Source organism: Podarcis erhardii, assembly GCF_964252035.2.
Source record: "Podarcis erhardii genome assembly, chromosome: 1".
In the NCBI taxonomy this organism is placed as follows: Eukaryota; Metazoa; Chordata; class Lepidosauria; order Squamata; family Lacertidae; genus Podarcis; species Podarcis erhardii.
Window position 1 is genome coordinate 89,047,809 of NC_138497.1, and position 72,089 is coordinate 89,119,897.

At 43.3% G+C, this 72,089-nt stretch overlaps 2 long non-coding RNA genes across 2 annotated transcripts; one reads left to right on the forward strand and one right to left on the reverse strand.

Moving 5' to 3' along the window:
* Positions 1 to 31,314: 31,314 nt before the first annotated feature.
* On the reverse strand, positions 31,315 to 47,669 carry LOC309337061. The gene is made up of 3 exons (XR_014154100.1): positions 47,655 to 47,669; positions 35,074 to 35,477; positions 31,315 to 31,490 (listed from the first exon to the last, which is right to left on the reverse strand). It is a non-coding gene; the product is annotated as an uncharacterized lncRNA (long non-coding RNA).
* Positions 35,403 to 50,609, forward strand: LOC309337084. The gene is made up of 4 exons (XR_014154107.1): positions 35,403 to 35,495; positions 35,583 to 35,745; positions 42,582 to 42,665; positions 49,241 to 50,609. It is a non-coding gene; the product is annotated as an uncharacterized lncRNA (long non-coding RNA).
* Positions 50,610 to 72,089: the final 21,480 nt, after the last annotated feature.

Here is a 72,089-nt window from a genome sequence, read left to right on the forward strand (position 1 = left end):
ACCCTAGTTATCTACTCCAGTTGAAGCTTTTGTCAAATTGTTAAGGAATAAAAAAATGGTTTGGGAGACTGTGATATGTATCAGTTTTGTTTCCAGATTTAGAGACAGAAAATTCAAATGTACTATTTTCCTGCAAGCTCAATAAAAATGTTTTTCTATTTGTTTTATTGTTGTTTATAATCATTTTATTGCACACTACACTGAAAATCTGAATCAGGTTATATATACATATGTTCCTGCTGTACCTTTATGCTGCACTTCCACATACATACAGGTAAAGAAAGGTCCATTAGGTCCAGTTGCTGATGACTCTGGGGTTGTGGCGCTCATCTCGCTTTATTGGCCGAGGGAGCCGGCGTACAGCTTCCAGGTCATGTGGCCAGCATGACTAAGCCACTTCTGGTGAACCAGAGCAGCACACAGAAATGCTGTTTACCTTCCCGCTAGAGTGGTACCTATTTATCTACTTGCACTTTGACGTGCTTTCGAACTGCTAGGTTGGCAGGAGCAGGGACCAAGCAACGGGAGCTCACCCCATTGCAGGGATTTGAACCGCTGACCTTCTGATCGGCAAGCCCTAGGCTCTGTGGTTTAGTCCACAGCGCGACCCGTGTCCCACTTCCACATACATACATACATACATACATACATAATTTCAGTGCTTTTTTCCTTAAAAAAATGTTTAGGGGTACTCTCATTTTGACTCAAGAAAATCACCATTTTATAGTTTAAATCGGGGGAAATACAGTAAATGTACAAAATTCACAAAATGTTTAGGGGTATGTGTACCCCTGCGTTCGCCCCAGAAAAAAAAACTGCATAATTTTATTTGTATGCCACCTTTCCACAGTTCAAACCATGCTCAAGGCAGCTTACAACATGAAAATACTTAAATACAACATAACAATAGTAGTCATAAACAATAAATGAAATATTTAGAAATACACAACCAAACTGAACAATTTCAACATAAATCACAAGAACTAAAATACAGAAAACCAACAGCAACAACCTCCCCATGAGAAACCTCCAAACATCCCACACTTCTAAGCACACCAGAGATGTAGCCCATCAGGGGGGCTTACTTCTGAGTTAGCATGTACAGTTAGCATTGTGCTGAAGTGGGGATTTTGGATGGCCCTGCTTTTCATGCCCTTGTAATGCTGTGACAACAAGCGGTCTAAGCGCTGCAAATACACCCTGAGCTAAAGAAGTGCTGGCCTTGAAGACTGGGTGGGTGGGAGAGAGATTTTTTTAAAAAAATCAACTAGGACTGTACACACAGGCCTAATCTTGGATTCTTTGCCAGACCAGCCTCTGTGAGAAATCTTTAACCATTTTCCTGCTGGTATTTGATTGGGGAAGCAGCATTCAGCAATTACCTGGGGAAGCAGCTAAGTAGGAACAGCCTGTTCTTTGGTAGAAAGCAACTTCTGGGGCTCTCTTTTAATAACAACAACAACCAACAACAACCAACAACAACTGAGCAATGTTGAATAAATTGCAAGGCATTTATAAATGGAGGGAATTTAAAAATGCAAACAAACAGGGAAATCACTGTCTCCAATGTAAGAACAGAAGAAGAGCCCTGCTGTGTCAGATTGAAGGTCTGTCAAGTCCACCATCCTGTACTCACAGTGGCCAACCAGATACCTGTGAGAGGCCTCAAGTACTACCTGAGCACAAGAGCTTTCTCCTTCCCTGTGGTTTCCAGCAACTGGTATTCAGAGACATACATCCTCTGACAGCCGAGGTAGAACAGAGCTACTGAACTGAACATAGTCCTGTTATCAGAAAATGAGGTGGACCACTTAGTCCAATGATTTTGGGTGCATTGGGCTTGAGCCTAAGTTCCAGCCAGGCACTAAGACAAGCAACGTGGCTGAAAATTGCACTATAGTGCTCTACCAATTAGGCAATTTCCCTTAGAACAGGCAAATATAGTGACCAGCTGCAACAGAGGACAAACATCCAGCACTTTTAATACTTAAAGGGAATTCCACATTGTCATTTGAGCTGCTGAAATTCCCTATTCTACACAACTACAAAGGCTGTGAGAGCCTTTTCCTCTGTTGCAGCTGAGCACTCTGTGAACAAAACTGTTTTTGGGGTGGACATTTGCCCACATGCGCTGCACCCCCTCTCATGGTGGCTACTCTTGTTTCTGAAGTGGTCACTGCCAGCACCTTTAAATGTCTGCATATCAATAAACCCGGGCAAGATCTTAAGGTCAGGCTGGGAGCCGGAGGCCTTGCAGATATTGGACACCAGCTCCCGCAAGTTGCAGCCCCCCACAGCCAGTGGCAATAGGAGCTGTGTTCTAGCAACATCTGAAGGCCCAGAAGTTCCCCACTTCTCCCTTAAGGTTTTACATTTACATTGTACTCGGTGACATTCTCACACTGACTGTTTCATGAACCCATCCCTTTACAGTGCCACCAAGCCACAGGCATGAGGCAAGTCTGACTTACGGAGGCTATGGCTTCTGACATTTGACATTGCCCTGGCTGGTCCTCCTGCAAGAGAAGTGTATGTGAGAGAGTTCAGACCAGGACATTTTGTCTTCCTGTTATTTCTGTTGCTGTGCTAGCTAACCCCTGATGACCCCAGGATACCAAATGCTAAATTCAGAACTTGGCATGAAGCCAAGGAATCAGCACAAGAACTTGAACCCGACTGCTTTATCCTGTGCTCTTTTTGAGACCCAATGTGAATAGTAGATGGAAAACCCATGTCCAGTTTAGCCCATCACAGCCTCTTTCCACAACTTCCCCCATAAAGATGTTGGGCAAACCTCTGCTGCTGTTTGTTGGCTCATTCCATACTTTATATGGTGTGCCACTTTGTATAGGACCATGCATGGACAATACCACCATAGCCACCTAGCATTGTCAACCAGTGATGTTTTACTGGTCCACCCAAGAATGAAGTCAGCAACCATTATTATTAAACTGAACTTGGATTAAACAGGCCTTCAATAGAAGCCTATCCTCTGTAATATAGGAAATGTGGCTGTCCTACTGTATAATCCACCAGTTCTGCTCAGGATTCCACTGTTCCGACTGCACCTCATCTAGTTCTCCACAAAATACTCTCAGCATTAAAAAATTATAATCAGAAATTAAGAGCTGGAGGGACAAACTGAAGAGAAATGATTTGATTGTCCAATTGTTAAGTCATCCCTGAGGGCAATATTAACAGATGGAGGGTTATATTAAACTCTGCTTCTATTGACTAAGTATTAGGTATATTCCTATGACCATTTTTGAGGACCCGCAAATTTCAGTCTTGATAACCAGCTAAAGGTTGAGGTCACGAAGCCACCAGGTGGGGGAGGGGTGTGCTGTTGTCTACCACACCATGAAGTCATGGACAGTCTCCTGATCACCACCCAACTCAAAGCTTGAGAGAAGATCTGGAATTTGTCCACTTCCAAGGCACTCAGAGCACTGCAGAAGCACAATGTGACACACAGGTGAACCTCAGCCCCCTTGCTCTCTGAGCTTCGAAGTTGGAGAAGCAGCCTTCTCCAACATGGTGCCCTTCAGATGTTGTCAGACTGCAGCTCCCATCAGCCACAGCAAGTCTGGCCAATGGTGATTATGATGGCAGCTACATCTGGAGGGCCACAGGTTTCCATGCTCTGCTTCCTTCAAGGTCTCCATAACCTTGGCATCAGGGGTGTTACTTGCATTAGCAGGTGCTGCTGAGACCTTGGCATACAAGAGGAAGAAAATCTATCTCTTGTCTCTGATGAAATAAAGTAAGGGTCATGGGGTTGGGGAAGCATGCAAGCCAGAGAGGATGAAGACTGGCTTTATATGGCTCTGCTCACCTACCAGTTGGATAAAGAGGACACATAACTGTAGATTGCCCTGGAGACTGAAAGTCAGGTCAGACTGATTAAGTCACTTAACTGCTAACTTGTTTGTGAGTATAAACAGCTAGGACAGAAGGGACGTGGAAGGCAAAGGATAGCAAATCACTGGTGAATTAAGTGAATTTGTGTAGTGTACAAGAGCAATCATATACCTGCCCTTGTTTTTATCTGGGGTGTATGATTGCATGTACGGTATGTGAAATAAAGTCAGAGGTCAGCCTACATAGTTTTTCAAAGAGTAGTTGTCATATTAAAACGGTGGTGTGTCTTCACCGGTACATGCAGAAATTGGAATTCTGGCCAATTTATGAACTTGTTGAAATGTATTGGAGGATTGCCATGCCCACCCCACTGTGGATGTACATACCAATTTGCTTATGTGAAACCTCAGCATGGATTCAAATAGCAATGTGGGCTAGAGACATTCTGCTTTTGACCCACATTTCTGCATATGGGGAAATTTTTGAAGGTGCAGTGCACGTATTATCGTAGTGCTACCTGACAGATTAAAGCATAGCTAAATTAGGCCTTAGGGACGCGGGTGGCACTATGGGTTAAACCACTGTGCCGCTTGGGCTTGCCAATCGAAATGTCCACGGTTCGAGTCCTTGCAACAGGGTGAGCTCCAGTTCTTCGGTCGCAGCTCCTGCCAACCTAGCAGTTCAAAAGCATGTCAAAGTGCAAGTAGATAAATAGGTACCACTATGGGAAGGTAAATGGTGTTTCCGTGTGTTGCTCTGGTTTCGCCAGAAGTGGCTTAGTCATGTTGGCCACATGACCCGGAAAAACTGTCAGCAGAAGTGGACAAACACCAGCTCCCTCGGCCTGTAAAGTGAAATGAGCGCCGCAACCCCAGAGTCGTTTGTGACTGGACTTACCAGTAATTGTCAGGGGTCCCTTTACCTTTAAGTTAGGACTTGCATCATACCACTAACTCCAGCACTGCCCTGCAAAGGACCAAACTAGAGAGAAACAGCAATATATTCTTACAGCCACACACCTCCCCTGTTTACAACTGAAGCCTGGGACAATTTGTGTGAAAGGGTAAGTTCTTACCTCACTTTGCTCTGTGATTTGAAGCATTTTCCACTTGGTGCAGCTCACATCTGATATTGGAGAAGTGCTCAGAAATGAAAAGTGCCTGTATCAATGGAGTGAGGAACAACTGTTCCTCACAGAACAGAACCCATGGAACAGAAATGGGTAGCCTAACATGGTGTGACACACTATTGGTTCTTCAGGGATTAAAGTGGGGACATGAAAGAGAAGCCAAGTTCACTAAAAGAGCTACTGTCTCCTGAGAGGAAGCCCCTTCAGTTTATACTTCAATATGGCTGCTGGTCTTTCCTACAACACTTGAGCGGAGAGGTAAGCGTGCTACTAGAGGACTACTTGGGCTTGCTTTCCTTCCCCACCATTGTGCTCTTTTATTAATCGTACAAACTGTAAAATGTGGGTACTGCCATGGTCTTATTGGCTTGAATCAAGAGTTGGCCTTGTTATTTCAAGTCTCGCTGAGTGAGAATTTGCAAAGCCTGCAGCTATTCAGGCCTCAGAATTACAGGAAACAAAAAAGAGAGGGAGGAAACTTTGGAGAAAACTGCACACAACGAGCCTTGCTGCCCTTTTGACTCCAATCAAGCCAGGTTACGCAAGCCCAATAGCTTCCCTCTTTCCGTCTTTCTCCATCAACCCTATTCTGCCCAAAGCTCTGAGCCATGCCAATCTATTGTTATCGTTTTTTTGTTTGTTTTTAAGTCATGCGGGATGCTCTGAGACTTCAGACCTGAGGCCTCACTTCCCTTGAGAAAATGTACAGCAGAGGCGCCACTCTGATAATTTGCACCACAATTTCTTAACTTGGAACCTGTGGTTTATCTTTTAATTGCCGAAAAACAGACTAATAAAGCACGGCTCATTAAATGTCCCAGTATTGTGAGATAGTACAGCTAGGTCCCCCTGTTAAGTCTTTTCAGAGAAGTTTTTAAAAAAGAAAGACACCATCGTATTTAAAAGTTTACAAGACACGTGACGCTATCTGGTTTTGCATAAGGACTTTTTGGGTCCCTGAAATATAAACAAAGCAATTAAAGGGGCCTACAGAGAATGGCATTGTTCTGAGATGTGGGTTACTAGGAGCCATTAACTGTTTCTCCAAAACTCAACCTTTGGAGTAAAGGAGACACTCTTGTTGGACGTGGCTGAAGTTCTGAATAACAAGAGATGTAACTAAGTGAGCACAACTCACCCTTCCCAGCATGCACTGCGTTTTACAGGAAATTGAGAAGAGACTTTAGTGTGTGTGCTTTGTGTGTGTTTGCTTTTTTGAGTACACTAATTTGGAAGGGAGAAAGAGGGTATCTCAGTCATTTCTGGAAAGCTGTCATCTGGCACTACTCTGGCAGTTTAAAAGTAATTATTATCACAAGTAGAGATTATTTACTATGTTGCTAATTGCTTGGAGTGCCTATGGCAGAAATGTGCCTCATAAATGTTCAAAGTACATTATCACCAACTAATTAATTAATGCCAAATCATACCTTACATGGAACCGTGGTACAACAAACAACAGCAGAGGTAGAGAGAAATCTTGATTAACTGATTATTTTATATGACGAAATACCTTTTCATATATCTAAACAGTAATATATATGTTAACTCCATGGGCTCATTTCTGTGGGTCAGTGGGGAGGCTTAGAGTTGGCTGGGAAACATGTGGGAAACCCATGGCCTGCAACAGAGGGCTTCTCCACACTTACCCTTTGCCCTGCTTAACACTTAGTCTGTGTTAAGGTTTGTGCTTAACACTTAGTCTGAGTGTTATTGTTGGGTTCTTTGCCCCAAGGTTTCTCCATGAAAGCCTGCTCTTTTAAGCTGAAATGAAGCAAATGTCCATTCAGCTTTTCCACTGACTGCCATTTGTTCTGATTGAGCTTAAAAGAGCAGGTTTCCACCAGGAAAGCTCCAGAGCGAAAACAAGGCCGCTCAGACACAGAGCTTTAAACTACAGACCGTGCCTGGGAAGAGAGGAGGAAAGGGAAGTGTGGATAAGCCCTAAGCTTCTGCTTTCTCCTCCCATCCCACAGGTACTTTGCTTGGCAGCTGCTTATGCAGAGGGCTGAATGCTAACGGGCTCTCAGCCAGTGGATCATCACCAAAACTAAGCAGTTTTCCTCTTCTACAAACAATGCCAGAACACCTGCAGCTGTTGATAGCACACAAAAAGATCACCGCCACTTGGCTGACAACTTGGCAGTGGGTAGCTATCACGTCGCCAGCTCAAACCACAGCAGCATCAGTGAAACTCAGAAGGTTCACAAAAAGCTGTAGCTGCATCAGAATCAAATAGACTTGAGAAAAAGTTCTCACTGTAAGAAACATCTTAATGAGAAGGGGGCTGGCCAGATGGTTTGTGTAGATTAGTTCTACTAGGATTTGTCTTAAATAAAAAAAAAGTGGTTCTTAGGCATTGGTGTTCTGTTTTTTATTTGATTGACTGGTTGGGTTGCTCCCTGTGAGGTGGTGAACATCAGCTGTCTGGGTTGCAGCTCCTGATTCCCCACAGGATGAGGGTCTCTTGGTGGGTAAAGGCTTAATCTCCCTTGATGAGAGATGAGAAGAGGTACATTTCATTGCCCCAGCCGAGAGATGCATGAGATCTTTTTTTTGGGGGGGGGGCGGTTCAGTTATTGTTGGGTCATTATTCAGTGGACATACTTTTCTGTACATGATTATTTGATGAATGAGTGTTTAAAACACATTAAGTGTGTGGTTATCTTCCAACACTCCTCTCAGCACTTCAGGCCCTGAGACCTTTGGGTATAGGGCGGTATAATAATAATAATAATAATAATAATAATAATAATAATAATAATAATAATAATTTTAAAGCAGCCATCTATGAGATGTTTTATCCATCAGTAGGTTTTGCTTAACCTGTAATGGTAAGCAATATTTGCAGTCTCTCATATTTGATCAGTCGAATACCCCAGCCATTGAAGCTTCTACATCCTTACATATGTACAGACACAAACACCCTGTGTGATATCCACCCTGCATAATTATATGTTTTCTCATTCTGAATGTTTCCACTGAGCGTTAGGGGAAGAGAAGTAGAATCAGAGTTACGAACGTTACAATGAATAAGGAAACTAATATTTTCCTCACATAGCATTTGCCCAAGGGACCCACTTCATCGACACTGGAAGCAGATTTTATTATATTGCAATGTCCTGTATTGGGAGGAGGGCAAAGAGGAAATCTCACAATTTTTGATATTAACCAAATATTCCTGCAATGTGGTTTTGATTTTTTGTTAATTTTAACTCTTGGAAGCATCTCGCTGGTATGTGAAGGCTTTTACAGCAACACAGCTTAGTGAATTTTTAATATACAATGCTTTTTGTCAGGGTTTTATATAATAGAAAAGATGCAGAGATATGTGGCACTTCCAAGTTTGCTGCACATATATAGGGATGGATTCAACTAAAAAGGTGCACCAGTGCGAGCCAGCACAGTGAGTCCCACTAGTGAGATGGGACTTCCCCCTTCTCTTCCCCCCATGCGCCCCTCAATTAGCTCTGAAGGTTCTGGAAAATCTTAAAAACAGGATGCAGGAGGAGGAGAGGGGAGATTGTTCCATTGGGCAAACTGAAATGCTTGTGCTGACAGAATTATTAGAAGAGCACAACACTGAATTTTCTCCCTGTATCAGAGAACCGAAGAATTTCATGGATTGAAAGAAGTTCCTCCGTATTTTCACATTTTAGTTTCTTGATAGCATAAGCACCGGCTGTAGGAGGCCAGGACTGTTTGGGAACCTCAGTCTTCTTTCTTTCTTTCTTTCTTTCTTTCTTTCTTTCTTTCTTTTTTTCGGGCCAGGGGGCCCTCATGGTTGATGCAGAACCCTGAGCTGGGCACGGAGTGACCTCTGGATGTTGCACGACGTCACATGCATGATGTCAGGATGTCGCGTCAGGCCCCCTCAATGTTCTTTGGAAGATGCTGCCTCTGCTTGATTGTACACTCACTTGATGCACAAGTTTGAGTAATTTGAGGCAAGTGTACGGCAAGAGGGATCGGAGGCTGTGTTGAATAAAGGTCTTGCCACCTTCTGCAAGAGCAACATACTCAACAGAATCCTAGTTTGGACCAAATATTTGGAAATGGTCTGTATTCTGCAACTTTTGTAATTATAATAATAATCCAGCATCAGGTCCTAATAGCAGCAGAAACTAATCTGTTTATACACACAGGTCACTCCTCCTCCAGATGTCTACCAAGAAGATGTGTCACAACCAACTGTCCAAAAACTATTACAAAATGGGACAAGATGCACCACAGTTTCACCACATGGACTGTGTAGTTTTATCCGCACTTCCACCATGGGCCAAGCTGTAACTACATCAGATGAGGTGTACAAGCCCTGAAGGCAGGCCTGCATACCTTGTTACCCACCACTAGCTATATTTGGAAGTCCGCCATGGGCGTGACAAACCTCTGGCTTATGTAGTGAAGAAACAGAAGGATTGCCAAGCAACTGACAGACCACAATAGATGGTTCATGGCCTGGGTCTGGGTTTAGTCAGCCACAAGGTGTGTAAACTTACTCTGAGGCATAATACAAGTCTCTGTGTAAAGATTTCAAAGTGGAAAACAGTATGATTGGGGCAAATTGGGGCATTGGAAAGGGAGGAGATTAATGTGTTCTCTGAAAAGGCATTAAAGTAAGCCAGTTGGAATCCCTTGAAATGCCCACATGGCTTAAATATAAGGACAAAGCCACTAACATTGGTTTTCTGTCAGGCCAAAAACAAGGTGGCCAGGTGTCCTGTTTTGCAGAGGACAGAGAAGGGCTTATAGAGGATAGTCCAATATTTGAAGGGCCATCAAAGAACAATCCTCTATTTGAAGGAGTCCTCTTTGAAGAGTGTCCTTCAAAGTCAGATTTAAAGAGAAATAGACTTAAGCAAAGAGAAGTGGTGGGCCTTGAAGTTTCCCATCAACATTTCACACCTGGACAGCAGACTAAGCAGGTACACATGTATCACCTGGCCACTGTCTTCTCCACTATGGTGAGATGAATTGTGTTGCTAGTTAAATTATAGTACTCATTTTTATATTTGAAAGTTATCCATATAAATAAGCCTGTACACGTTTTTATGCAAATTGGTACCCTCTTTTGTCTTTTTTTGGGGGGGTGACATAGGCTGAAATCTGTTGCCGTTAGCAAAGAAATAGAGGCATAGATTTACTGGGATGAAACAAGGAGAAGAGGTCAAGAGACCTCAGGCTTAGAAGGACAGAAAGAGCAGGGTAAGCAATTCATATAAATACATTCATCTGGAGAAAAGAAAGCCTGTATTGCTGGAGACTGCCAAGCTGGTCATGAGCCTAAAATATCAAAGCCTGTGCTGCAGTTCAGCATCTTGTAAAGAAGATGACAAGACCTTGTTTTAAACTCTACGATGCTCCGAAGCGTGGGAATGTGCAGGGTAAAGTTCACAGTGATAAAGAAAGAGGCAGGAGTTTGAACTGTCCTCCCAAGTCAGTTTGCCAACACACATTGCAGAGCAAACCCTTTTACGACCACCTCCTCCGAACAGGTTTTGATCATGTTAATAAAGAGCCTTCTGCATAGGTCAAGGACAGGAGAGAGGATAATATCAAACGGGAACCATTCCCAGGGGATTCAATTACAAAGTTGCACCAGCAGCTTCCTGGAATCATCTTGGCAAGGCTTCTGGGAAAGACAACACCCCACCCTAGCAGCCCCAATAACCAAAGAACAGGCATGAAGTGGGGGAGGGGAGGAGGAGAGGTTGGTTACTGTGTTTGGCGCAAAGCACAGTAAATAGGACTCTTGGAGATACACGAAATGTGCCAGTTCCCTGCTCTTCCCAAATCCCCCCTCCCTGCCCTCCCGATCCCCTGCATGAGCCAAGGAATGGAGGCAGGAGCCAAAACCAGATCGGTTCCAGTAAACAGGCTGCTGCTTCCATAACTTTGGGAATAAGCAAAGCCACCGTTAAGGGCAAGTTTCCAACCAGAGGCAAGAAGCTGTTGACTGAGCAGTGGAGCAGGCTGAGCGGTGAAGCAGTCATGAGCGATTCTAGTTCAAGGAGGCAAATATCTGGTGTGATTGCGATAGTGGTGGGATCAAGCAATCCTTCGTCCCACCCGCCCCACTCTTTGACAGAACCCCACCTTCTGTTTCTGCCTAGCTCAGAGTCATGTCTAATACCTCAGTCCGCCCCTTAACAATGAACCACCTGTTGGTTGGTGTCATTGCTACCAACACCCACAACTTTCTTCCCTGTCCCCTTTCCACCCAATGAACTCTATATCACATGGCTTCTTTGGGACTACAGTGGTACCTCGGGTTACATACGCTTCAGATTACATACGCTTCAGGTTACAGATTCCGCTAACCCAGAAATAGTGCTTCAGGTTAAGAACTTTGCTTCAGGATGAGAACAGAAATTGGGCTCCGGCGGTGCGGCAGCAGCAGGAGGCCCCATTAGCTAAAGTGGTGCTTCAGGTTAAGAACAGTTTCAGGTTAAGTACGGACCTCCGGAACGAATTAAGTACTTAACCCGAGGTACCACTGTATTCTGTTGATCCGATGTCAGTGGTGCCCACCTCTTCCACTTCCCACTGTGCTTCATCTCCAACTTGCTTCTGCCAGATAAATGGCAATGATGCTGGCTTCGGGAAGGTGGCTTCATGGTCCTGACTCACCACACAAGGCCACTAATGCACATCTGTCCACAACAGTTTACCCATCCTATGCCTTGGGGTTTCTTTTGCTTCTGTCATTAACAACTATTTTCTGATTTTCTCCCCACTCCCCTAGTCACCTTTTCTGCATCCTTTAAACAGTTCCAAACCTTTGCAGCCTCTTCGCCCACAGTTCAGCCATCATTACAGGTTGGATAGCTTTAACACTTGTTGTTCTTGGGTCTTTCCAATTCTACATGTTGCCTTTGGAATTGTTCCAGAGTTAGAAACAACATTGGCAGCTGCTGGGAGCTTTCTGTATTTATGCTACAAGTTAGCATCCCCAAGATATCCTTCCTATGCCCATATCCTCTTGCCCAATAATTCTATCCCCTCATCCCCATGTTTGCCTACAGTTGAGGTAGGCCCCATCCAGCAGCTGTTCAAATGACTTCTGTTTTCCTAAAGCAAGCTTAGAAAGCTAGAAATTCTGATTTAGTGCTGTTTGTCTGTTTTTATTTGGTAGCTCTGTGAGGTCTGGCCTCTTGTGTGTGTCCACCGTTGCTTCTGCTGTGATAATACGGGCTTCCTGTGTGCTGTTAGCTGTGTGACTCTTGATCACCCACCAAATTATAAAAATAGAAGGAAGATCTCCAGAAGGCACCTAGTGAGAGGCAAAGGATAACATATCTCAGGCAATCCGAAGGTAGATTTTAAGCCCAAAATGGATGCGATCTTGCTAAAAATTGGCAACAATGGTAGTGGCACTTTTCTGCCATTGGTGGAGGCAGTGGAGCAGGTGGGCATCCATGGGCATGCTTCCTGGGGAGCTTCTGCTATCTGAGGCAGAAAACTCACCCTGTCTAATGGCTGGGCCAGCTCTGCATCAAAGAATCATTCAATCCTTCCCCTGTTGCTTTTACTCTTTTTGCCTCTTCAAGAGCAAGAGGAACTGCCTGATCAATACCAGTGATCTATTTTTTTATATAAAATATTTATTCAAGTTTTCAACAAATAATACAATGTAAAAGAAAAAGAAAAAATAACAAAAATACAAAAATAAAAACAATTAAAAACACATAGAATTTCCATTACTTATTTTCTTTTGACTTATTTTCCAGACCTCCTCATACCTCCCTTTCTTGTATTCCAATTCAAATTGTTAGTTCAGCAAATCCTCACCATTAGTTTTTATTTATTTCTAAACCTTTTTTCATATCTCTTAAGCATTACAGCTGGAAACCACTTAATTTCTGTCCAACATCAATCTAACATTCATTAATTTTACAATATTTCTGTAAGTAGTCTTTAAATTTCTTCCAGTCTTCTTCCGCCGACTCTTTTCCCTGGTCTCGGATTCTGCCGGTCATTTCTGCCAGTCCCATATAGTCCATTGATACCAGTGATCTAAAAGGTAAAAGGTAAAGGACTCCTGGTAGTTAGGTCCAGTCAAAGGTGACTATGGGGTGTGGTGCTCATCTCACTTTTCAGGCCGAGAGAGGCAGTGTTTGTCCACAGACAGCTTTCCGGGTCATGTGACCAGCATGACTAAACCACTACTGGCACACAGAGGACCGTGATGAATGCCAGAGAGCACAGAAATGCCATTTACCTTCCTGCTGCAGTGATACCTATTTATCTACTTGCTTTTCCGAATTGCTAGGTTGGCAGAAGCTGGGACAAAGCAATGGGAGCTCAACCCATTGCATGGATTCAAACCACCGACCTTCCAATCAGCAAGCCAAAGAGGCTCAGTGGTTTAGAATACAGTGCCACCCGCTTCCCTACCAGTGATCTATGCAGGTTGTATCCAACTGGAGGCTTCTGGGTGCAAGCAGAGACTGGTGGTATAAATGTCATGCAGTTGTTCCTAGAAACCTTGAGAAAAGAACATGCTGCACAAGAAGAGAAGCTGCTAGAACCCATTTGATTTCATCCCCAGCTAATTCCCCCCTCTCCTGTCACAGGGAAAACCCACCAGGAGAAATTTAGAAGAAGATCGGTTTGCAGAATCACTCTGTTCTTGGGTGGTCAGATGCACTCTGAACAGGAAAGCAAAAAAAATAAATAAAAATCTATTGACTGACCCTCCTTAAAAGTATGAAACAAAGAAACAAAAAGTGCCCTGGGACTGGGAGAATATGCTGAACACAACACAGTTCTAGTAAACACCAGATAAAGTGTTATCATGCAGAACACAATGACAGTAGTCTATGATTTACAGCTCCTCCCTCAAGATAGCCTTGACCACGAGACTTATCCTAGCCACAGCCCCTCTTTGTCTCAAAATGTTCTTTATGATGTCCACATCAGCCAAGCAGTGGCAAACACTGGAGAATCATGCATCTCGAGGCATAATAATTAATACAGAATGTAAAAGCCTTTTTCATAATTTACATAGCATATCCTGTCTGCAAGATGTGCAGCCTGATCAGATGATGTTTACTTGGAGATAATAAACCTTATTGCATGTTAGTTACTTATTGACATTCTTCAGCTAGCCTCTCAAGAGTGTTGACAAAGGGCTCATCCACACTTCTGCTTGTCCTATGCCTAGAAAGCATGGTGTCTAAGCAGTTTCACACTTGACCTGAGTTTTCCAGGCACAGGTCTGAGCAATTTCCCCCCTGCCCTGCTCCTTTCCCAGGGAAAACCCACTCTTTAGAGCAATCCTAAGAAAACCTGAATTGCCTTTTGCACCAATTGAGCACCAAAGAATGGGTTTCCCCAAGGGAAAGGAGTGGAGCAAGAAGAATTGTGAATAAGCCCAAAGAGATGCTGTGCTTCCATCACTTTCAGCTGACGCTTCAGACTGACATGTGAATTATAGTCTAAATAAATTATTGGATGGAACCAACTGACATATTTGTTCTGGCTGATTAATCGATCCAGAACATTTTATATTGAGTATGGGGCACTAGATGACCTGGAGCTTTCAATCCCACATGCGCAATCTGTGGCTCTGCAGATGCTGTTGGACTACAGCTTCCATCATCTCCATCTATTGGCTATACTGGCTCCAGCAGATGAGAGTTGGAGGACCATAGGTTCCCAATTCCTGATCTAGTGTATGGTTCAGAGGACCCTTAATTAGATATTTCCATTGCCTTTTTTAAAAATGCATCTTTTTATTTCCTATCCTGATTGATTTCATTTTATTGTTTTATAAGCAGTTTAACGTTCACTCTAACTGCAAGGACATAATGCAAACAAACTGCAAGTCAGCTGTTAGATCTCCATAGAGAAAATCTTAAAAGTTTGCATGTAGGATGCTTTTTAAAAGGGGGGGGGATACCAGAGATTATATGGGTGAGTTCTTGGCCAGAGTATGTCTTCATTCTACACACTTCCTGTCCTTCCTTGGACACCCCTATCCCTATAACAGGGGTGACTAACCTGTGGCCTTTCAGATGTTGATGGACTACAACTCCCACAGTCCCTGAGTACTGACCACATTGACTAGGTCAGATGAGAGCTGCAACACATCACCATCATAGATCATAGGTTAGAGACCCCTTGCCCGATAGTATTCTGGTATCCCATAATTGCCTTTCCTCCTTGCCGCAAAGGAACCTTATACTCAGTAGGATTTTGTTTTTATATACAGTGGTACCTTGGGTTACAGACGCTTCAGGTTACATACACTTCAGGTTACAGACTCTGCTAACCCAGAAATATTACCTCGGGTTAAGAACTTTGCTTCAGGAGAACAGAAATCATGCTCTGGCGGGGCAGCAGCAGTGGGAGACCCCATTAGCTAAAGTGGTGCTTCAGGTTAAGAACAGTTTCAGGTTAAGAACGGACCTCCGGAATGAATTAAGTACTTAACCTGAGGTACCATTGTATAAAACAACTGTGCAAAGTGTGCAAATTAACTCAAAGAAAGTCCCTGGTTTACAACACATAGAAAATTGCTACAAATTGCAGAATTCATATTATATGGCAGCAAAATTAGAAGGCTATTAACTCGTGATTCTAGCCCAATTGAAGTAGGAACAAATAATTTATAAAGGCCAAGAGAGGGATACACTATATGATGAAAAAGAAAGTGGCTGTGGCTCAGTGGTAGAACATTTGTCTTGCATGCAGAAATCATGCTCTGGCGGGGCAGCAGGTTCAGTTCCCAGTATCTCCAGGTAGGACTGAGAGAGGCCCGTGCCTGTAACCCTAAAGAGCCCCTGCCAGTCAGTGCAGGTGATACAGAGCTGGGTGGAATAACAGGTCTGACTCCGTATAAAGCAGCTTCCTATTCTCCTGAGACTTAAATACCACAGGTTCTCCTAAGTAAGCATTTGCTTTATTCCCTGAGTTTTATTCAGTCTTTCCGCAATAAGCTATAAGCAGGGAAAGAATTCCTTAAAAGTCAAAAGCAGTGATTTATTGTTGTCGTTAAGGAGGTCACGGCACATAAGGGAAAACTCAAAATGTTTATAATCCCTCATAGTCCCATAGCAGTAAAGTTGAAAAACGGTGCCAGAACTGGACAATGTTTGTCCAACCCCAAACGCTCCACTGGCATCCTGGGGCAGGCTGTGAAAAGCAGGCAAACATATCAGATGATAAAATAGATGGCCCCCGTGGCTTTGCTGAACTCCAGCCACTCCATGCATCCAACATGACCAGCTCTAAAACTGTCATTTGATTCTGCCTGTTTGGTTTCACAGGCCACACTGAGACATTTTCATCGCTTCCTCCACCCCCATTTATAGAAGCAATAGCAATAATACAGATGAGCCGGTCTCTATTTCAAAAGGGCTATAGGTGTTAAATGGATAGGTCTTGCAGGAGCCTGAGGCTTCCAAGGAGGCAACGTCCTAGTCCCTGGGCTAGGCTTGAACATAAGAAGAGCCTGCTGGATCAGGCCAATGGCCTATCTAGTCCAGCATCCTGTTCTCACAGTGGCCAACCAGATGCCTGTGGGAACCAGCAGGCAGGATTCAATCACAAGAACGCTCTCCTCTCACGTGGTTTCCAGCAACTGGTATTCAGAAGCATTGCTGCCTTCAAGTCTTACTTTCGTGCAACCCTGTTTTTATGTTGTGAACTACCCTGTGATCATCAGATAAGGGGTGGTATACAAATCCAATAAAAAAATAAATACAAAATAAAAATAAAATATTGAAACAATGCAGTTCCAGCACATAAGCAAGCATGATGCGAGGACAAGAAGAATCACTGGAAGAGGAATAGTCGGGGGTTGGTGAATCAGTCTATTTCCAGTACATGTGTCCCTTTTACATGTGTCTTCTTGTCCTATTTCACTAGTAATCCATGAAAATTTGCATATTTATATATTTTTTTAAAATATGCTCAAAGTACACCCCCCATTACCCAAATAAAGCTTTTGACAAAGTTCCCCCGTTATATTATTGCGGAAAAGCTGGTATAATGTGGACTGGACTAGGTTTACTGCTAGATGGATTTGTAGCTGGTTGACTGACCGAACTCAAGAAGTGTGCTCAAGAATAGTTCCTTGTCATCCTGGGGGGAAAGTGACAAGTGGGGTGCTGTAGGGTTCTGTCCTGGGCCTGTTGTTGTTCAACATCTTTATCAATGACATGGATGAAGGAATTGAGGGGTTGCTCATCAAACTGAGAGGGGTAGCCAATGGTGCAGAAGATAGAATCGGGATTGCCTTAATTGACTGGGGAAGTGAATTTCAATAGGGGGAAATGTAAGATTCTACACTTAGATAGGAACAACCAGCTGCACAAATATCAGATGGGGGACACTAAATTTGCTCTGATGTGTTGAGTACATTTCAGGATGTCAGTGTGAAGTTGATAGGACATCTCCATGATAGCCAAATATCTAAGCAGCTGTTTAGGTGGAGCAAGCTTGTTTTCTCCTGGTCTAGGGGCCAGGCCCCATACCAATGGATTCAAGCTACAAGAAGGGAGATTCCAACTAAACATCAGGAAGAACTTTCTGACAGTAAGAGCTATTTTGACAGTGGAAAGGATTTTCACAAGAGGTGGTAGATTCTCCTTCCTTGGAGGTTTTTAAGAAGAGTTTTAGATGGCCATCTGTCATGTATGATCTAGCTCCTGCTTTGCTGGGGGGTTCCTTCCAACTCTACAATTCTATGGTTCTATGGATTTTAATACTTATTTTGATCCTTGAGATTAGCAAGCAATGTCACTCATCTACTAGAAAGACTTGTATCATTAGAACCTTCATAGCTATAGCAACATTCTGGTGCTTTTCCACTGACCTGTAATCATAGATTGACTATAAGGGAGTGGGGAATTGCACACAGCAAGTTTCTAGCCCTCATGGTTACAGAGAAAAAATTCAAAATGTTCAGGTAGCATCTGTAGAAAGTTCATGAGTGCATCTCCTACTAATTGAGGATAAGAAGTGGTTGGGTTTTTTTGTAAGCTTCTGTTTTTAATCCCTTCTCCTCCTGCTGTTTCTTCACATTGGCCTACGCACCCCAACCACCGTCTGCTTTACCACCTTGCCAAAATACTCTGCCCAGACTCAACTAGTGCTTAAAGAAAGAATACATTATTAAAAGTAAATGTGTGCAATTTGGTATGAATACCTCTGAGTGCAGGTTTTGAGGGGGAGTGCAGGATACCTTCCACTACATTGAAGGGTATTATCCTGGCATTTGTTCTCTCAGGGCAGATCTTGGGTATGAAATTAAGGAATTCACTTATATAAATAGCAAGATCTGCGGAGGCTTCATCAGCAACTAAGAATCTTCCCCCAACCAAACTGACAGTGCATGGAAACGTGTTCTTCTGAGTCAGAATGTGAGCACAATGAGGGAAATAAAAAACAAAAGGAACAGCAGGAAATGAGTCTGTTTGGAAATTAGAACGGCAAGTAAATTTAGATCTGTCCTTTCTCTTTCTGGCATGGTGTGTCCCAAAGTAAATCATTATGTGTTGGACTAGTTTGTAATCCAAATAAAAAAAGGGGGACAGAAGGCAGGGAAAGGATTGGAGTTTTATGGAGGAATCTGATGAGGGAGAAGCTAGTTTTGCTCATAATAATTTAGGACACTTGACGTTCCTGGATGCTGAAAAATCCCTCATGGCTCTTGTCTTCATGGAGCAGCAAGTCAGTGTAACCCAGTGAATTCACAGGGCGTGCAATTATATATGGCACTACTCTTACCTGGCAGTAATCGTAGTCAACACACATATCTTCAGACTGTGGTATTTATGATGGATCTGCTCTCGGATAGACACTTACACATTGGTATATAAGAAGAAACACATCGCCATAAAAGAGGACAAAATTTTGCATTAAAATTGCATATGCTAATCTATATATAGATGCAAATTCAGATTACTATCATTTGAGTAGAAATAGAGCACATCTCGAAGGGACACGGGTGGCGCTATGGGTTAAACCACAGAGCCTAGGACTTGCTGATCAGAAGGTTGGCGGTTCAAATCCCCGCGATGGAATGCGCTTCCATTGCTCCGTCCCTGCTCCTGCCAACCTAGCAGTTCAAAAGCACATCAAAGTGCAAGTAGATAAATAGGTACCGCTCCAGCGGGAAGGTAAATGGCATTTCCGTGCGCTGCTCTGGTTCGCCAGAAGTGGCTTAGTCATGCTGGCCACATGACCCGGAAACTGTACACCAGCTCCCTCGGCCAATAAAGCAAGATGAGCGCCGCAACCCCAGAGTCGGTCACGACTGGACCTAATGGTTAGGGGCCCCTTTACCTTTACAGCACATCTCACCATAGTGGGTGACACTTTGACCAGGAGACCCGTTCAGTCCACTGTTCAGATGTTGACACTTGATGAGCAACTTCAAAGCCCTGTTTTCCCATTTTAGGAATATTTATACAGGGCTTGGACAAGACACCTCTTCAAATGGTCTCCTTCAAATAAAAAGTTCTCTCTGGTGGTCCTCGAAATAGAGGACTGTCCTCTTGCAAGGTAAGACACATAATTTTCCTTATCTGCTTCTTGATCCTAGCCAGATTTCCAGAAGGCCCTGCCTGGAACTGAGCCTATTCCAGCTCTTCAGATGCTTTTAGTTATTTGTCTTACTAAACTGCAGCACAGCAAGGCAATGTAGCTGTTTGGGAACCAATGGTTTCAAGCTTTTATTACAGATGTTTCCAATGTGGGTGGGCCTAAAGCAGCTTGTACACACCTTGAGAAATGCTTGCAATAGGTCTCACACACCCTGAGTGCACATCTGCACTGCAACTGTCAATGGGTTTAAAACTGGGTTAACTGGAGTGGCTTTTGCCAAGAGATACTGGGGAATGTAGTTTTGCAAGATTGCTCTGTGCCTTTAACAAACAGCAGTTCCTGGTAGCAACCACGTGAGAGCAATCTATAAGCCATTACCTCATGTTGTCCTAGGGCATGGTCTGGAGATACGTGATGGTACAATTGTGCCGAGGCTAAGCAGTTTGGTCTAGATGCTGTTATTGTTGTTCTTATATTTATTACAGTGGTACCTCGAGTTACAGATAGGTAGCCGTGTTGGTCTGCCATAGTCAAAACAAAACAAATTCCTTCCAGTAGCACCTTAAAGACCAACTAAGTCAGTTCTTGGTATGAGCTTTCGTGTGCATGCACACTTCTTCAGATACACAGAGCAGTACAGTGGTACCTCGAGTTACATACGCTTCAGGTTACATACGCTTCAGGTTACAGACTCCGCTAACCCAGAAATAGTACCTCGGGTTAAGAACTTTGCTTCAGGATGAGAACAGAAATTGGGCTCCGGCGGTGCGGCAGCAGCAGGAGGCCCCATTAGCTAAAGTGGTGCTTCAGGTTAAGAACAGTTTCAGGTTAAGTACGGACCTCCGGAACGAATTAAGTACTTAACTCGAGGTACCACTGTACTGCTCTTTATAAGAAGGTCCCAAAGTGTGTTACAGCAATTTAAAATGCACCACTAAAAACCGTTTTAAGAAATAGTGTTATGCTTAATGTGGTTGCGGGATACCTCTTGGGAACCCAATGCATGTTTTCATGGAATTAAAATGGAATATAATAAAGAAATGGATAAATTACGCTGTGGACCCTACTGTTCCTAAGGCTATCTCTTAGTGACCCATCTCAGAACAAGAGCACATGATGACAGCTGGCTGAAGAAAGCAGAAAATGGACACTGCCTGAAAGCTGCATGAAGGGTGGCTTGTTTGAAGAGAAGATGGTCCCTGGTTGATCATATAACCTAGCCATACTTATAGAAGATAAGGTCATTCAGTGGAATCACTCCAGAGCATGTTACACAACACTCACCGCTTGGCTGTGTTGCCTGCATACTCAGAGAAGTTACTGGGAACACTGTAAAACTTTTCCAAGAAAGAGAAATATATATGCTATAACTCTGTTTGCAGGGTAAGATTTTCATCCCTTGCTTGAGATTATGGAAATACTATTCTACCCTCGTCCCCCTCCCCATCATGTATTTATTTTTTAAAACAAGTGAATCCATTCTCTAGCCTTTCATTTTGCCTTTTCACACTCGCTTGGGGAATAATGAGTTTATTGCCCAGTCTGAAAGGGAAAGTTTTTGGGATCCTTTTCATTAAATGCACAGTGCTACCTTCCAGGTCTGCTCTGGAAGCTTTCTTATTGCCCGCCAGAAATTTACATCTGTTTGATTAACGTTTGGGGCTTTTGTGATTTTGCTTACTCTGGTTTAACCAAAAGTTAGCTAATTTCCTTTCGAAGTATTGGCAGGTGCTGTACATTCTCTGCAATAAGTGTGAAAGGATGTCATAGATGTCCCTCCTCCTTGTGCCTTGGAAGATATTTATGCTTCACAACCGGAATGCAAGATATTGCCATTGCCCTTCATCTTTCAGCTCTCCAGAAAGAGCGTTGAGGCCAAATGTTCATCTGTCCTTCTTCTGCAGCTGAACCAGGGCCAGCACTACCATTAGGCAAAGTGAGGCAATCAGCAGAACACACACACACCCTCTCACTCACCCCAGACATTCCTCCTAAGCTCCGTGGCTATTCCTCTCTATTGGAGATCAGAGTTGTGTCAAACAGCATGTCATGTACTCCCTAAGTTAGCAGGATCCCTTATAATGCTCTCAGGTGCCATGAAAGATGTTCTCCCTTAGCCAGCAAGGTTCCTCCTCTCCCATTTACCGTATTTCTCCTTCTATAAGACATCCCCATGTATAAGATGCCCCCTATTTTGGGGGTCTTGGATTTAAGAAAATGGGGGAAGAGGGCCCAGAGTATAAGACGCCCCCTAATTTTTGACATTATTTTTTAGGGGAAAAACCTAGTCTTATACACGAAAAAATACGGTATATGGACTTGACTGGTAAGAAGGTAGTGACTTCTTCCTTTAGGTTTACTGAATGTCTGTGGCTTTCAAATTCAAAATAGTGTGCTCCTCAAATTTCTGCAAACTCATGGGCTATGTGGCCGAGTGGACAAAATGTTAAACAAGGTAGTCTGTTGTTCAGACCACCACCAATGCCCCAACTATGAAGCTCACTGAGTCACTCTGAGTGTTGGAAATTACAGATTTGAGTTGGAAACATCATAATCAGAAACTGAGGTCTGGTTCAGAGAAATGTATGTCCAAGCTGTGCAGCCCTCTTTAAGAACAGAAAGAATGTCCAACTTTGCTTTCTTTGATTGGGTGGCAGTATAACCATCTGGATTGACTAAGCTTGGTATAAACTCTAGGAAATTCTGGCCTTCTGCTCTTGCAAGCTTGACAGAGTATAATATGCTGGGGATACCAGCTTCCCACTTTCCTTCACAATCTCCAAGCTTATATTTGTGTGCATCTGCCCTTGGCTGGACTTTGACACAGAACAAATCATATCTCTCTACCTAACATTAGCTTGCACAGAGAAATTTACATTAACACCTGATTAATGGGTAGCAATGAAGGTGATCCCTACTATAAATGATGGTGTTTTTATTTATGAGCCTGCTAACAAATGTTGTTGAAAGTGTCGTTGGTTTATTCATATTCTAAGAAGGGGGTAATGTTCAGTGTGAAACAGAAACACTGTTTATTCTTCAGCTGACGAAGTCAATTCTATATTTATTTAACTGTTGAAAATGAGTTAAGGAAATGTTGCAATTAGGATATATATATATATTTATGGTTGTTCTTTTGGAGGGATGGGTGTGTGTGTGTGTGTGTGTGTGTGTGTGTGTCAAAATGCTTTGGTGGTTTGAGTAAAATGAATCTCATCTACAAAATCACTTGTTGAACCTCATGACAGGAAGGCAAAGGAACATTTGAGAAAAGTGACCCACTGGGGCTAATCTAACAGGGAACTTATGAGAGGAAACATTTTGTAAACCTGATTCCGGAAATCTGACAAACAGGAAGACCTGGAGAAATATTCAATGGGGTGATGAACTGAAGAGGAAAAGTCGGAGAGAGAATGGGCTCTATACACAGTGTCGGGTAAGGGGGGAGAGGAATAACATAGAAAATAATTAATTGTGCATTTCATTTGTCTGGGGAAGCTTCAAAAAAAAATTATGAAAGCAGCCATACAAGTAAAATCCATCTGCTGAGAATAGCTGTGTTTCTAAAGTAAGCAGCAAAGCAGGCCTGGGGTTAGAATACTAAAGTCTCGTCTGGCTCCAAGAGGCCATACAGCGCAGCAAGAATGGGCAATGTGTTGCCCACCTGATGTTGCTGTACCCACCATCCTTGCCCTTTGGCCATGCCGTCTGGTGCTGATGGGAGTCAGAGGTGAACAATATCTGGAAGACCGCAGGTTCCCCATCCCTGAAGTACAGGAATAATGTGGAGGTTGTGAGTTAGAATTTGGCAAGATAGGCAATAATTGATGTGCAAGCTAAAGCACAGACATGGGGAGGCAGTCTAGAGCAGATTTAGCACCCACAGTCAAGGGTTCTGCGGGGGATCCTTGTGACATTAAGAATAGAAGAACATAAAAAACCTACTACGTCAGGCCAAGGGCCCATCTAGCCCAACATAATAAATAATAATAAATTCTTTTTATTTATATCCTGCCCTCCCCAGCCGAAGCCGGGCTCAGGGGGAGGGAGGCACACAAGCCAGACTTGAACACAAGAGCCCTCTCCCCACCTGCAATTCTGATATTCAGAAACATACTGTCTTGGACAGTGGAGGTACAGCATATTCATCAGGGTTGGTGGCCTTTGAAGGGACCATCAGGACATCCTTGTAATTGTGCATCATAATTATCTGTATCATGATAGTATTGGAGTGGTTTTACACAATGCTGCTTTTAATACTGTTTGTGCCTGCAAAGGTTTGGGATGGATCTGCTTCATTTCCAAGTCAGTGCATGTTCTGTGGTTCCCTGAGGAAATCCTGTAACTTTTCATAACACAAATTTAGAGGGTTGCTGTTGTTTGGGTCTACTTTTGTTGCACTCTAAGAGAATAGGGACGCGGGTGGTGCTGTGGTCTAAACCACAGAGCCTAGGGCTTGCTGATTGGAAGGTCGGAGGTTCAAATCCCCATGACAGGGTGAGCTCCTGTTGCTCGGTCCCAGCTCCTGCCAACCTAGCAGTTCAAAAGCATATCAAAGTGCAAGTAGATAAATAGGTACCACTCCGGTGGGAAGGTAAACGGCGTTTCCGTGTGCTGCTTTGGTTTCACCAGAAGCAGCTTAGTCATGTTGGCCACATGACCTGGAAAAACTGTCTGTGGACAAACATCGACTCCCTCGGCCAATAAAGTGAGATGAGCGCCGCAACCCCAGAGTCGTTTGCAACTAGACCTAACTGTCAGGGGTCCTTTACCTTTTTTAGGTTTTAAGAGAACAATGCCTCTCCAGACGGCAGTAATACAGCAAGACTGGATAAGCATCACAAGGCAATGAATAAAGCAGAATCTTGTGTGGTTGGTCCAGTGTGAATCCATCACTAGGCATGATTATTGCATCAGTGGCAGGCTGCAGAAAACACCCACAAATAAGCCACCATTCTGGAGGGGCCCTAGGTGAGTAGAATACTGGAAAGGCTTCTCAAATGTTACATGTTTCCTTCATGGAAAGTAGTTCCATGTAGGAAAAAGCATGAAACCTCCATGTACATTGTCACTTGCACCTATCACACATATATCTCTCTGGCTTGCTTATATAGCAGTGCTGAGAAGCCTGCAGTTGGGAAGCCATGTAGCTTGTGAATTATGGGTCCCATCCTGCAGCAAGGTGGGGGGACCAAGATCTCTAAGCAGAAACCACAAACCAGAACCTTAGCTCAGAGGCAGATTTAGAGCAGCACAACCGGTTTCCCCACACTGGGCACCAAGCCTAGGGAGTCCCACAGGGCACCACAACTATGACATAGTGAATTGAGCAGAATGGAAGGTGAGAGGCAGGGGGCGCACTGAATTTGACCTCACACAGTACACCGCTGAAATTTGAAAGACCAAAGTCTGCCCCTGCTAAAGTTGCATGGTGCAAATGACTGGGACTGTGCAATTGGAGCGAATTTAGAGAATCTGGATACAGGGAATTTCAGCTAGCTAGAGGGCCATTCAAAGGAAACAAAGCCGATCATTGAGACTAAAAAGGCACAGTATTCCAGTGTGCAGTATTAATCCGAAACCCAAAATCATTGAGGAGCTCAAGTCAGCAGAAAGTGCAATGAGAAAGCCAGATAGACGTTATGCAAACCACTGCTGGACTGAACAAGAAGTACAAAGGGGCTCTGGCTCAGAGAACCTCTAGTAGTGTCTGCAATGAGAATAAAAATATCTTTTCCCCACTGCCACGAACCTGAGTACAAAACTCTCCTCTGCTCCCATAGCTGCCCTCCCAGGTTGCTCCTGGTTTCATTATAAAGACACTTGCAAATGTTACAAGGCATTTTCCCATCAACAGGAATAGAAATACTAGAAACATCTGGCGTCACAGACTTTGGGCTGACACATGCAACTCTAGCAGGAAATGGTTCTTATTAGTAATGATGACAAATCTTGTAATTAGGGGGATCAGAATTCAGCTCTCGACCATTCTTAGTGCCTCTGTGTATTCAGAGCCAAACCCTCTTGCACTGAAATTCTTAAACCATTTGTAATAAATAAAATAAAATAAAATAAAATGTACTATGAATGTAGTGTGCCAGTTTTGCACTGGCATGTCCTGCTTTTCTTCACCTGTGTGGGTGTCATTTATGGTTAGCTGCTACATTGGAAGATGTCCATAAGTCTCTGGGTTGCATCTAATGTAGTGCTGAGTAACTTGTTCCATCAGCTCAAGGATTTGCCCTTGCACAATGGGCTACTGGAGTAGCTTGCCGGTTCCTGCTCCAGGTGGATCACGTTTGGTCAAAACTCTCCACTATGACCTGTCCATCTTGGGTGGCCCTGCACGGCATAGCTCATAGCTTCTCTGAGTTATTCAAGCCCCTTCGCCACGGCAATGCACTGATCCATGAAGGGGAAAATACAATGTTAAGTTCTCCTAATCATTGCAGGAAAAAGGAGATAACATCTTTTTCAGGGGATGAAGGTTCTTCCCCAGGGTGGGTGACACTAGGGTTCAGCACAGCATGAAGTATATAGAGATTTTGGAGGGGAAAGTAGCAGTCAGAAAGGAACTCTATGGTGGGCAGTCATCCCATCTGATAGGTGACTTTGCTTGTGTACATCTACCACTTTCATTTCTGCTGGCGGATCATCTGCTACCCACCTCATCATCCTCATCCACATGGAACTCTGTGTTTGTAAATAAAAATCACATAGAATCATAGAATTACAGAGCTGGAAGGGACAACGATGGTCATCTAGTCCAATCTAGTCCCCGCAGTGCAGGAATCTTTCACCCTGTGTGGGGCTCAAACCCTTGACCTTGAGATGAAGAGTATTGTGCTCCACTGACTGAGCTATCCCATGCAAACAACCTGTCATGGGTGAGGCATTGTGATGCATGATGTACAGGAAAGGAAGAGAAAGGGAAGGGAACATGACATATGTGCCGAGGCAATGTCTTTACTGCCCCCACACTCTAATTCCAAAATAGCACTGCAAAAGTGTGGGTGGACAGAAGGCAAAACAAGTATAATTTGAAAACTCAGAAAAGAGGAAGCCTTTAAATGAGAGATCTCTGATGTCATTCTCAGCTGATGAGCTGATAATGAGCCAGGAGGGAAACCACAAATTTCTACAGCTCCAGAATCAATAGTGGTATAAGAAGCAGAGCATCAGCCATGGTATCCCCTATTAACATGTCAATGTTACACCTTCATCAGATCCTGCCAATCTAGATTTAGCCTTTCAGGCTTATATTGGAGGTGTGATTCATATTGATCCAAGGGGATGCCTGCAAGACCATCATCTTTCAAAGGCAAGTGATTACCACCAGGATACCACTTTTCTTTCCCTCTCATAGACTGAATTTGGATTGTGTCCCCAAGGAAAGGATGACTAGAGGAAAATGTCAACAGATGTTTTGGAGCTACAAAATGAACTTAGCAGCATGTCTGTTGAAGATGCTGCTATTCTGAGGCATTCTGAGACTGCACAGAGGGTTGGACAGGGGCTCTGTGAGAGCATGCAAGATATGTTAAATTCTGCAAATCACTTGATAATTACAGAATTCTAGTAACTGCTTAAGGGAAAGTGTTGTTGATGAAGCTGCCAGTCAGGAAGTCAGGGCTTTACCTTTGTTACAATCATGCCTGCCTGTCAGGACTCCACCCAGCACTGCACACTGAACCTGGGGGATGTCCAGCAGGAATTCTCCCTCTGAAATACCACTCATTTCTGGAGAAAGTAAGGAATTGCATAAAGATTATGCTCATCAGCAAGGAAGCCTCAACAACCATAGGCCAGAGTGGATCAGTTATGATTCCCAGTCCCCTGGCCCATATTTAACCTGTCTGGTCAGACAGGCTGCCTTACTTGCCAACTTGAACATCTGGGAGGTAGGTCTCTGTTGTTGTTACTGCTCCTCATTCAAATTACAAACCACTTTCACCTTGTCCCACTTCAAACTAGAGAAAAACCAGGTGTGGGCCTGCCTGTCTTGCAAACTAAACATGCTCTCAAGGAATCCCTGCAAGCTGGCTATCAGAGTCTGAACCCCACACAAGAGCTGAGATCAGCTTCTGGCTGGATTTAGATCACACAAAGGGAGTTGCTGAGTCATGGGCCTGTGTGACGACTGTCATCAGCTTGGCAGTGTTTACAATATGCAACCACCAGCACAAAGTCTCTGAGAGGCTCTGCCCATGTCATCCATCATAGGGTGGATTTGGCTGAGTACGGTAGGTAATTAATGAAGTGATATTGATAGGAAAGTAGGGGGGAACATCTCTGGCATCCAAATGGGCCCACACATGCCAAGGAAAGTGTAAGCAGATCGCTGAAAAATTCAGTCAAATGTGTGGCTGACAGGGATGGAATCAAAGCTGCCCTGCCTTCCTCAATGCCACTTCAATGCTCTCGTGGCATAAATGATTCCATGATTATGGTTTATGAGTTGCACAGAGTGGAGGAAACAGATTCAACCCCATCCTTCACCACTTAAGCAGCTGATGGGCAAAGACCTTTATATGAAAAATGAACTGTGAAAGCATGTATTGGACATCAGTGCTCAAAACCGTTTACCTCCTGAATGGAGCCCTATAGACATCAGTAGGAATACTCCAGAGAACATGGCTTAATTGGCAGACTGAAACATCTCATGGGCATAGCCAGGGTTTTTGTTAGGGGGCAGGACTTTGTTAGGGGGGGGGCAGGACTTGTTTATAAGTTCTGAATAAGGCTAATATTATTCAGTCGAATCTCTCTCTCTCTCTCTCTTCCTCTCTCCCTCCCTTGCTCCCATGCAAAATGCTTTCTGGACCGTTTCTTGAGTTGTCGACAAACAATGCATGCTCCCAGTTCTTGATTCCTAGAGTGCCTTTTGAGGATAATGTAGTAGTTGTTTTAAGGCTAATTTGGAAATCTAGAAAGCAAAGAGGGGGAAAACTGAAAAGCTACCTCTGTACTGGTAGAATTCAGCATTCAAAGGGGGCAGAGGTCCAATAACCAAGTTGAAAACAGGTCCCTTTTGTGAAAATCCATGAATAGGTGGATGTTTCTACAGTCAGAACAACAAAGCAAACAAGCAAAAAGATAGAATGCCCTGATAAAGCCGAGACTATGGTTAAGATTAAAAGAGTTGTGAAACATTTGCGCAAACAAGCTGGCCGTTGTATTAGAGAGATTATGATAAGGTTACTAATTACTAACCATTTAATGATGTACTAAGCAGAGCATTAACAACCTGGAAATGGAGTTCAAATCAGGACACAACACTGTCAACCCAATCTAGCTGCTTGCTCAGGCTGAAGGCCTATCTAGTCCAGCATCCTGTTTTCACAAAGGCCAACTAGATCCCTATGGGAAGACAAAGCCCATAAGCGGGACATGAGCACAACAGCACTTCCTGAATTGTGTTCTTCAGAAATGGGTATTCAGAGGTGGTACACAGCCACCATGGCTAGGGGCCACTGATAGACCCTTTTAAACCTCTTTTTAAGCCATGCACTTTGGTGGCCATCACTACCTCTAGTGAGAGTGAGTTCCACTGCTTATTTTTTTCTTGTCCATCCTGAATCTTCCAAAATTCAACTTCATTGGATGACCATGGGTTCTAGTTTTATGAGCAAGAGTGGAAAAACATCTGTGTCCACTTTTTCAATACACTGCAGCATTTTATACACCTCTAACATGTTCTCCTCTCCCATTTCCTCCCTAAACTTAAAAGCCCTAAATGTTGTAACGTTTCTCTATGTGGGAGTCGATCGTTTTAGTTGCTCTTTTGCTTTACAAGTTCCTTTTTAACCAGTCTTCCAATACGGGGGAAGTTTCCTCTTTTGAAGTGAAATGTGACCATGCTGAACCTTCTCAGCAATTCCCAACTTACATATATGTTGAATTTGATAGCACTGTGGTCACTGTTCTCTATCAGATCCGCAGCACACGCTTCTCACACAATGTTGTGGGTACCTCTTAAGATTAAATCCAGGGTTGCCTCCCGTTATAAAGCTGGGTAGCTTTGTCCAGAATAATCAAATCACCCACTACCAGAAACCACCCACTACCCTGCCCACTGGAGGCACAAGAGGATATCAGTTCACCCCCCAAAAAATGATTTGCTTCTAAGGCTCATTTCCCTCTTCCTCGGGGTAGGGTTTGCCCACTCATGAGACAAGGTGAGGCGACTGCCTCAGGTGGCAGGATCTGCAGGGGCAGCAGATGTCAATGTAGAACTTTCCTCCCTTTTCCTTGATGTAGATCTTTACTCACTTCTTCTTCCCTGACAGAGAGAGAGCTGCCATTTTGAGGCTTGTCTCAAGGGCCAAAATGTCTTGGGCTAGCCCTGTCTCAGAGTAATGCCTCCTTTCCCAAGACCCTCATCCTCCATGACTGTGCTCTTGTTACAGTTTTAGATGAAATAAAAAAATTCCTTCCAGTAGCACCTTAAAGACCAACTAAGTTAGTTCTTGGTATGAGCTTTCGTGTGCATGCACACTTCTTCAGATACAGTGAAACAGAAGTCACCAGACCCTTCTATATAGTGAGAAGGTGGGGAGGGGTATTACTCAGAAGGGTGGTGGGATTGGGTGATTGGCAGATAGCTGTGATGAGCCTGTCGACGACTCTTAACGACTGCAATAGGTCTTGCAGGAAAAAGCAAGGGGTGAGAAGGTGAAAAATGGCTTTGTCATGTATAATGAGATAAGAATCCAATGTCTTTGTTCAGACCAGGTCTCTCCATGGTTTTAAGTTTGGTAATAAGTTGCAATTCAGCAATAATACCCCTCCCCACCTTCTCACTATATAGAAGGGTCTGGTGACTTCTGTTTTACTGTATCTGAAGAAGTGTGCATGCACACGAAAGCTCATACCAAGAACTAACTTAGCTGGTCTTTAAGGTGCTACTGGAAGGAATTTTTTTATTTTTTTATTTTGTTTTGACCATGGCAGACCAACACGGCTACTTATCTGTAACGAGTTTTAGATGATGCATCAATAAAACAAATTAACAAATAAAAGGGTAGAGATTACTCTTTCTGTGCATAGCTGCCTAAGCCGCTGGGGCTCAGATGCTTTAGGGGTTGGGATTCCCCTCTTGCTCATGCAGCATTGGTCATGACTTTTTTTTGGAACCAATGAAACTAGTGGTTGTGACTAACTCAAGATTCATAACTTTCGGTGGGACAATAGCCCTCCTCAAGTGTTCTGATACTATGTTAATGAAACATGAGAGGCAGGTTTGTTAGCTTTAGGGATGTGTGGATCTGCCAGTTTTGGTTTCTCTCAGTTTCTAATTTTCCCACTCTTCAGTTCTTCACATTTCCACTACAGTTTGCCAACTTTTAAAAAAAATTCTCCTGAAAATTCAGCAGCATTTTAGTGTGAAGATCTCTTATTATAACCATGTTTGTCCATAATTTGTATGCCTAATATATACATTTCTGCAAACAGTTTCCCATAATAGAACACAGTTTGCATGTTATGTTCACTAATAAATTCATTCTTTATGCACACACATTACTTGGCCGGAGAACTGCATTGCAAAATTCTATGGGTAAATTTAAACAATGGCTGTGTTTTGGTTTGTGCATTATTTCAGAAACTGTGAGTTAGGTAAATTTGGAGATTGTGGCTTTAATTACGGCATGGATCTGTCAAAACGCCATAAAACAGTTCCACTGGGTCAGAGCCGGCACATGACTCCTAAAATCACTTACAAAGATAAGGAAAAGACTTATAAGTAACACATAAAGATGCTGCAGAAATTCCAGCCCAGGTAGGTTTAATTGGAAACGTTTTCTAACATTTCCTGACCCTATACGCTGATGACTTGTTTGGAGAAAGATGTCAGTTCTGCTCAGTCAGTGATTTCATTGCTAGGACTCCTTTGTTCCAAACTGGTCCAGTTAGTATAGCACACACCTCCTGTAGTGGTGACGGCCTTGAAGGCAAGAAAGAACAATGAGAAACGTCAGTACATTCATGGTCCTGATCCACCATTCTTTTTTTTTTTTAAAAAAAGGAAAAAAACCAGCCCATGTTAATTTGCAGAGTCTTCTCAGTAGTGGCCTCTTCCTTATGGAACTCTCCCCCAAGATGACACTCTCAATAACAGGATTTAAGAAAGCTTTGAAAACCAAACAACTTCTCGTCACTTTCAACTTAGTTTATTAATCATGCTGCCATTTTGTTGGTGTTTTATTGCTGCGGAGATACCAGCAGAATTTTATTTTAATTAGTGCTATTTTTCTAGAAAAAGAGGTGCCAGAACTCAACATGAATGCCTCCCTTGTTCTCTTATAATGGCAATGATGCCCACCTGAGAGGTGCTGGTACTGAGTTCCAGTGAGTTCTGATTGAACAAAAAACCCACCCCTGATTTTAATGTATTTTTGGTTTCTTACATTTTTTAAAATTTTGAAATTCCCCTGCTTGTCTTGATTTCGTCAGAATGCACCCTGGTCTTACATGCATTAGTTACATTTTGATTGGGCTGCTGCCGTGCATCTTATGTGGGGCTGCCTTTGAAAACCACTGGGAAACATCAGTTGGCGCAGGATACTTTTGCTGGGGCAAAGTGTTGGGATCACAGGAAACATATATTTTCTGGACTGCACTGGCTGCCAGTTCATTTCTGGGTGCAATTCAAAGTGCTGGTTCTGGCCTCTGGAAAGCTTGGGACCAAGGTACTAAAAAAACCATCTCTTCCTATGTGAATGTGCCTTAAGATGTGCTTTCTCTGTGGTAGCACCCCACCTAAGAGGTGTCAATCAGCCTCCTTTTTTGTGTCCTGCTGGCAACAGAATATATATTTCTTTTTAAATAATATCTCGGATCTGTTTTTTTGCTTCCTATAACTGGCTAATTGTTGGTATTGGCTCTTTTGTCTCCTTGTTCCATGATGTTGCTTTTAGTCAGAAAACCATTTTTTTATGATGAATTATTCTTATTTGTGTGTTCCTGTTTATATTTTGATAAAGCCACTTCAAATAACTTTTTCTTGGAGGGGAAAAGTGGAGCATTTAAAAAAAATGTAAATCAATTAAATAAAGATGACTTTATTTTATTTCTATGCTTATCTCTTATTGGCTACGTTGGGTGGACCTAATTTAGAAAGGCTGCATATAAATATATAATAAATATATATAAATATAATATATAATAAAAAATATATATAATAAAATAAACACCCATATTGCAATGCTCATAAAGTGATCCTCCCTCCCTTCCTTCCTTCCTTCCTTCCTTCCTTCCTTCCTTCCTTCCTTCCTTCCATAATATGATCAGGAGACAGGTAACAGCAATTTTAGCAAAAATGCATGTTTTGTCACTGAAAGCCTTATAGTTTAACTACAATTTAAGTAATTAAAGAGCATGGATGTAAGAAATCTGTATCAAAAACTTATCAAATCAAATGCTTCATTTGTAGTTGCTGGTGATTTCTTTTTATGGTTATAGCTAGATTTTTTTTACACTCAGCAACCTGATTTACCACATCTTTAAGTGAACATGTCAAAGCCATCACCACACAACTCCTCCAGCACAATCTCAACTCAACAGACATATACTGAGGCCTGTGGTGGAATCCAGAACCTCATCCTAGTGCTCCCCTACTAATGGAGGAGAAGGGGAGGCAACTTAGATGGTGAGGAGAAGCTTCAGAACAGATTTTTATGGGCTCCAGGGGCTAGAGGAAGGAAGGGGAAATGGGAAAAATCACCACCCCTCTTTCACCATTAGTGGGTGTCTCCTGGTGAATCAAAACTATATGCCCAAGGGTACCAATTGGATAAATTGGCAGAATGGACTGTGTCACTTTGTGTTGTGGGGATGGACAGTGCCATAACCAGTAGAGGTGTATGTGCATCATTTTGTATTTAGGCACTGAAATCCTGCAACCTGGGGAAGCTGAGCATGGGAAAGAGCAGCCCTTTGTACGAAGCACTCTTCTAGTCACTTCTATCACACCTCCATGTTTTGCACATCAATGTCATACAAAGCAAACATTCGAGCAATTCTTAAAGAGGTAAAATGGTGGCAAGAAACCCCCAGCTGTGCAGATCTTACATTCCCCTCTGTGTTGAGGCTCCACCAAGCCCATTGTCACCAATGACGGGCTTTGCTAGGGCCTCAGGATTTGCACAATTACACTGTGTGCTGGTGCCAGCTGGGTCACTTTTAGACATCTAACCATCTTAGCATCCTCCAGCCCCCCAAAACATGGGTACCTTTAGCAGCAGTAGGAGTGTAGCCAAGCCCCAGAAGGCAATGCATGAGGAAGTTGCTGGGTGCCCTAGAACAGCCTCACTAAACTTGCTGCCTTCCAGATTTTGATGTTATTTCAGTGGCTACAGCTTGCATGTACCAGGTTTGGGAAGGCTGAGCTAAGACAGCCTAGCAAGATCATGTGTGACTAACCCTGAGGAGGAGAGGGAAGCTACATCGGCTCCTGAGCAAAATTAACCATGGAACCTCCTTTAATGATGGGAATGATCAGCTTGTTTGTTTGTTTGTTTCAGTTAATAAACGATGTGATCATGGTTTTTTCAAAGGTTAGGCTAATATGGTAAGCAGATAACACACACAAACATACACACAGATTTCACATAGAAACTTTTTTTCCAGGATGCAACAAGGGGCTGCCCACTGCAAACCCCATAGGTGTACAGGAATGTCAAAGCTAACACCCCCCCCAAAAAAAACAAACCCTATTATGTGTCTGCATAAGACTTTAGAACAGATGTATCTGCACAAAGATTAAAAAAAAGTCACTGAATTTCAAGCTAGTGGGCAGAAAGAGGGTGAAGAGCTAAGCAAATTTCACTTATTCCTTGTTTCCTCCCTAAATATTTGATTCTAACCCTATGAAAGTGCATATGTCACATGTAACACATTTCTTCTTTTCAGCTGAAACACTCTACTTGCAAGGGTAGCCAACATGGTGTCCTCCAGAAGTGTTTGGGCTACAACCAGGGGCGGAGGAAGGGGTGCGGTGGGGCCGGATCATCCCGGGTGTCACCACTGAGGGGTGTGGCAAAATGCCGGGTGGCACTCACCGCAGGGCCTGCAAACAGTTCGCCCGCCGCCACCCCCCTCAGCTGTAGGGCGGCTGAGTGGGAGGAGGCAGGCAGACTCAGAGGCCTTGTGGAGCGTCCTGCCCTGGCTTGCCCCGCCCCACGGTCAGCTGGCCCCGCCCATGTGAGTGGCTGGCCCCCTTCCCTGGGTGCAGGGCATGCACGCTGCCCCAGGCACCCGATCAACTTGCTCTGCCGCTCACTACAACTCCGATCATCCCAGATCATGGGCCATGCTGACTGCAGTTGATAGGGGCTGGAGGTACCAGAGGGCACATAATTGGCTTGCCCTTCCTTTACTGGTTGACAGAAGACCATTTGACATAAAGTCATCTCTTGGATTGAGAGTTGGCAGAGTTCTAAAGGAATGTGCATGTCATCAACATGTTATTCCCTTCTGGACGGATACATACTGCAGTACAGAATGTAAGATAACTACTAAATTATCACCTGTTCTCTTTTTGCCTCCACGACCACCTTTTTTTGTCCTGCCTCGCTTCCTACCACGTCCTTTCCCTTTACGGCAACCACCTTTCTTGCTGCGATGTCTGTGATATCGTCGGAATCTTGACATCTTCTCCTTTTCTTACATCTGTGTGGCAGATTTCTGCTCCAGGTGGAGCAAGATGCCTTTCTAGATCAGCTGGTGATGATCTGCTTGGAGTGTTGCATTGAAGATAAGCTTGACTTGGGCCCACAAGTCACCTATCAATTATGACATATGAGTGACTCTGCCTGCAGTGCTACATCATAATGGCCCGTCTCATGGTACATCACTTCTTGTTTTCTGCAGCCTTAGAAATATTGGAGATGGCCACAGAATACCACCATTCTGCCTTCGGACTTGATATACCCTGGAAGGATAGATTAAGGTCTATGTCCTGTTCCTACTTTCTCTTTATTAGCCAGAAGGAAATGCATGGTCTTCACCAGTTATTTCTCACCCCTGCCATTTGTAGTGTCCCATGCGAAGGCTGTGCACTGGATTCAGCTGAAGCCCAAATCAAATTGGGCTGATTTGTAGGAATCGAGGTTTCACTCAAGCCGGATGAGAACAACCTTGGATCACCCCTGGACAGATCCAGCTGCTCAGAGCAGGCCAGGACATGAAATGGGAAGGAGGTAAGGAACGGTGAGAAGAAGGTTGGAAAGGAAGGGTGTGCAAGAAGAAGGAGAAGCTGCAGAGATCTGCTTTGCAAGCTCCTTGCCTGCAAAGCAGGCCCTTGCAAAGCAGCACCCAGCAGGATTGAATTCTCTACTCAATGACTCAATCCTGTAAGATGGCTGGTCAGCAGAGAATTCAACCCTGTGTGCTGCTTTTTCCAAGTGCCTTCCCTGAAAGGAAGAAGCTTGCAGAAAAGCACCCCACAGAACCCCTGTGATCTTGGTTGAGGTGGGGTGGAGATGCAGCACCTCCTCATTTTGTCCCTTCCCAACTGTATGTTTAATCTGCTTTTTATTTTTATTTTTTTTTTAAAGCTAATTAAACTTTAGGCCTACCCCAAAACTGATCCAGGGCCAGATACAGAGTGAGGCTGGCATTTTCTGGGCTGTGGAGGCTGGGGGTGGCTGCACACAGCGCTTAACCCATGCTATTTTGGAGAAATGGATAAACTTCACCCAAAAGGCACATCACTGCTTCTAGCTCACTATCTGTAGTGAGCTAGACATTCTTCATTCTTTGACGCTATCTAGGAATTCTTATTTCGCCAAAATCAGGTTAATAGTCATAGGGACAATTAGGATGATGAACAATATTTCCCCTCCATCCAACCTTTCCAAGTTGAGTTTCCTGTTGAGTGTGATTGTCTTCCAGCAGTTTTCAGGTTTTTGGAGACTCTGTCTTAGTATGAGTCTCCATGCCTTCATTTGCCTTACCTAATAGCCATTGGCAACGATATACCTAACCTCATAAATTCGAACTTTCTAAAACTAATATGTACTGTTGTCTTAAAATATTGTGCAAATGCTGTTTCAACTTTATTGTATGTTGAAGTGGAGCTTCAAACATATCCTAAAATGTTTTCTGCCAATAGACATCTTTTTAAGCAATGTTCATTAAGTGAGGATATTAAAAGAGCACCTTTAATAAACTTTCAACAATTGCTTGTTGAAAGTCTTGTGCTTTGCATGCCTCATTTGTTTGCAGAATCCTATGGGTTGGTCCACCTCCACAGATGAAGGAGAGAAGAATAGGAGCTACACCTGTGTTATTTCAACAATTTTATGTTGTATAAAATGTAGATTTGGACAAAAGTGGCTTAATGAAGCCAGAATGACTTTGATAGTCTGGCACATCTTCTGTTAGGGAAATTATACTAATGGCCCTAGGCTAGGAGAAGGTTGGTGAAGATGACTCATCCTTTTTCTCCTCTCTCTCCAGTCCAAGGGAGAGGCAAGTCTGAGTAAAAGGTAAAGGGACCCCTGACCATTAGGTCCAGTCATGACTGACTCTGGGATTGCAGCGCTCATCTCGCTTTATTGGCCGAGGGAGCCAGAGTACAGTTTCTGGGTCATGTGGCCAGTATGACTAAGCCGCTTCTGGTGAACCAAAGCAGTGCACGGAAACGCCGTTTACCTTCCCGCCGGAGCGGTACCTATTTATCTACTTGCACTTTGACGTGCTTTCGAGCTGCTAGGTTGGCAGGAGCAGGGACCGAGCAACGGGAGCTCACCCCATCGCAGGAATTTGAACCACCGACCTTCTGATCGGCAAGTCCTAGGCTCTGTGGTTTAACCCACAGCGCCACCCGCGTCGAAGCAATAGAAGCATTTGGGGGAAGACTGACTGCAGTTTCTGGAGAGAGTCAAAGCTGAGCATTTGGAGCTCTGTAAGCTAACATTAGACTTCTGTGGAGATCAAATGCAGTTGCAGTTTATTTGGCTGCTATCCATTGCAATGTTTCGAGTTGTGTCTCCACCTATGCTCATCAATATGTATAACTGACAAGAAACACAAACATTACAAAAAACCATGAGGCTCCAGTTATCATTTTCCAAAAAACCCCAAAACTTGGATAAGTGCTGGACCCCCTGGAACTGCCTGCCGCTCTGAGAAATGGAGTGAGTGTAACAATACAAATACTAAGTAAATATGCTCCATGATGATGTGGTTTGTTGCATTCCCATTGGCTTCCCATAGATACACAAGAGTTTCTTTTCTGCCAAGAATTCTGAGATGTTTTCATTCCTAGAATCATTCCTTCTTTCTTGAAACTCAACAGAGGACTCACTTTGGTGGTATTAGGATACAGAGAAGGTCAACAACCATTTATTCATTCCCAGTGCTCTGTTAAACAAAATATGCCTTTGTCAATTTAAGGGAGATGTTTCTTCTCTTAGTCAGGTAAATTGATCCTCGCATAAGTTGATCCATTAGAAATAAACCATGAGGAAATTAAATGATTTCTCCAATGGGGAGAATCATGTTTGTGCCCCTATTGCAATTTACAGTTCATGCCTTAAAATATAATATCTAATTTGAATGCAGGCCTTCCTCTAAGGAGTTCAAGGTGACATTTAGCCATACAATAACCCTGTCAGGTGTGTTAGGCTGAGAGAAAGAAACCTTCTCCAAAATAATCCTGTGAGTTTTAGTGAAAAATGGTCCAAAGAAATTGGAGTTGTGTGTGGATCGTGTTATTCTCTATAGTTTCGTCACTAAATGGCAGTGGACTTAGTTGTACAAGTTGAGTCAGAGGTTTCTTGAGCAGTTCTGTTCTTATATAAGGACACAATAAAGTTTTTGTTTAGCTGCCTGCTTGGTGTGCATCCTCTGTGCCTTCCATGACAGTGTAAAAGACAGAGAGGTGGTTGAGCTTCTTAACTATGGTCACTGGTTGCCAATAACTGGTGTCTCATGTGCTCTGTGACACTCATGTACTGCATGCCAGATAAGACTTGTGCCTGAAGAATGATGGTAGATTGGAGATGCAATACTTCATACTTAATGGAGAGTAAGCCAAGTTGTTTATAACTTTGTGCTTCTACCACATTGATGTGGAATTTCTTTTTTGCTGATAACAAGAATCTCTGGTTAGCTTTTAGCAGGTTGCTAAGGGACCATGAGCATCTCACACTTGATTTTTATATAAAAGGGACTTTATTTTTAGGTTTTTCATGCAATGTTGATTTGATTGCATCAGAGGAAAAGGAAAGGCATCAGCAATAACAGAGGATAAGGAGTTCAGAGCTATTTTTATCTGGGAGAGTTAACTTTGCTACTTCCTCACATTGGCCAATTTATCAAGATGACCTATACAAACCATTGCAGGCAGCAGTTAATTCTTATCAAGAAGAAAACCATCTTGCTGATGACTGTGGAATACAACAAATGAGGAATAAAGGAGATACTAGATAACTCAAACTGTATCCTGCTGAATCCCTCAACCTTCCCCCTTATAATTAAGTCATATTAATTCCCTCTTCTGCAGTTAGAATTTAGGATTTTGTTGTATTTATGAATGTGGACATATATGGAGTTGTGGCACCTTAATTCATTCATTTGTAACTGCAGGTTTCCATACAATTTTTGTTACACAGGGTCTTTAAACATGGGTCTTTAAATGACATGCATGGAAGCAGAAGGTCTCTAAAGTAGAATTCGGGTGATAGTACAGTTCCCGCTCTGTGGGGACTCACAAAAACCTATTCTGACCGGACACAGGTTAGAGCTCAACGTCGAGCCTACCAAGTGGCGATAGCGACGGCGAAGAAGACTTTCTTCGCCGCCTCTATTGCATCTGCAGAAAATAATAGCAGGAGACTTTTTCAGGTGGTTCGGAATTTAACAGAACCACCTTTACCACCGGGGCTTTGTAAAGACCCCAAGATCTCCTGCAACGATTTTGCAAAGTTTTTTGCAGATAAAATCACTCATATTCGGAAGGAGCTAGACACCACCGTGGGAGCAGGGCTGGGGCGGGAGAGTGCTAGAGCTCTGTCTGGTCAAGTTGCATGGAATCGATTTCAATCCATTACCCCCGAGGATGTGGACAGGCTGCTTGGACGCGTGAAACCAACCACCTGTCTCCTGGATCCTTGCCCATCCTGGCTAATAAAAGCAAGCCGGGAAGGGCTGGGCGATGGGCTCTGCGGGGTGGTGAATGCTTCCCTCTGTGAGGGAACATTCCCAGATCCGCTGAAAGAGGCGGTCATTAAACCGCTTCTTAAAAAACCATCTTTAGACCCGGCCAGTATGGCCAACTATCGCCCAGTCTCAAATCTTCCATTCTTGGGCAAGGTGATTGAGCGCGTGGTTGCTGAACAACTCCAGGCACGCCTGGAGGATGCGGACCATTTGGATCCCTTCCAATCGGGATTCAGGCCTCATCATGGGACTGAAACTGCCTTGGTCGCACTGGTTGATGATCTCCGGCGAGCTAGGGACAAAGGTGAGAGTTGTTTCCTAGTTCTGCTGGATCTCTCAGCGGCCTTTGATACAATCGACCATAACATCCTTCTGGACCGTCTAGAGGGGCTGGGAGCTGGGGGCACTGTTATACAGTGGTTTCGCTCCTTCCTCCTGGGCCGTGTTCAGAAAGTGGTGGTGGGGGATGAGTGTTCAGACCCCTGGGCCCTCACTTGTGGGGTGCCTCAGGGTTCCGTCCTCTCCTCCATGCTTTTTAACATCTATATGAAGCCGCTGGGAGAGATAATCAGGGGGTTTGGACTGGGTGTCCATCAATATGCAGATGATACCCAGCTCTACCTCTCTTTTAAATCAGAACCAGTGAAGGCGGTGAAGGTTCTGTGTGAGTGCCTGGAGGCGGTTGGAGGATGGATGGCGGCTAATGGATTGAGGTTGAATCCTGACAAGACAGAAGTACTGTTTTGGGGGGACAGGGGGCGGGCTGGTGTGGAGGACTCCCTGGTCCTGAATAGGGTAACTGTGCCCCTGAAGGACCAGGTGCGCAGCCTGGGAGTCATTTTGGACTCACAGCTGTCCATGGAGGCGCAGGTCAATTCTGTATCCAGGGCAGCTGTCTACCAACTCCACCTGGTATGCAGGCTGAGACCCTACCTGCCCGCGGACTGTCTCGCCAGAGTGGTGCATGCTCTAGTTATCTCCCGCTTGGACTACTGCAATGCGCTCTACGTGGGGCTACCTTTGAAGGTGACTCGGAAACTACAACTAATCCAGAATGTGGCAGCTAGACTGGTGACTGGGGGCGGCCGCCGAGACCACATAACACCGGTCTTGAAAGACCTACATTGGCTCCCAGTACGTTTCCGAGCACAATTCAAAGTGCTGGTGTTGACCTTTAAAGCCCTAAACGGCCTCGGCCCAGTATACCTGAAGGAGCGTCTCCACCCCCATCGTTCTGCCCGGACGCTGAGGTCCAGCGCCGAGGGCCTTCTGGCGGTTCCCTCATTACGAGAAGCGAGGCTACAGGGAACCAGGCAGAGGGCCTTCTCGGTAGTGGCACCCGCCCTGTGGAACGCCCTCCCATCAGATGTCAAAGCGATAAATAACTACCTGACATTCAGAAGACATCTCAAGTCAGCCCTGTACAGGGAAGTTTTTAATCTGTGATATTTTAGTGTATTTCTGGTTTTTATGGAAGCCGCTCAGAGTGGCTGGGGAAACCCAGCCAGATGGGCGGGGTACAAATAATAAATTATTATTATTATTATTATTATTCTGGATTGGGAGTTAGAACTTCCTAAAAGGGTCGGCTTCATACTTTTGGCCAATTGTGTAGGCTGCATAATCAGGGAGGTGCAAAAGTAAGTTGTGAACTCGAATGCTCTCCCCTGCCATGGGTGGAGCCTCTAGCTACTACAGCTGCTAGTTTGTAATCACACCTATACCTGTTCCTCAGCTTATGCCCTATATAATATCAAGGGTGATATCCAACTAATACATCCCATCAGCACATACATTTCCACTCGTGCAATGCAACTTCTCCCGTCCTCTCCCTATGCACCACTTAAATCTGTTCCAGGGGTTCCTTTAAGCCTCCTGAGCAGATATTAGGAGGGTGTTCAGGAGAGGGGGAAGGTTCTATTTCTCAAGTGGAAATCCTTGCAATGATAGGAAACAGAAGTTGGATTGTGAAGCAGGTAGTTGTGGTTTCAGGGGAACAGCTTTGGGACCCATGCCAAGCCTAATTGGGCCTTTGAACTGAAAGTTCCCCACCACTGCTCTAGCAGGAACAAGAAATTGTGCTGGAGAAAATGAGGAGCAGACAGTCCCATGAATGGTGCCTTCTTATGTAGACCCTGGTTCATTCTAGTGGTTGTATGCATGATGGCTGTTAGGAGCCCCTGGAGTGAGAACAGCTGGTTTTGGTTCTGTGTGCAGCGGATCCATCTGGTAAACTATCAGACCTGCAGCTTGGAACCTGCAGCTTGGCAGTGAAGCAAGCTCCAGCTTTGGGTTGTTTTCCTATCCACTGGACTCTCCTGGACAGGGAAGGCTACAAAAGGGTTTCTGTTTAGGCTAGGATTGCCTGAGCAAGACGTCATCCTGGCTCTCGTGAGCTTCTGTGCATTCCTCCTAACCTTGATTCCTTGGTCCTGATTCCTGGCCTTGGTCTGTGACTCTGGCTCCTAGCTTGAGCTTTTGGTCCTGACCTTTGATTTCCTAACTTGGCTTCTGGCACATGTCCGATAGCCAACTACAGCTCAGCCTTGTAAAAAACTCTCACCAACTGCATGTAAAACTTGTCTTATTGGGCAAAGTATGAACCATTCCTGGGAAGATACACTTAGATGGAATAGCAGGTGAATGAGTGGAGATCATGAGCTTTGTCTAGACATCTTCCCTCTAACTACTGGTTCAAATTAGGTCTTTTTAATCAGTCCAGCACTGTCCTTACATGTTTCCACAGAAGCATACTGAGCACAGAATAGTTAATTTGACCTCTACATTCTGGAATTTGATATTCAGTATTCCAGGAGTTTGACTGTTGTTAAATTCAATTAACTTCACTTTTTCTTCCCCGCCATCACAGCTGCTCTGAAGACTGTTGACAAAGTGCTTGAACACTCTGTAAAACACCTTGAGATGTGTTGATACAAAGTCAGCTGGATAGAAGGTGAAGTTGGTTGATGTTATTTATGTGTGTTTCATTATGTTCCATGCAAATCATAAGCTGCCCAGAGCTGCCTACACAAATTGAAATATATTCATAGCAAGCACTGAGTTCTTTCATTTGCAAAACAAACCCACAAATTCCATTATGCATATCAGAAAATAGAACATCCAGTTTTAGTCAGATAATACAAGCTGTATTGAAAATAGCATCTATGAGAGAGAGGGTACAATCAGACGGTGTAGCCTTATAGTGGTATTTTTGCATTTATTTTTCCAGACAGCTTGTCAAACTGTTCCTACTACTTCTTTTTATTCCACTTATTTCCCCCAAGATTCATGGTTATTTTCATTCATGCCAGCAGGCATACTCTCTCTATATGATGTGACTTTGCAGTCTTTTCTCCTCCTCTACATGGTCTCCTCTGAAGTCTTCTCACCATCACTATTTCTAATATGCTTGTTTGGGGCTACTAGAGGCAGGCATGCCAAGTTGGGCCCCACATGGGGGGGCTGTTATGTGTGCATCACACGTGCAACACACCATTCCCCGTTGGATCACACCTACTGGGAAGCTCTCCAAGCCTCCCACCCAGCACAACGGCACTCACTCGATGCAGCAGGGGATAGCAGCCCTCTCAATATTGGGGGGCTCCACCCCGCCTCAAAATATTGAAGGGGCTGAAGCCCCTTGCACCCCATATACCCAGCACACCTGACTGGAGGACAGTCATGTTCTGAGCTGACAGGTAATTGTTTTGATAAGCAATGCACAAGAACAGCATGCCTAACTGTCCCATCTTCCAATGGTGTAGAAGGAGCATCGATACTCTGAAACCTCAGAATTCTAGAAAGAAAGAAAAAACACCTAGCAGAAACGTCAACAAATCGCAAATAAGAGAGAGCAAGAGATACAGAGACAGAGAGTCGGGGCTGCCTAGTTAGAGAGGAACTCAAGTGGACCACAAGAAACCCAGACAGAATTCTGTGTGTGAGCTATGGATGCATAGCACCAGTTAAGTGCAAAATAGAGCAGCGACAGGCATCAGTCTATTCCATCACCATTTGTATCAAGCTGAATCACAAGGAGACTGCTTGCTGGAAGACAATGGTAACAGAAATACCACCCACCTCATTTTGATAGGATGCTAGAAACTCTTTTGGGGAGCTACAACAAGAAACATGCCTTCCTCCACTGTCAATGTTGCTGCCAGCATTCTCTCAGCTATCCTTATACTAGTATCAACAGGAGGGATGTGTGCCTTTGGGCAGCTGAATTTCTGATATCCCAAGTGAACCCAGTGCCCTTAAGCAAGATGCAGAACTTCCCAGCAGGCCCCTTGGCTATGCTCAAATTGCTGGGCTGCTGATACTGCAAACCATCCTCCTTCTCTATGGACTGTGACCAAAAGTAATAATGAAGAGAAAGTATGTCTCAATGCTTAACCTCCTATGAAAGCAGTAGTGCTTGGGAAATGGGACAAATATGGGACAAATATGCGGATTAGAACTTAATTACCCATCAGATTCTCTGGATTTTGTGATACAGTTCTTGGCTCAAGAAATGGAACAAAACGAGTTTTTAAATGCATATTTTTATGATAAAATATTTAAGTGCAATTTTTGTTATAAATAGGGATTTAATTGTAGATTTTTGTGTCCCTCATCCCATTTACCCCAGTGACTGCAGCAAAGCTGCTGTGGGTGGGACCATTTAAAGCTCAGCATGCATATCCTATACCCCTTGTGGTGGCTGAAATTCTTCCGTCTTTTAATTGCTGCTTTTCAAGCGATACAGATTTAAAATGAAAGACAGGCATATTACGTATAATATTAATGTCATTGCTGGTTTGGCCCTTAGACTGTTGGGTGTACCTCTTTTGGATGAGTGTGGTTGAGAATCCCCCATATCTACAATATTCCTTTTTTTAAACAAATCAAGAAATACAGACTACATGGTTTTCTCCCCTCTGTTTAAGTGAACAATATTATAGCTTCTCATTCCCTGGAATACATCAGACTCCACTAACAATCCACCCATTTGTTCAGCAGAATTTAATGTCCTTGACTGAACAAATACTGCATTGGCTCGATCATCTAAAGTGGTACCCATAAAAGTCTTGGCAAGGGTTTCTCATTCATATATATATATATATATATATATATATATATATATATATTTTCTGTAAATTACAGTTTGTGCAGTGGAGTCTCCCTAATCGGACTTCAACAGAACTTTGTTTTATTGTGGAGTTATGGCTGTGCATTTCTAATGCAGATCTGGAGTCAGTGGTACTAGCTAGGACCAGGTGCTATTATACCAGTTGCTTAATTTAGGCCGCTTTACAGATGTACAGTATTTGGAGAACTGTAATCATATGTTTTCATGTAATCAGCAATTCCCAGAGTTGCCTGGGAAAACAGTGACTGCTAAACCCCGCTGAGAATTGTACCTCTGAGAGGGTTACTGTGGTCTCCTAACAAATCTCAGCACCTTTAACAAACTACAGTTCTTGGCATTCTTTGGAAGAAGTCTGTGACTGTTTAAAATAGTGTGACACTGCTTTAAATGTATAGTTTAGATGTGGCCTCAGAGACAAAGCACTTCTGATGCTGGAGGTTTAATTTAGCCATTGTGCCTAGTACCCATTGATAGCCTTATTCTCCATGTCTAATCCTCCCTGAAACGAGTGTAAAAAAATGTACTATAAACACTGACAACTGGGAAACATTGGCCTGTGAGCGCTCCAGTTGGAGAACAGCCTTTACCAAAGGTGTCATGGGCTTTGAAGACACTCAAACTCAGCACGCAAGGGAGAAACGTGCTAAGAGGAAGGCACGATTGGCAAATCCACACCGTGATCAACTCCCGCCCGGAAACCAATGTCCCCACTGTGGAAGGACGTGTGGATCCAAAATTGGCCTCCGCAGTCACTTACGGACTCATTGTTAAAACCAGGTTTATGGAAGACAATCTTACTCGGCTACGAGTGATCGCCAAAGAAGAAGATTGGTTAATGGAATATTGGTTAATGTATTGATCTTGAGAAGTCACCCGGTGCTATACCAGCTGCACTGGCTCCCGGTGGAGTACAGGATCAGGTTTAAGGTGCTCGTTTTAACCTTTAAAGCCCTATATGGCCTAGGACCCTCATACCTACGGGACCGCCTCTCCTGGTATGTCCCACGGAGGACCTTACGGTCTGCAAATAAAAACATCTTGGAGATCCCAGGCCACAGGGAGGTTAGGCTGGCCTCAATCAGAGCCAGGGCTTTTTTAGCCGTGGCCCCAATCTGGTGGAATGCTCTGTCATAAGAGACTAGGACCCTGAGTGACTTGATATCTTTCCGCAGGGCCTGCAAGACAGAGCTGTTCCACCAGGCCTTTGGCCAAGGCACAGTCTGACCCCCTCTCTCCTTCTGTGATTTTCATAGAACTGTAGCCCAATGGTTGCCATTAATTTGATTCTGAATTGATTTTCGAATGTATTTTAATTAATTGATTGCGATTTTATGTAAACTGTGCTATTTTTATTGTTGTTAGCCGCCCTGAGCCCGGCTTTGGTTGGGGAGAGGGGGGTTATAAATAAAATTTTATTATTTATTATTCTCTCTGTGTGTGTAGCTAAGTAGCAAAGCAAATGATGAGCGATTTGAAAAGGATGGTTGTTTGTGGACTCTAAATTTGGATAAGCTTTAATTAGGCCCAGGAATCTCAGCCAATTCTCACTTCCAGCAATCAGACCTGGAAGAATGCACAAGCTGAAAGGAAGCACCTCCATCAACAACACACAGGAGAAATCTGATCATGTAACACCTTGAGCTTAGCGACTCTGCTGTGTTTCCACCCACAACCGCTATTAACAGACGTGTTTTTAAACCCTTCTTGCACTGATGATGACATATGGGGAATAAGAGGAATAATTAGGACCAGAAACACAAAACTCTGTTAGCCCAAGCAAGGAAAACAAGAAAATAAACATGATGACCTAACCGGGGGGGCGGGGGGGACAAATAAAACAGGAAGCTACCTGCCTTTGGGCTTTTGCCACAGACTCCCCTTGTTAGACCTACTCCCAGAAGTGGCTCTCTTGGTGGGATGGGGCCACTACTACACTAGCTTCCTAGCAGGTGGTCACTGTTGCTCAACCAGAGAGTGAGAGATGAGGTGGCATGGAGGTCAGCGTGGTGCAAACATACTGGCGGAGCTAATCAGTACTCCTGCTCTACGGTGCTAATCTCCCTGCTGCCTCGCCGCTCTGCCTCCCAGTATGCAGTAGCGACACACCTAGCAGGCTGCTTCTCTCTGTTCTATTCTGAGCCTCTTGGCAATCTCTAGAGCTACTTCACTTTAGGAGAATATCGTCTGATGCTTGCCTTCATCGGGATGGATCTTCAGCAGGTGGAAATCCTTATGACTTAACTTGGTCCACAGGATTAGGGCAAAGCTGGAGGTTACGCTAAATGTGCACTGAATGCTTGAAAATTGTAGCTGCACATAGGGTTGGGTGGATGAGATTATTTCTGGCCCTTGTCAATTTTGCATAAATTCATTCAAAGAATCATAGAATTGGAGAGCAGGAAAGGGCCATAGATCCTTTCCATTCCATTTCTGCATTCAGAAACTCTGGGTGCACATTTGAATTTACATACTTATTTTATCACAAAACTGAGATGACATACATTTTCTGCCTTGGCTGCAGATTTATACTATTTATAGAGGTTTTTGAGTATTAAGAGGCTCAGAAATGCTTTTTAAATAAACAAACGCAGTATCTTTTCACAAAACACTGTTTAAATACACAGTTGACTTTGATGTATTTTATCTAAAAATTGTTTATTCTAAAAATAACAATTTATAATGTATTTTTGGTATGCTTTTTCTGAGCCAAGAGTTGTATTGCAAAATTTGAAAAAAGTTTAAAATCTGAAGGATAAATTCTGTTTTGATGCTTACCTTAGCCTAGAAGGTACAGATTGGGTTGGTTCATACCTGAAGTCAAAGAAATCTTATTCCTCGAGCATCCCTGAATGTACACTTGGTTCTCATTTCCCTCTCTGCAACATCTAGAAGAACCTAACTTGGGTGTGACCACAGGGACATTTGGCTTTCCCTCCTTTGAGCAGCAAATTCCCTAATGCCATATCACTGTCTACTTTTGGAGGTCCTCCTCAATTTTCAAAGCAATTTGACATGGGAAAGGGGATTCTGCTGATTAAAAAACACTAGCCCAATGTTCTCTTGAGTATGCGGAACTCACTGAGCAGCAGTGTGATGTAATAGCCAATGATACGGAATGGGGGTGAAAATAATGGGTGACCTCATGACCTCATGACATGAGTAAGTTCTACTGCAGGAGTGAAAAGTTGCAGCTCCCCAGAGGTTTTTGGCTTGTAGCACCTGTCCACTCTAACCATTGTCCCCACTGGCTGGGGGCAGTTGGGAATTGGAAATCTAACAAGACAGTTAAAAACTAGCATAAAATGTATGCAATCTAGTAGAAAAAGTGTCCCTGTTATAAAGTCCCGAGCAAGAGTGCCAGCTTTGCCCCACAACTGTGGGTGTCATGGGCCATGGGTGCCATGCAGTGTGCATGGTCCTGGCCCTGAAATTTGTGGGTGCCCGGCCCCTTCATGGGGAATTTTGTGGGTGCTCATGGCCCAGGGAGTTGACATCTATGGTCCTGAGTCAGGAATGCACCTAAAAGGTTTCAGAGGAGAAATCCAAGGGTCATGACCAGAGATGTGCTGGAGCAGAGGCAAAAAATTAATGTATCCCACCAGGAAACAGAACTGAGAGTAATAATGGGTCTGGGTCAAGAATTCAAGTCAAAGTCACAGAAGCCTGAACCAGAGATTTAAGGTAACTTTTATGCATGCTTGGGAACAAGAGAGGGGATAAGGGAGGTGGGCAGACTGAGTACACCCCATACACCCAAAGCATATTTAAATCATGCTGCCACCCACCCCCAAAAAATGAATCCTGGGAAATATAGTGCTGGGAATGCTAGTTATGTGGGGGGGTAAACTACAGTTCCACTGTAGTTATTCATCCCAGAGAGCTCTCTTATCCTACTGAGTATATAGGGGATAACATAAAAAGATGAGGATTTTTGAAATAGTCCCAGCCAGGCCATCTTGGGAGCAAGTGATTTGAGATAATCTCACAATCACAAAGCACAGGATCTATGAAATCTCATGACTGTAAACTTTTATTCCTTCTGAATATACAGAAAGGAAAAGTATAAAAAGGGAGACAGGCCATCTGGGAAAAACCAGTATTCTCTGAGCCTTTTTCTGGGAAACATCACATCGAAAATTGGCAATGTTTCAGCAACAGGAGATGAGGAAAGAGGGATTCTGAAAACTTGAATCACGATGACACATATGCAACACGAGGGGGGAAATATTTTCATACTGATTCATCTCTGAAAGAAATATCACTATCTACATTTCTTATCTCAGCAAAAGTAAACAAAGAATATAAGTGCTTAAGCCTGGGATGGGCTTTAGTGCCCTGATTTTAAACATTAATTTAACAGGGTATAACTGACATCTTGTCCGTTTGTTCTTTTGCAGAACCACTTCTGTATTTTTCACAGCTATCCAATAGGCAGAAATTCAAAGGACACAGCTTTCCCTAGTATGGAGATGCAGTGATGGTGAGAATGGGGGGGGGGGGCAATGAGCTCCATCTGTTAATTTCTGCCTCTTGTGATGGGCACAGTGGTTTAGGGTTACAGAGAATGGAGGCACAAGCCATCCAATTAATGGCTACAACCAAGGCAAGCAAATGGTTCAGAACTGTGCAAATGTTTCCAAACCGTGAGAGCTGCATTTGATTTGCATCTTTCACTCATTTGTATACAGACACACAAAGACACTTGGCATAATCCTACACACTTGCCATTGTTAGACACATACCTCATCCTTCCTCTCCCCTGATCACACTCTCTCCTTCCCTGGTTGGGGCAGATCAGGTGAAGAGGCAGTGATGTTCACTTCCATCATGGCACCCTGGGCACAGAGATTTAAACCTCCCTGCCCAGCATGCTGTGACAAGGGATAAAAATGACCCATCCTGGTTCAGAGACAAGGGGTGAGGAGGAGTATGACCTGAGGGAGTGTGTGTGTGTGTGTGCACGCAATGGGAATAGTGTCAGGGTGTGTGTGGATGGAGAGACCTGCTGGGTGGGCTACAGGTCCCCCCCCCACACACACACACTTTCCAAAACAGCACTGGGTAGAACTTATATAATCAGAAACTACCGGTAATCACAGCATTTTACCACTAGGGCAATCCAATGCAAACTTCAGGCTGCACGTTTGAGCATATCATCTTAAAACTTATTTTCTCCCACCATAGATGCTTTTTAGATTCTTCACAGGCTCTGAAAGACACTCCTGAAACATAAATATCTGCACACGCACAGACACTCCCTCCCCCAATATAAGATCCTAATCATCCTAATAATTAAATAAGCCATTCAACTGCAGAGAAGACTCCTTCAGAGATTACCCAAAGAGATAAGCAATTGTTGATGCAGATGAAGTACCACTGCCGGATCCAATGTCTCTCGGTCACAGAGTCCATGTATGAGATGAATCCGATAAGGCAGAATTAATTCCACAGGCAGAGGCGAGAGCCAACATCCTAGAGCACTGCAACGGAAATGCTGACATTTATGAACTCAGGCATTCATAAATAAAGCATCTTACAGCCATGGTGAAGGAAGGAAAGCAAGAAGGAAAGAGAAGAAAGATAAAATTCACAGAATGGAAAATCCATTAAGGCTTGCCTGTGACAATCCTATATCAGATAGGGGAAGAGTGAAATGTAAGACGTCCATTAAGTCAAAGATGCTCTCAATTCTCTGCATTTTTCTACTGGGCTGGAATTTCACTTGGAATCAACTTAAAGTCATAAATAAAAATGATAGTTGCTGTACCTCGTCTTTGTACACTCCCTCCCCCAATCTTGACGCACAACCCAACGTTGTGCAATGAACACACTACTTGAATGGGACTCGGGAGATTGGCTCCAAATTCAAAAAAAAATCTTGTAGGGATCTTGTGCTTTTATGACACAAGCAGAAATGCAGCAGGTGACACTTCCCTGTCATTGAATCTCTGTGACTGGTAAAGCTTCACCTGCAAGCTATCTTGCTAAAGTGCCATCTCAAATAGCAGCAGCCCTACCAAGAATGAAAAGGAACAACACAACTTTACTGATGGATTCACCAGAGGCTTTGGACAGTGCCTCAGCCTTATTTTCCCCCAGTCTATAAAATGGGTAGAGCAGTGAAATATCTGCTCTGTTGCTATAAAGCAAAATATGGCATGGGGATGTTGTTGCCTGAATGTTCTAAGCCAGGGGTGTCCAACTTCCAAGAGACTGCGATCTACTCCCACTATAAATAAACTGGCAGTGATCTACTCATTGGATTGACCAAAGTTGTTGAGCTTTGGGGGGTGGGAATGGAGATTATGCAATCGACCAGGGACAGCCCACGATCGACCAGTAGATCTCGATCGACCAGTTGGACAGGTCTGTTCTAAGATATGCCTGGGTCTTTATGGGGGGAGCCATTGTTTGGAGGTCAGCACAGTCTTAATGTCAGTATCTACCTATTTGAAACACACCCTGGAGTTGAGGAGGAAAAGCATGAAAATACTGTAGGTGGATCTACGATTCTCCCCTTCATATCGTGGCCTCATCAATCATTCCCAAGTCAGTTTCCATGGGAACTGAGGAACTGAGGAACTTTGAATCTGCGTTCTCAAAAGGGCATCTTTCCATCCACACCCAGTTAAAATTTATAAGGCGCTAGAAATGGATCTGTCCCAAGTTAAGACCAAGGATAACATATAGGCTGTTCACAAAGACTGCCAGGAAATGCAAGCGTTCTCTCCCCACCCCCACCCCCAAAATCTTCCTGCTCTTATATCCTTACCCTAGGAAACGGATCAGACCAGAACAAATCAGTCATGCCTATGCACTTATGAAATCAATAAGTTTCACTGTTAGTTATAGTAGCTAAATGGAAATGCAACAGTCAGAGGCAATACTAATTGCTTGGGAATAAGCAATCAGAGAGGAAATGTTGCCTTCATCCCCTGCATGTATGCTGGCCATCATTAGAAACAGGTTGTTTGACTAGCAGGAAGGACCACCTGACTTTGACCCAGCAAAGCTCTTCTTGTGTCCTTACATTAGCCATGAGTAGGCCATGCCATTGTCTTAAACAGGTGCTAACATTTGCTGGTTGGGAGCTGTAACTGTGGATTTCATGAAATTGTATTCAGACACTCCCCACTCTTTAATTATTATTTTTTACAATAATTGGGTTATATCCACTTCTAGTCTTCCACTGGCAGAAGTTGTCCCTTTACTGAAGGAAGGCTCTTTAATCTAGTGAAGACCTCCATTTCCATCAGTGGAATGAGGATGGAAACTCAAAACTTCTCCAGAAGGTTGGACCACCCTTCAAAACCGCACGAGAGGGAAATTTGCATGGGTCTTTGTATGCACAATCAATTCTTACATGCTTTTCAAAAGAAAAGTCCTATGAAAACTCCTTTGATGTAAAGGATGACTGAGACAGGTGAGTCTTACCTTCCTGTGTAATTTCAGGTGACATACCAAAGGACACTACTGCACCTATGAGAATCAACAGAGCACTGTTTTTTATATATTTTCTATGCTAACTCGGAACATAGATAGTAAACTCAACATGTCATTTACAGCTGAGCATGACAGCTACTGTGCTCTTGTGAATGACAGGGCAAAGAGTTATCTGGGACAAAATAAATGCAAAGTGTTTAGACCCTTCTTCTCACAACCCAATTCCCTCATGTTGCAGGCGGGCAAGGAGAGCTGCCTGTTTCTACTCTGAATGGGTGGGACAAATTTCCTCAGGAGGAGGAGATAAACAGGCTATGACTAGACTCACTAATAGCTATTCCTTATTGCAAATTGGACTTTAAAAGTCTAGGCAAATCCAAGAGGAATTTGACCAGTATGAAACAACAATTGATTTCTCGGAGAATGTTTGCCTCTATGCAAACCTATTGTCAGTGTCATTTACTCAATCATAATATCCTGCAAATGCATGCTTATATAAAACGGGGAGTGAAAAAATGAGAAAGTGTCAGGATTGGGCCAAGGTGTAGGCAACTGTATCCCAATCCAGACCTTGAGTATGTGTTCACCAGGTCAAAAGCCCAGAGAAGAAATGTGTGGGCTGAGGTAGTACCACAGATAGAAAGAAGGTTCTGAAAAGAATTAAAAGTAGAGATAAAGCTTTTCTGCTGGAAATCTTGTTTAGGCATTGGGTGTATGAGCCACAGAAGCTCAATCAAGTAGTTAAACCAGGCATAGGCAAACTCGGCCCTCCAGATGTTTTGGGACTACAACTCCCATCATCCCTGACCACTGGTACTATTAGCTAGGGTTGATGGGAGTTGTAATCCCAAAACATCTGGAGGGCAGAGTTTGCCTATGCCTGAGTTAAACTCACTACTGAAAACAGCGTTTTAGCAGAATTGTCTTTACTAGACCAACACTAACACACACCAATATACAAAAATACAGTCTTTTCAGATGTTACAAGTAGTCTTCTCTCTCTGAGCCCAGAGAGGGTTCTTTGCTTCAAAGTTCTTGCTGTTCTAAAGTCCACAGCCAAGTCCTTAGTTCAGTCGCTTGCAAAAGTGCTGCAAACGATAGAGTTCTCTGACTTCTGATGTCTGGCAATTTTTGAACTTCTTCCTCAGATAATCTCTTCCAAAAAAAGGTCATCACTCAAATTCACAGTTCCAACTGACAGCATTCAACAATTCCTGCAATCTCTTACCATGACCCAAACAGCATGCTGTCATCTGAGCCATTTTATGTACAAAGTTACTTGCCAAATCTGGTAAGTCAGGCAGATAAAAGAGTCACAAGATGCCTGCAGGTGCATTGTGGGGTTCTTTCTCATGAAGCTGCCCTGTCCACAAAGGAGGATCCTCCTTGGAGTCCCTACTTTGGTTCCCCCTACTTTCAGAGGTGAGGCCAGGGCTGGCTTGCCCATAAGGCAGAATGAGGCAGCCACCTCAGGTAGTGTAATGCCAAGAGGTGATGCCCCTGCAAGTGTTCTACCCACCCTACTGCCTCTTCCAGCAGCTTCCAGCAAGTTCCTGTAAGATCTTACCAAATCTCATGAGATCTCAGGCATTCTGTGTGATGTTGCAAGAACTCTGTGGGTTCTAATAAGAGCTCACAACACAGGTAAGGGAGGCTTTGCCAGGAGAGTGGTACCTTCCTGTTTCAATACATGCAGCAAAAACAGGACACAGCACCTCTGGATGAAGCAAATTGTGGTCTTAGCCCTGAACCATAAAAAATAATGGATCTCATGCTTCCCAGCACCACCATGGCATAAAAACACGGATTTGAAGCACAAATCCTTATGGAGCCTCTTAATTTTTACAAGGAATCCCTTCAAAACTCCATCAACCCATAGGATCATTTATGAGTTCACAGATTTGTTGGTGATTTTTTTGTCATCCTGTTTAAAAACAAAAAACAAAACACCACCATAAAAATTCATGAAGATTCATGACTTTAATCAATGTTTTTGTGGTGCTGGGAAGCACCAGGTATGTGATTATTATTTTTTTATTTTTATTTTTTACTGACATGTTACATATATAAATGAGAATTTCTCCTACCAGAACTACTGGGTAAATAGCTAATCCTCTGGCTAATGTACTAATGTACCAATGTCAAATTGCCCAAATGTTCTTTTTTTGTTTTTTGTTTGTTTGTTTGTTGTTTGTTTGTTTTTAAAGTATTGTTTCAATAAAGTATTTTTTAAAAAAATATTCATTTGATATCTTATTTTTTTGTGATTGTTCCACAATCATCCTCAAGTGACTGAAATTATTGAACTTTATTGTATCTATAACTGAGAATGTTGATACTGCTCCATTCCTTCTGCCCATGATTATGGGTAATCTAAAACTACGCTCAGTAATTTAACAACAGAAATTGATCCAATTCACAATGCTACTTTTTTCCTATTTTGCATCTCATACTCTCAATAAAGTGGCTACTCTCTATCGTCAACCAAGAGGGCTAGAAACTTACCAATTGTAACGAAAGCCCTGGTTCTCAGTTTGATCCTTCCACCAGATTTTGCACTACAAATCTGCAACTCATTAAAACAAACTCCTCTTAAACTCTGAGACAGTCCTCTTCTCCCGGGGTGTGGTTGACTGACTTGCAGTGCAGCAGATGTTAGAGTTCAGTAGTGCAAAGGCACATTTAAAGCTGTCTAGATAATTTTATGACCAGTAACAAGGCTTGCAGAGTAGCTGCTCTGTTGTTATAAGATAGGGGTAATCAGGTTTCATGCCTTGGGGTCCCAAGTCATGTTAATAATTAGCACTTACAGGAGACATTGGGAGCTTAAAGCACTATGCACAAACATGCAGGCATCAATTCATTAGCTGATTGCCCATATGGGAAATCCCCACTCTTTTCTCTCAGACATACTGTGCCATTGGCCAAGTATGATAATAATAATAAAGTATCTCATATTAGAGAAAAGACAGATACAGTATATAATGTAGATAAGTCTGGCTGCTGGAGGAATGATGAAAATGTACTGATCTTGATGGGTTTATCGTTCTGAGATATTAGGATTTAGGAGCTTTAAAAAAGAATAAAGTGGGAGGGAGAGAAAGGGTTCTCAGTGGTCTGTTGTTGTTGTTGTTTAGTCGTTTAGTCGTGTCCGACTCTTCGTGACCCCATGGACCAGAGCACGCCAGGCACTTCTGTCTTCCACTGCCTCCCGCAGTCTGCTCAAACTCATGCTGGTAGCCTCGAGAACACTATCCAACCATCTCGTCCTCTGTCGTCCCCTTCTCCTTGTGCCCTCCATCTTTCCCAACATCAGGGTCTTTTCCAGGGAGTCTTCTCTTCTCATGAGGTGGCCAAAGTATTGGAGCCTCAGCTTCACGATCTGTCCTTCCAGTGAGCACTCAGGGCTGATTTCCTTAAGAATGGATAGGTTTGATCTTCTTGCAGTCCATGGGACTCTCGAGAGTCTCCTCCAGCACCATAATTCAAAAGCATCAATTCTTCGGCGATCAGCCTTCTTTATGGTCCAGCTTTCACTTCCATACATCACTACTGGGAAAACCATAGCTTTTACTATACGGACCTTTGTTGGCAAGGCTCAGAGGTCTACTTATATTTAAATCTAAAATGACACCCAAGGAGCAAAAACGATGAATACATTCAAAGAGCCATAACAAAATGCATGGATGACTGGATAAGTGTGAATCACAGTCCAATCCTAAACATGTTTGCCCACAAGTAACCACATAGATTTCAGTGATACTTCCTTCTGAGGAAAGGTGCCATTTCGAGTTTAAGTATGGGAAGTAGCGTACATTACTGTAGCTGAGTCAGAAAGTGGGTATGTCGCAAGAGAGAAAGGTGGCATGACATCTGTAGTGTAATGGATCTCCTGGCTTGCCATATCAGGATCTGCCAAGTCACTTCACAGGCAGTGTGCACGTTAGTGGCAGTTCTGCATTATAAGCAGCAGCCTGTTGCATGGTTTGTTTGCTCGCTAACATTGTTGTTAGGGATCCTCTGTGTTGCCTACTCTTTGTGCTGCTTTCAACGTGGCTGCCCCTCTAGCCAGTGGCGTAGCGTGGGTTGTCAGCACCCGGGGCAAGGCAAGTAATTTGCGCCCCTAACCCGTGGATTTGCGCCCCCTAACCCTAACCCCCAGATGTTGTGCCCAGTGCGGCTGGCCCCCCCTGCACCCCCCACGCTATGCCACTGCCTCTAGCCATGTATAGACTGCTGCTTTAGACATCACACATGCCACAGTCTGCAGTCTGCCCATGCAGGGGCATACCTAGGCTCCCTTATGCCCTTGGAAAGGAGCTGTATTGGTGCCTCCACCCTCTCTTGTGCCCTTGGCAAGGATGTGTAGAGGAATGGCACAGGGAGTGTGGGGATGGGGTCCTAGCCACTTTGAGCCATCCTGGCCTGCACCCTTGGCAGGGGCCAACTTAAAAAGGTAAAGGGACCCCTGACCATTAGGTCCAGTTGTGACCGACTCTGGGGTTGCGGTGCTCATCTCGCTTTATTGGCCGAGGGAGCCAGCGTACAGCTTCCGGGTCATAGGGCCAACTTAACCAACCCCTAAATACACCCCTGAGCCCACGACAAGAGTTCAGCATGAAAACAACCTGGAACAGTTTTCCCCTGGACAGTTTTCCAGCTCAAAGGCTGCATTGCCACATGAGCAACCTTCCACATGCCAGGGGCTGGCAGGGCCAGGGGCAAAAAGTGGGCAGAGCAACTGATGTGGACTGGCATGAAATCTCTGTAATCCAGAGATTTCTATACACACCCACACATCTCTGTCCTCTGTCTAGGTAAGCAAGAGACATGGTCACAGTTCAAGGAAACATTCCAGTTAGGCAGAGGGGTATGAAACAGGGAAGATGAGGTGTGTAGCCCAGGGAGGGAACACAGCCTGGAGTGAGCCCCAAGGGCTAGATAGAGAGGTCTGGAGGGCCACATTCACCCCTGCGCTTGAGGTTTCCCATCCCCTGGTTTGCCCCAAAGTGTTTTCTCCCACCAAAGCTTGGATCACATTCAGATTATGAGCCCCAGAGAGACTATATGGAGAGAAAGTGGAACGCAGCATGAGAAAAGGAAGCAGGAGGTATCAATCAGTGAGCATTACCGAGTCCCCGTTGAAGAGTTTGTCAGAGCTGTAAACCTTGAGAGCTTATAAGACATGCCCATATTAAGAACTGCAGAGGAGGACTGACGTGAACACCAAATGTTTTCTAAAAGTATCCAGCATGTTGCAGTGACAGAAAAGGGAAGCAGCTACGTGACTGCTGTCCGTAGAGGTTATAACGCAGCAAACGGGGGACAGAAATAAACCAGAACATTTGCAGTACTAGAACATTGACAGGATTTCAGCAGAAAGTGGTAAGATGTGCATTGGCTGCCCCAAACTTTTGCAGGTGCAAAACAGGATTGAAAACAGATTTGCATAGATAGGACTGTCTCAATAGTATCATGAGCACAAATAATCATGAATTCTCAATAAAAAGGGCATTGGGAGAGGCCAAAATTGAGAAGTTGGGGGTGGGGTCCTGATTTAAGGTGATCCATGAAAAATCTATCAGGGACTGTTCTTCTTTCTCAACAATAAAGCAGGAATTGTCTGGGAAGCTATATGGTGCAGCTTCAAACATTCTGTAGCAGCTTAACAGTCACAGTTCCTGGAAAGCAGTGTTTGTCTGCCTAAATCCTCTCTGTGGGTTTCATTGAACGTGGCTCAATTCTTCTCTTTCCAGAGCATTGTTCACAGTTTCTTTCTGCTATTATAAAATTAACCCAGGAGGTATTTATGTTTAAATCTGGGGTGAATCCCAAACATGAATGTTTCTCAGATTTTTATCTGGGGTATTTAACGACAAGAAATACTATGCCAAATGGAAGAGGGTCCAAATGGAAACTAAAATTTCAAATAAATGTTGTAATTCAGATTGGCAACATGCCCATCCCAACACTCACAAATGGCACAGATGAAAAGGACAGAAGTTTCTGTGGTTCCTTTCACTTCATTTTAACACAAATCTTAAAAGGAAGGGCATTGGAGGTGTGCAGGTATGCCTAGAAATAAGCTGCGCTGAGTTCACTGGGGCTTACTCCTAGCTAAATGTGTATAGGGTTGCAGCCGTAAACTAGCAACTTATTCAGCCCAACGAAATGTTTCTGATTTTCAAATGAGAAATGTCTTAGTGTAGTGCTTCATAACTTACAATATGAATGATATAGGCATGGTAACATTTGAATCATTTCAGGTGGGAATCAGAAGGCCATGGGCAGAGCTTACAGATGCGCATTGGGACTTCTGTGGCAAGTGCAGGTTTGGAACCCGGCGAGGAGGAACACAGATGGAAAGGCAGGAGTTTCAGGAGGGAATAGGCTGGCAGGAAAAGGGTTAAGTGCTTCCCCTCACACCCTTCTCCACTGCAAATTTCTCCTTGTCCCCTTCCAAGTGTGTTTTGCAAGGGAGCAGTCATATCGGGCAGCCTTCAGCAAATGCAGCACAACCTTTCATTTGGCCCTCTGCCTGTATGTCTATGACTGTATTGCCACACAACCACCCACTTCTCTTGTTCCATCCTCCAAGCACCTACTTTTGCACACCATTTCAGCATCTCTTCAGTCTGTTGGCACTCTGAATGATTTCCTATTTTATCATACATGTCCATCTTCACCCACCCTCCCTCCTGTCCTCCAACTTAATCTAAAATACCAAGCGTACTGTCTTGGACACCTGCCAAATTGCAGACACAATTCAAAGCATCCCGCATCTTCTTGCAGAGGCAATTACTCCCTTACCTCCTTGTATTCAACATCCTGCGGTACTGCCACATGACAAGCCCCCATGTGGATAACCATCTGTACCCGCACTCCTCAACCCACTAACTACCCTGTTTTCCTTCTGCGAAATTGGCTTCCTGGGCCTTGATGTGGATTACCCTTAGCATCTTCTCTTTGCAGATGTGGTCTCAGAACTCAAACTGGGCATTTGGAGGGAAACTCATATTCTTTGAGTGAATGGTAGAATTGCCATATTCTTTTTCTGGCTCTATATATCTATGGATTTAATAGGTTGATGCACAGATATGTAGGCTGGGAGGAGGCCATAACTTAGTGGCAGGGCATTTGCTTTTCATGCAAAAGATCTCAGGATAGACCCCGGGCATTTCTAGCAAAAAATTATCAGGAAGCTGCCAGTCATCGTAGGCAATACAGGGCTGGATGGACAAACAGTCTGAACTTATATTAACAGGAGAAGCTTTTCTTGTTTTTTGTCTCAATCAGCTGCATGCTAGGGGAGTCTCCTGACACTAATTTCCATGTGTAAGTCAGCTAGCATTGAAGGTACAAGAACCAGGTCCATCTACAAAAAAAAGTTGCAGCCATGGCAAATAGACTTAGCAGATGAAACTTGTGTTGCAAGTGGATGCAATTCCACCAACAACGCCCTCCTTTATGATTGTCAAGTATCCTGTTTCCTATGTTCAGGGAGCAGGAATGAGAAGAGAGAAAGTAAAGCACTGTGTCATTGTGCAGGCAGAAATGGAAAGAGGTGTGGATGAGAGGGAAGGTTTGCCATAGCAAGTCATTGGATCAGGCTGGGGACTAGAGGCCTCTAAGCAGCAGTCAGAGACCCACTCGTGGTTCAATTTGGATCAAAAACAACCTGTGCACCTGGAAGTTTTCCTCCTGCTCTCATAAGACTAGAACCTGGAGCCACCTAATGAAGCTGAATGTTGAAAGATTTGGGATGGACAAAAGGAAATACTTCACACAGCACATAGCACATAGATAGCCTGTGGAGTTGTCTCCTACAAGATGTACTTCCTCCACTGTCAGAGGCAGTATGCCTTTTTCTAGGAATCATGGGTTGGGCTGAGTGTGTTGCCCTCAGGTCCTTCTTGTGGGCTTCCATGGGCATCTTGTTGACCACTGTGAGAGCAGGATGCTGGACTATGTTGGGCATTTGGCCTGAACATACTCTTATGTTTTTGAGTTCCAGGTGGTCTGAGCTGAAATGAATCTGTGAGTAGAAGATTCCTAAAATCCAGCTAAAGTTTCGGTTGAGTTTACAGTTGGGACAGTTGCCGTTGTCTCAGTAAAGACAACTGGCAGCTCTCTCCCTTTTTCTTCTTCTTCTTCTGAGAACAGACCTCAACTGAGGGCTCTGAACTTATAAAATGCCAAGTTGTTGGCTCCTACAAGTACAATGTTACTTGTTACTGAAAGGACCATGGCACTGGCAGATGCTGCATAAAAACAGAGCCCCGGGATACATGATGGCAACGCCAGCGCTGACTAAAGCAGAAGATGAAAAGGTTGTTTTTATAGACGACATGTTCCCAACCCAAAATTCAGGTCACAGTAACATCGTAACCGCAAAGTCCTTTCTCCCTGCTATAGGAAAAACATCCAGCACAGTTAGCTGTAACCTAATAATATAAGCCAACGGCTAGGAAACCAAAAGCCTCAAGTGGAAATCAAATTATGCACTGGGAATGGCCAGAATTTTGCAAAATGTTGCCCTTGTTGAGAGACTAAGAATTGCCACTAGGGATAATTAGTGTTGGGTTGATTAATTTAATGAACCAGGAGTCATTTCTGCCTGGAATTGTCCTGAGCATAAATCATCACTTTAAACCATTCATTGCGTTGTATCCAATGAAGTCCCATTAGCACAAGGACTTCAGCTTGTGCAATGGGGCTTCCTCTCTCTCCCCTCTCCTCTCCCTGTATGCCTTGTACACACCCCCAATCTGTTCTGGGGGTTCCCACAGCTAGGGATGGGGGGAGGGCAAATTTAATTCAGTTTGCATTTAAGATGAAATTATCTAATTTGCTGTTTCCAAAACTAACACACAATCCAAAACACAGGCACCCTTTGAAATTTGCACTTCTTTGAATTTCGCAATATAAAATAATGTGTGTTCACAAATGCATAAACAAGGGTAAAGTGTGCACATAAATGTATATATTAGTGAAAATAACTTACAAGAATGTTATATTAGGCGAAATTACTTTGGGAAAATGTGTATATTACATATAATGTGTGTTTTGTGTTTATATATTATAAATAGTCCTGTGATCTTCAGTATAGAAATTTAAGAAACAATTAAGAATAAGAATAAGAATAATTTATCCCAGAAGGTTCTATTAAGAGAAATGCACAACAAGATGCTGCTGATGTTTCAGGAACAATTTTTTGAAATCATGAACTGATGTGGAAACTGAACTTAAGGAAAATGAGAAACTAAAAGAAACAAAAATTGACATCTTCACTCTCATCTTTTGTTCCCTTTGGTGAAGTTGAGCTTTCCTAATGCAAATTCAAGTGAGCCAGTGTGATCAGTATTAGGAAATAACACCTGAGCTATAGCTTAAAAAAAAAACCCACAATGCTAAGAGATTTGAGTGTGGACTGCAGAGGAGAGAGGTGGCTTGATAGGGGGGGGCAGTCCGTTCTAGGCATAAGGATTCCAGGCAGAGTGTAAAGGAGAAAGATTGTGCGGTCATTTTACCATATGAGTTTGGTAATGCAATGGTCAAGAAATCAACATTTCAAATCAGGGATATTGTTTTTGCACAGACAAGGAATAAAATGAAGAAGAAAGGTGGGCAGAAAGGAAGACTGGAGAAGGAGGAGCCGAAATGTATACTGATTCACTATCAGATCATCAATCTTTTCATGGCTGTTATCTGTCCCTGCTGTGTTATCAGACTACAGAGGTGAAACTAAGGGCTTGTCCACACTGGAGCATTCTTTAGATGTTAATCGATTCCCTCACCCATTTGAATAAGACTGGGGAACTCCACACCCATATGTACTTGAATTTGTATATGAGGAGCAACTAGGTTCTATCCTATTCATGCTTCCTTAGTGGTTTCATTTCTTTTCTGGCCTTGCTGATAACTACCGTATTTTTCGCACCATAGGGTGCACCGGACCATAGGGCGCACCCAGTTTTTAGGGGGGGAAATCAAGAAAAAAAATATTTCCCCCCCCCCCCAGCCCCAAAGAGCAACGTACAGGCTGCACACAACCTCTCCCTGCAGGAGGGGTTGCACGCAGCTATGGAAGAAGGCAAGGCAGCGAGCGGGATGGATCCCGCTCGCTGGTTTGGCTTCCCCTTTAGCCCCGTGCAGCCTCTCCTTGCCGGGAGACGCTGCGCAGGGCTAAAGAAGCCATAGCCCCGTGCAGCCTCTCCCTGCCGGAGGGGTTGCGCGCTGCTATGGCACAAGCCTGCATTCGCTCCATAGGACGCACACACATTTCCCCTCAATTTTTGGAGGGGAAAAACTGCGTCCAATAGAGCGAAAAATACGGTATTTCTGACATGCTCCTGAATGAGGGAACATAGTCATATTGTTTTGATCCATCTGATTTCCACAAAGCCAGAAAACTGCACAAGCAAAGCACATTAAAAAAAAAATTACACTAGGTATTGCACAGCAATCAGAAAGGTGCCATTCATTTCTTTTCCAGCCATGTTTCCCTTTTGTGTTTGTTCCCACCTTCTAATTCATTGGTTGTATTATGCCAGTTCTGCAGATAGTGGCATACAATCCTCTATTCTGTTCAGGAGTGCCCCAGAAATGGTTATGGGAATAGGCAGAAAAGAATGGGCACATAGAGGAAGTATTGGGCATGGAAAAGGGATTAACAGAAAGTGACAATTGATCCACCCAACCAAAACACAGACATAAATAATCTGAAGGTAGCATCATGTGCATTAAATGTGAACACAAAGAGCTACAAACACAAAGTAAACTCTGATGTGGACAAACCTTTGGGATAAGGGATTTGTCAGCAATTTATTGTTAGTCAAACCTGAAAGCACAGATTTGACCAGAGCCACAATTTTAAAAGAAGTCCTCTTCTCACTTGTGCAGGAAGAACAGAGCTCTTTGATTCACAATCCCCATTTTTTAAAGATCCCAAAATGGCATCCCTTATGTGTGGAGTGTGAATGGTGTGTGTGTGTACGTGCACCTGCATGAGTGTATGTGAAAGAGGATGGGCAGCCATTATTTCTGAGAGAGATTCAATCACATGTTGACAAAATCAGGTTGAAACTGACTTACTGACTTTGGGCAGTAAACCTGCTTCTCCAAATGATCAAACTTTGTGCAGTATGGAAAGTGATGGGTAAATGCACTGCAAAGTGTGGGAGTTCTGCAAATAAATCAGAGCAAATGCTCATTAAATAGCCAATGGCATTGAATCTCCCTGTAGACAAACCAGAATGAAAAGCTCATCTGGAAGCTCCTTTCCTCTGAGGTAGACGTGTACAGGATTACATCTTGAAACAACTCTATGGCTGTGATCCATGCACACTTATATGAGAGTAAGTTTCACTGAATAATGTGGGATTTACTTTTGAGAACAGAACTGCAGTGCACATCTCTAATTCACAACAGCTCCATAGAAAGTCGAGAACAGTTTGCTGCCACTTATTGAACCTCTTCCAGCAGTTTGAAAACCAAGTGACAGCAATGAGAGGGGCAGTCCCTTTCCTATAATCCTGTTGAAAAGGATGAGCTTCCCAGAAGACCTTTATACTTCCAGGCTGGCTTTGTTATGAAAAGATGCCTGTGTTTATGTAGCTTTCAAATGAAATTAAAACTAAAGTGAAGCAATGAGTCAACGGACTTGGATTTTGCTCGGTTCCCGTTGCTCTGAGCCCAGCTGCCTTGCACTTGTTTGCATTGGCAGAGGCGAGCCTTATTCGTTACAATCCCAGTTTCCATTTATAGGCATATGTGCCCCGTGTTATTCCTTTAAATCACAACACTTTGAAGAGCTGACAAAGAAAACTCTACAATGCTATGCACAGCAACTCGCCCTTAGCTGAGTCCTTGGATGCTTGATGAAAGCCAAGTCTTTTTACACACATCTTCTTCTTCCCCATCCTTTCTAATAAAGGTTTTCCTTTCTCATGTTGGGCAGTAGCACAGCAGAGAAGACAGAAGACACCTTTAAAAGAAAAGAAAACATTTTTGTTTAATTTTGTATTAACTAAACTTCTCCCCAAGAACGTAATCTGGGTAGCTGCTTAAAATATTAGCAAGAATATTGGCATATAAAATATTGGAGAGAGAGAGAGAGTGAAGGTATACACAGTAACATATATGTATATACTATTAGGTACAACTATCTTGATTACTCCATGGCAGCGGCTGCTGACAAGGTGAAGCAGTAACATTGACAAGGGGGATGACCAGAAGACTTTATATCAGACACATTAGTGTCTCAGCTGCAGTGTGCAGCTGTGTCACACAAACGTTCCCTTTGGTCCTCCCGGGGATGGAAAGGGTTAGTTCAGGCTTCCTCAACCTTGGCCCTCCAGATGTTTTGAGACTACAATTCCCATCATCCCTGACAACTGGTCCTGCTAGCTAGGGATCATGGGAGTTGTAGGCCAAAAACATCTGGAGGGCCGAGGTTGAGGAAGCCTGGGTTAGTTTAACCTATGGTTTGCTAGTAAAGCTGAATTACTGTGTCATGAAATGATGCATGTCTAAAAAGTGTGGCACCGACATGAAAAGTTTGGAAAGCTCTGCTTTATATAATGCTGCCCCTTCCATCTGAAAGACATCTCAGCTGATGCCATTTAACAAAAGCAGCAACAGAAGCAAGTAAACTGCAACAGGAACATATGGAAGAGCCAGTAGTGGTGTAGTGTAACATAAATTTCACTTCAACTCCCTAACCTATTTGTTTTTATTTTTTCATATTCTGCTTAACCAGGATATATTAGCCAGAGTTTTGAGACCAAGAACTGGAATAACAGGCTTCAAATCCATCACTAGGCCATGAAGCTTGTTGGTTGACCCTGGGCCAGTCACCATCTCAAGCCTAACCTATCTCTCAGGGTTGTCGCAAGGATAAAATGGGGAGGGGGAGAACAGTGTGCAGAGCTCCTTGGGGGAAAGGCAGGATATAAATGTAATCAATCAAAAAGTTTGGTCAGAAGACTCTGAAGAACAGGTCCTCTCCTCAGTAGCTTGCTTTGCTGCCACCACTGAGAAGAAAAAGAGTGAGGTGCTGTACCTGTTGCACAGCAACCCTAATTCATTTGACTCGCATCAAAGGCAGAATGCTTAGTGACAAGGTTCATCTTTCTTGCCTCTGGAATTCCCTTTGACCAACAGGGTAACAACGTTCAGAAAATGATCTTCTCCAGAGTGTAAATACACATACACTTTGTTGGATTGGTTACTGTGAGAGTGATCTCATCCCATAAATATGCTTTTATTATTGTGAACCATTATTATGAGAAGTACAGTGGCGGAAAAGTGGTGGGCAAATATTATGCAAGCACACATACATACAACTTGGTACATCCCTTTGGCCTCAATCTATGCATGCACATAACCTTGTAAAGCAAGTTACAGTATAATTTGCAATCATGGCAATAAACAGTTCGTCAGGGACAGAGGAGCAGGGACAGAATCCACCCAAAGATTTGTTTATTTATATATTTCCTTGCATTTCTATGCCACATTTTTTCCTATCATGGAACCCAGATGTTCCAGGAACTGAGCAGATGCAGACCTGCTCTGCCACAGCAAGGTGGTGCCTTCATGTGCTTTCAAACCATACATTGAGATGAAACGACACTTGAATGGAGCAATGGCTGCTTGATTTCGTGAGCTTCACATATTCAGCCTTCTTGGCTAGAGCCAGTTGTGCGTGCAATGTACATTTGTTTGCCTGTGTGACTCCCAATCCAAGCAGGGATGTGCATTTAAATGTTCCTATAAATGTATGTAACATCAAGATGTCCCTTATAAGACAGGAAAAGCCACTGGGAGCGTGTGACTGGAACTGGAGAAGCATTGTGGCTGTACACATACGCTCATGTACATACATATACACAAATTTATAACCTGTCTCTTTTGCATATGGCCCCCAGTAAAGTGCGAGAAAACACCAGAAGTACACCAGAAATACAATTCACTTAAAACATTATGGTCCTAATACAAAGAAATATTCCTTGCATTTAAATGTGACTAATTTGTCCCATTACTTTCAAAGAAATGAACTACAACCATCTTTTTTTCTAGGCTGAGGCCTAAAAATAAAACAAAGTACAATCCTTGTATATGCTTGGGCATTTGTATGCATCCAGCCTCTTTATTATTTATGAAGGTTTATACTAAACAGTGACTTTAGCTGAAAGTAAAGTTTTTGGAGAAAGACAAGATATATACATTATTCTAAACAATACCAATACTTTAAAATAGCAAATTGATCCAGATGACCTTGATATACTGGGTAGCTGAACCTTTATCAGTTTATGTTGGTTGATCATGATTACTCACACATCCAAACTATACAAAAGCCTTAGAGAAATCCAGATGGTGAAAATTCCTCCCACTTTGTGGTAATTTCTCCTTTCACTTATCTGGATGATTTCCAAGGCTCCCCTACTGCCTTAGTCACTACTGAGCCAAATATGTACTGTGGTCATAAATCAGTCTTCTCCATTCTGGAGCAGACTGCCTCGCATGAATTTGATTCTTCAGTCACTTTCCTCTGAATTCCCTCCAGTTCGGTTGTCTGCAACTTTTATAGAACTGTTCGCCCAGAGGCCCTGTCTCTCACTTAAGGTTGCCAAATTAATATTTCAGCTATAAGGGGGACACTTGGGGTGATATGGTATCTGAAAGAAGAGACGTCAACTCTATTCTCACCCTGCTATAATCAAGAGACCTGACGCTCCCAACTCATCAGCAAAGCAAACATGGCGATAAATGAGCACTGGGAGGAAGGGAGAAATATGAATAAGCATCAGTATCGTGGCCTATAATGCAGTACAGACTGCCCTGACCATGTTCCCAGATCCAAAAGTATAGCCAGCTCAACATGTTAGTTACCTTTATCGCAGATGCAGTCAAAGCATCTCCCACATAATGCCATCAACTAGAGATGCTGGTGAAGAAGAATTTTGGCATGAGCAGGAAATTTCACTGGACACTTTTTTTAAAAAAATAAATATTTATTAAAGTTTTTTGAATACCGATACATAAATAATAAACAACATTACTTATATCATAACATAATTTCATCACTTCTTTGGACTCCCTCATGTCTCCCGCTCCCACTTACATCGTTAAAAATTTTTTTTTTTCAAGCAAATTATCATCTTGTTTACAATCTTATATCCGCTCATTTAAATAGAATCTAGCAGTTCTCCAAAAGGTTTATATTTTCCTTAATCTCACTTATAGTCAGATTCAAATCTAATTTAGTGGTGGACAATTATTTATGATCTAGCATCCTTCTTAACATTCAACCAAATTACAATATTTTTGTAAATAAATCTTAAATTTCTTCCAGTCTTCTTCAACCCTCTCTTCTCCCAGGTCTCGGATTCTGCCAGTCATCTCGGCCAGTTGCATATAGTCCATCAGCTGCATCTGCCACTCTTCCAAGGAAATTTCACTGGACACTTAGGGTATGTTTTTGTTTTGTTTCCAAGGGCTCATTTCAGACTGAACATGAACCCTTTTGGAGTTTTTTTCCCTACCCCAAAGGGTTCCAAGACCTCAGATCCTGGCCCTACACTCTGATTCCAATAAGATCTACAAAATGCAGGGAGGATATGCACATAAACTTGCAGTTGTATCTGTTGCATGAGCATGGAAGAGAGAGGAAATTTGATCTCACTGCTAGAACAAATGAGCAGAATTCCCTCTTTTGCTGTGCAACAGTAATAAAACACCTCAGTGCAGCACAGCTAAACAGGGAGCGTTGACCAGGATATGCATTTGGAGGAACCTAGGTACATGCATACAAGTGCAAGTGCAGCCTCCCTGCTCTTTGTTGCTCGAAACAGGATCCATGTTTGAGTATGCACTCTGATTGGCATCCAAATGTGGATTTTAGTGTGGCGAGAGCTGATCCAGAAAGAGGAGACCTGTACGTAGTCACATTTGCTGGGTGATTGTCTGGGATCACATAGTAAAGGAGACAGAAGTCCTCATGACGGTGCCAAAAGAGGAGATTTCCATGGGAGCAATGGCTGTGAAAAGATGTGAGAAACAGCACACATAAAAACTGGAAGAGGGGTGCATCTCACAACCTTTGAAAGCATGTCCTTCATCTTGAAAACACTTGAGGACAAAAACTCACTGCCACTCTTATGTAGATCAACCCTGAAGAGTATTTTCCACAGGCAACACCTTGTTCAAAGAAAGAGATTTTGGGGAATGGCAGAACAAAGGAGAGAGACTGGGTAACCATAACTCCCCTTCAGCCTACTGGTAGGGGATGTGAACAGCAACAGCATCTCACATCAACTTCTGCCTCTGCTTGTGGAAGGTGAGGAATGTAAAGTGTTTTGATCCTTTGCCTTCCACTTTCTGATTGCATTGTTCCATAATAATTGCTTTCAGGATAAGCATGACACCTCTTCTTGGCTCCCTGTAGCTCATTGGAGATCAAATCCCGCACAGTGGCTGATCTGCTTTTATCCTTCTCCTTCTTTCATGCCAGCTTGCTTAGTCCAAAAGAGCTACTACCCCTATTACTGAGCCTGTAATGCTCTTCTAATACTTTGATCAATCCTGTTTCTAAAAGGTTCCTTTTGCTGAAAATAATGAGCTTTTTTAGAGGACAAAGAGCATCATTTCTTCCTGATAAATATGGTATACCACTAACCAGCCATGGTGACCTTTGCAGGCTTCCATTGACCTTGTCACCAAGCTCTCAGCAAATTCAGGCAAGCCTAAAAAGGCCTGGTCACGGTGTTCTCTATCTGACACATGGGAGCTGAAATACATTGTGAAGATAAAGGAGTACAGGATGAAACTTTTCTTAATGCTATTGTAAACACAGTCATTGCAAAGTGAAAGTTTAGAGCATCCATCTCCAATGTTCCAGGGCATAATACGGTCTCCTAGATGATAGGATGGGCAGCCAATTCATGGCTTAACAAGCACTTGGAAAGAAGACAGGCTTTGACGGGACAAAGTTCCTGTTTATTTATGCCTAAGAGAACTGGATAGCTTGTAATTTTGGGAAGGGAGTATTGCACGCTTCTGCAGAACACTCTTCCGTTGGTTACAATTTATGGGTAGTGATTGCTGTGTCTGATTCACAAACTGCACGCCAGCAAGCTGACTTATGCACATGAATGTCACAGAGGCCTGACACCAGAGACAGAATCACACACAGACAAGATGCTGGCACACTCATCATCCCCTCTATTTCCAAAGGTCAGAGAGGTGAGTGGGGATTCAAGCATCTGCACACATGAGAAAGGCTGGAAGGAGCCTCAAGATTTGCAGAAGCACACACATACACACACACACACAAAGTCTTTGTGGGGGAGCAAAACTATAAGGCAGAAGGGGAAGCTCAGAAAACAACATAATGAAAACTGAATGTGCTCCCAAACCTCAGATCCAGGTCCTTCCATTTTCTGTATGCAAAATTGTAACTGCAGGGAGGAAATTCCCATAAGATTGCAGCAAAGGAATGAGAATGGATGTTTTGCATATCTGATATTATTTTTTAATAGGTATATTGTTATCAAAGGGCTGTGTTCTCCAAACTGCAGATTGCTGTTCTTTCCTATTGCTCCAGGAGTGTAAATATTTGCAGAGGAGCAATTATGAAGCATCCAGCGCCTTACAGGAACGTAGAACTGGCCAACTGCAGAGTTTTCAAGCAAGGATGGTCTATTTCTCCATTTGGATACAGAGCAACTATGCATTGCACTGCTTATGCATTTAGCTCTTCGTTGTTGCACTGTTGTGAGTAATTGTGGATCAATCTTTTTTTTGAATATTCATCTTAAATCAGGGAGGAGGACAATTTAGACTGGAATCTGTTAGCATATCTCTAGGTGAAGTAGATTGCAATGGTTTCTTATTCCTGATCTTTTAACAATAGCAACAACAAAAATGTCCTTTCCCTCCTTAAATGAGGCTGCCAAAGAGAAGAAAGTGTGGGTTCACCGTGAGTGAATTTGTGTGCGAAAGGACTGTGAGTCCAATTCAGTTGTGGTTAGGGATTGGCAAATCTGTTAATTTAGTCTCCATTTCTCATTTTTCCAATCTTCAGTTCTCCATACTGTCACATCACCTGGCAATTTCATTTTAAAAAGTCCCATGAAAATTCATCAGCATTTTAGAGTGAATTCCTTCTAATATATGCATTTTAATGCATTTTTGCCTGACGCATACATTTTTTGCTAGACATTTACTGGACTATAAAGCTTTTTCACATGCTATTTTCACAATTGCATGCCTTTTATGTGCAATTTAGCCTTCTAAATGCCATTTGAACACATTACCTGTCTGGAGAAGTGCATCGCAAAATTCAGAGAAACGTGAATTTTGAAAGATAGCTTTGGACAAATCTTTGCACAATGGAGAAACGAAAATCCTGGTGCAACAACAGGAACCTGTTGTCATCCACAAGCACTGTATCTAGAGGCTTCTGCATCACTCTGTTCGGGGAAAGCTCTACTTGCTGCAGGTGTGAACCTGCCCTATGAACGCCCTCCCATCAGAAATAAGCAACTATCCTACTTTTAAAAGACATCTGAAGGCAGCCCTGTTTAGGGAAGTTTTTAATGTTTAATGCTGTATTGTGTTTTTAATATTCAATTGGGAGCCTCCCAGAGTGGCTGGGGAAACCCAGCCAGATGGTTGGGGTATAAATAATAAATTGTTGTTGTTGTTGTTGTTGTTGTTGTTGTTACTATTATTATTATTATTACTACTACTACTACCTAGCAACTATCTAAAGAAGTAAGAACATTGAGCTGGCCAGTGAATCATGCTGTAAAAAAGCAGTTGCCCAAATTGCTGTCAGACAAGAAGAATGTGAAATAGCTCCTGGTGTTTGTTTCTTCAGAAATAACAAATAAGAAAGACTGTCATTCATGCAGAATGACAAATATTACTGTTTGTAGCACTTCATATAGTGCTTCTATGGACATGCCTAATCTGCTCCAGAAGCTAGTTATATCCATATTTAGTGACATCCTATTAAACAGTCTTGCTTCTAAAGGCAATGGTCTGAACTGAAATTGTTGGTTTCTGTTTTATATGCTACATAAACTACACATTGTGTATCTGTATCTGTGTGTGTGTGTGTGTGTGTGTGTGTGCACGTGTTTAAGTGACAGAAGCAAAATGGGGTTCTTGGCCACCACTTCTGAAAGCACCCAAAGACGTTCCAGCTTTGCTTGAGCTGCCTATGATTCCAGCAGTGAAGGCAGTTCAGTCTCAATGCAACTATCTTGTACAACTGCCTTTCCCTGTCTTGTATCAATGCAAACCTCAGTAATAAGCGGGACAACCCCATTTGCCCAATACAGGCTCAGCTTTGTGTAAGAACTGCCAACACCTCTGAGAAGGGAACGTTTCTGGCTTTCAGAATTTGGGGGATTTTAATGGACTTCCTGAGTCCATAAAAGATAATGGCCCTGTTACTTCTGTGAGTTCCCAATGAGTTTAATGGCACAAACGCACATGTAAAGTGAGAGCATCCCGGCCCTTTTCCTGTTCTCATTCCATCAATAAGCTTTCTCTCCAGAATCAGCATCTAACACAGGGAGTTTATACAGATAGTACTGAAATGTATGCATAATCAGATTGTCCAAGATTCAGAAATGAAACACATGAAAATACACACAATCTTTGTTTCTCTGGAAAGTACCAGGAGAGCTGTCTAAAAGTACCCAACCACATACCTGCATGCGTACATGCTGACATGTGTGTGTGTTTGTGTGCTTGTGCTTGTGTATCTTATAATACACACAGCTCCAATAA